Raw genomic sequence first — 72,089 nt, 5'->3', positions numbered from 1 at the left:
ACATATATATAAAAGACGAAATCTCATCGAAAAGATATACATTTGCTAACACTCGAGCTGTTACTACTGACTTGATCATTCTGTGAAAACGTAACAAAAAAATTCAAAATAATTTGGATTTTTTAAACTTTAGTTTTTTGTTCTATAAGAACTTAAATGAAAAGATGACCATTGGAAAATAATAAAGTTAGTACTTTCAATTATTGTTTTATGTGTTTAGTACAAAAAAGTAGTTTGATTGTTTTGCATATTTATTTATATAGTTAAAGAATTTAAAATGATCAACATTAAAATTGAAGGTTGTAAAGAAAAGAAACTAGTTTGGAACTGTCTTGCGATGAAACAAATTGAAGGAGTGCAAAAATATGAAACAACAAAAAGTTTTTAAAAGAAAACAGCATGCAAAAGTTTTAATAAAGACCCATTTTGAATAAAAAAGAGCTTTTCAAGATTTGATAACAAAAATTTTTAATAATATATTGCACTATTGTAAGAAATACTCGTTTTTTTTAATAATTATTAGTTATTGAAATGATGAACTTAGCTATAAAACCTGTGAAAGTTATAAATTTAAAACAACTTATGAATGTTTATATTATTTGTTAGTGAAAAATGGTTATACAAAAGTTAAACAAATTCAAAACGTTTAATTTAATACAAGTAGTATATCTGCAACGGTTTATATAATTGTTTGCATTTAAGCTGTTTGACATAAAGTTTTCGTATTATGTGATAATAAATTCAAACAAAAACTTCAACACATCAATTTGTTTTCATTTGGATTTTCTTACATGTAGTATTATAAAATTTAAATGTGTCTTTTAAAAGAATGTTCAAAATATTACCAACAAAATAAGTTAACAGATTTTTAGGTCTCAAATAGATGACAGCTTTGTAGCCTCATTTTAAAGTTTTATTTATAAATATTTAAAAATGTAGCTGAAAGTGTTGAAAAACTTAAAGAAATACTTTTGATGAACTTAATAATTTTTCCTGCTGTAAGAAGGATAGAATTTTTTTTCTTCGACGGACCATTAAGTGTATGCAGACTGTATGATAGATAAAAATTGCTAAAATTTAAAAAAATATTCAAAAGTAAAATTATAATAAATTGTTTAATAAAAAAGCTATGGGGTACTGAAAACCGAACTAAAAACACATTTGAACATGTTAATAATAAAAAGGTTCAATTGATTGTTTATTTCTAGATTTCGAATCAATAAGTAAATTTTTGCTTGGCGATGTAGTTTTCGTATTTTTACTCTATAGTCTCTTTGAAAGCTTTTAATAGCAATAAGTCTTTTATAAAAAATATTAGTTTTAATTGCCTTTGTATATTTCATTTAAACATGCGTTTACTGTTGACTTATTAAGTACGAAAAAAGTAAGTTTTGAAATTCTCAAGTTTTAATAAAATAAAATTAGTAATTCAAAATAAAAGAGAATACATAAACAAAAACAACATAAGGTAGCCTTTTTTTGAGTTGAAAGCTTCCCTACAAAAATTATTAATTAAATTACAAAATAAAATTTATTCCAATTCAAACGTGTTTCGGTTTTGTGTTTAAGATATGAACCAATATAATTGAAAATTCCTGATATTTTTTACCTTTTATTAATCGATAATCGAAACTTCAACTCTTAGCTGATGCCATTTGTATGTTAAAATTTGAAATTGTAGTATAAATATCGATTTGTGGCCAACATAAAAAAAATATGTAGACCGAAGTTTAAAAGTTCGTCTTAATGCAGGTTTTTGGTGTAACTATCGTATGTCTTAAGGTAAAATAAAAATTTATTATGTTTTATAGCTCATTTCGTCACAAAAAAGCGGACATTTTAAATCATTATTTTTCAGTATGTCTTTTGAATCAAACCAACAAAAGTAGCATTGTGTAACTTAAAAATAGTTTATGATAGTCTACTATTACACTCATTTAAGATTAAATTCTTAAAAGGTTTATCAAACAAACATAAAATTTATGTTTAAACTATAAAGAAACAAACAAAAAAATTATAAATTTATTTTTTTTTTTACTTGATAAATTTTTGGCAACATTTTAAACTTTTTTACAGTTTATTTTAAAAAAATGCTTCGTTAAAAAATTAAAACCATTGTATTAAATAAAAAAAACTGCTGTTTAATAAACCCTGGAAAAATAATACGCATTATAGGATAAATTTTTTTTCATAACAAACAAGTTTTTGCTTTACTTGCAAGTGCAATTTTGAACTTAATGAAATATAGCTGTAAGCTAAATTAAAAAAAAATCTAGCAGCTTTTTTATTAAAAAAGGCCACGTTCTATAGGTTTTTAAGAACTGTTGAAAATTAGTTGTAACAGAAACGCAGCTATAAATCTGCAATCTTATTTTATGTTATAACTATAGCTAATGTTACTTTTACCAATAAAAAGTATAAAAAAATCTTTTATCTTAATTAAAAATATCTTTTATGCTAGAAAAAGCTTGAGTTTTAAATACCCGTTACTACGTAGCACAAATTCGTATTCTTTAAATACCATTTGCTTCATTTGTATTTAGAGCTTGATAATGTTTGTTAAAAATGCAAATAAATGTTTACAAATAATTTTTTTTTTTAATTTTTACTACGTTTATGTGCTGTTTTTATATTCGTTTAAATATATTTATTTTGCAGGTGAAATTAACATCATTGCAGCAATAAATTGCTGTGAATCATTTCATAATAACTGCATTTGTTTAAATATATTTCTATCTTTGATAAACTTACGTAGAGAATGATCTTTGTAGTTTTAAATAAAACACATGCTGTTTGATTGAAACAACACTTTATTTAATACAAATTTAGACTGACGTTTGTTTATTAAGAAGTGATTAAAAATAGTTTTTGTGTGCAAAAAGTTTTTTTAGGCGTTTAAAAAACTAACTGTTAAATCTATTTTAGTTAACTACAAGGTGTATTTCAGCAGTTTTTTTTTACATATCACTACTTATTTACACTTTGCATTGCGTCAACGACAAAAAGAAAATTGCATATTTTTATGGTAAAAATATTAGTTTCAATTTTTTTTAGTTTCAAACTAGTCTGTACATATTTTACAGTTTTTCATGCCTCTTGAGTATTTAATTCAACAAAAGTATAAAAAATTTAGTTATTTTTTTAAGTATTTTGTACAATAGTTTATTCTAAGATTTATTTATAAACACTAGTGGTTTAATCTTTACTTTTTTTCATTATTATAACAGTAGTACATTTTAGTGACTATACTTACTAAAAGTGTTATTTAGGTTGTAACTTTTGATAGAATTTTTAACATTTATCTTCTGCTACTGCTAATAGAATTCCCCTAATGAAAGTTGTGATATAGCTTTAGGTAATGGTTTATTTAAGCAATTAAAAAGCTATAGAGTTATTTATTTACTAATATAATTCATATACTTCAGACCTTTTAAACTAAATTTGTCATTTTCATTTAGAGCTAATAAAAACTAAAAAGTTTTCTAATTCTTTTTTGCTGTCAAATTTGAATTAAACTTACGGCGGAATACATAAAAACTAACGACCGTTAACTTAGCTCGATTAGCATTTTTTCCCAATTTTTAAAAAATGTACAGACTTTAGATCCAATCATTTTCCTTTTCTTCAAATTTAACTAAGATTTAATTAAATTCTAGATACGCTCCTTTGCCTATAATTAAAAAAAAATCCTCGGATTGGGGTTTGAATTTTTGTGTGGGGCGCCTTACAAATAAATGTTTTGTTTTTTTTTAATTTTTACTCAAACGGGTGTTTAACCAAAAAATATATAATTTATTAATTTTAGATAATTTAATATTCTTACTTTGATGCGTTGTCAATTGTTCTTAATTTTTTATATTTTAATGATATATTTAATTATGCCGGATTGAAAATTTCAAAAATCTTCATATTTCTAACGGTCACTGTAGCAAAATATTTTTTTTTCATATTTTAATACACTTAATTATGACTATTTTAAATGGTTAACGCTTTTAATTTATTTAAAATATTTTTTATTTTAGTAAACATGACCCATGTACGTTTTAATAAAACTATCATTAATTGAACATGAAATCCCTCATAAAAGAAATATTTCTTTATGAGCTTACCAGTCTACGGAAGTTTTCGAAACAGTCGGTTCTTTGGAAGTATACACGATGAGTTTCGGAGTTTGCGCGCTCGATAACGAGAATTTCATTTTTGCTGGAGGTTTACAAGGTGGCAGCGAAAAGGTGAAAACGAGTTACGTATATAACACGAGCAACAATGTCTTGATGCGGGTTGGAAACTTGACCACGTACAGGTACGGCTGGTCAGTAGTTAAGATGAGGAAATATTTGGGTTGAGACGACGAGAACAAACAATTGTCAGATTCGTTTTCTTTTCAGTAGTTTAAAATTTTTATGTTGTTTAAAGAAAAAACTGTCATTTTATCCAATTTTAATTATAGATATATTTACATACAAAACATATATAACTATAACATATACAAAACAAAACTTTATTTTAATAGTAATCTAAAACTACTTAATGTGTTTAAACTAGCTTAAAATTTTAAAGATTTTCTAAAATAAACTAAAATGTAGTTAATAGTAGTTGATAAGTACCGCTGGTCAAGTATAAGTTTCCTATACTCTCTAATATACGTTTTACACAATTGATAAAAAAGAAGCTTCAAATACTTTAACTACGCACTTAAAATTATTTAAAAGATATATTAAAATAAAATAAACATAAACATATATGTTTAATCTCTCATGCTATGCTACTAGTTTTATAAAAATAAACTATTTCCAAATTACCTTCAAAATATTTACAGTATTTATACTTTTGTTGACTCAAATACTCAAGAGGCATGTAAAATTACTAAGTAAGTATCAAAATATTTTGAAATAAGAAAAGTATATCTTTACAAAGAAAACTAATGTTTTTACCATTAAAATATGCAAGTTGCATTGCAAAGTATAAACAAGTAGTGATATGTAAAAAAACCTGCTGAAATAAATCTAGTAGTTAGCTAAAACATACATAACAGCTAATTTTTTCTTCAAACAAAAAACAAAAAGTTCTTCAATCAGTTTTCAATAAACAAATATCAGTCTAAATTAGTAATATATAAAATATTATTGCAAAAGTGTTTCAATCAAACAGCATGTTTTTTGTTTTAAGATACAAAGACCATTCTCTACGTAAATTTATCAAAGATAGATATTTTCAAACAAATGCAGTTATTATGTAATGATTCACATAAGTTTACTGCTGCAATAATGTAATATTCGCCTGCAAAATAAATATATTAAAATAAAATTATATACAGTTCACAAACGCAGTAGAAAATTTATAAAAAAAATCTATTTTAGTGTTCAACATTTTTTGATGTTGCTTTTCTGTTTTTTTTTAAATATTGTTAAGCTTTTAAAACAAATGAAGCATTTTCTACAGGTAGTATTTAAAAAAACGAATTCGTAAACTGTAGTGGCAGGTATTTAAAACTCAAGCTTTTTCTAGTATAAAAAATTTTCTAGTAAATTTTCATACTTAATAACTAAGCTCTGTATATAGTATCTCTGTATATAATTTAGTTCTGTATACTGTGTACCTCATATAGTTTTTAAGTATATACATAAATCTAGAAGAATTTTTTGTCTACTTTTTATTGGTATACATAACGAAATCTATATAACACGAAATAAAATTGCAGATTTATAATTATGTCGCATACTGCGTTTTTGCTACAATATTTTTTAAATTGTTAATAAAAAACCGATAAAGTTGTGGCCTTTTATATTGCAAAAAAAAAGCCACTAAGTTCTTTTTATTTAAATTAGCTTACAAATATAGGTGTTTAATAATTAGGATTAATATTTAAGTTTAAAATATATACTTTTGTAGCTCCGTTTTTCATAGTTGAGTTTCTTGATGAAAAATATATCACATTATTTTATTAAGTTTGAAAGTTGCACTTGCAAAATATAAATAAATCTGTTAATTCTGAAATATATTTATCCGTATTATGAGTATTTATTCTTTAAAAACTTATAAAACAGCAATTTCTATCAAAAAATTGTTAGTTAATTAACAGAATGTTGTTGTAAATTAAGCTGTAGAAAAAAAATGTGTTGCCGAAAATTTATCAAAAGTAAAATAACGGTAAAATTTTTTTGATTTTTTTTTGTTTCTTTATAGTTTGGATAGCAAACTTTTTTTATTTTGGCAAATTTTTTAATCTGCCTTAGTGGAATTCTATAAACTGATTTTAATTTAAATGAAGTTATTTTTTTCGGATAGTTTTAAAAGTCATATTTTTGATAAAAAAAACTTTGTACGAAAACTTTCAACTCAATAGTAGGCTAGCTTATGTTATTTTTGTTTGTTTTTTCTGTTTTACTAACTAACTTTATTTTATGTAAAATTTAGCAATTTCAAAAACAACTTTTTCACAATTAGTACTTCAATATTACACGCTTAAATAAATGAAATGAAAAAAAATAACTTAGAACTTATAACACTTATAAAACCTGACCTTATTGCTATTAAAAGCGTTCAAGTAAGATAAAGAGTAAAAGTTATAAATCTACATCGCCAAGCACAAGTATTACTTTCGCTTGTTTTCGAGATCTAGCAAACAAACAACTGAAATTTTTTGTTATTAATATTCTCAAATGTGCTTTTAATTAGGTTTTGAGTATTCTATAGCTTTTCAATAAACAAATTTATTATAACTTTGCTTTTAAATATTATTTCTTTATTTTTGCAGCATTTCTTTTCAATCCGATTACACGTAATGGTCCGTCGAAGAGAATAATTTCTGGTTAGTTTTACCCGCCGACTAGAAAAAGTATCTATTCCTTTTACAGCAGGAAAAAAAAATAACTCATCAACAGTGAGTTTTTTAAGTCGTTTTGACTTTTTCAGACAAACATTTTAATCCATGAGTAATACTTTAAAATGAGGCCTTAGAGCTGTTATCTATTTGAGACTAAAAAATCAGTTAACTTATTTGGTTTTTAAAACTTTGAACAATATCTGAACAGAGACTTTCAAGTTTTATAACTCTACATATTAAGTAAATCTAATAGAAAAAGTAGATACGTTCAAGTTTTTTTATTTATTATCACCACATACGAAAACACTATGTAAAGCAACTTGCAAGCAAGTAATTAAATAAGTAGTTGCAGTAAAATTGTTTTATTACAATAAAAGTTTTTGTGTCCGTTTAACTTTTGTAAAACTATTATTTTACTAACAAAAAAAAAGTTTAAGTTGTTTTTACTTTATAAATTTTACAGGTTTTATAGCTAAGCTTAAAATACTTATCAGAAAATAAAAAACGAGTATTCGTTACAGTAATGCAATATTCAATTTAAACTTTTATTTATTGAATCTTGAAAAAATCTTTTATTTTCAAATGGGTCTTCATTAAAACTCTTGCGTACGGTTTTTTTTTAAGCATTTTGTTGCTTCATACTTTTGTGCTCCTGTATTTTATTCTCGTTGCAATACTGTTCCAAACTAGTTTCTTTCTTTACAACCTTCAATTTTAATGTTACTTATTTTTTAGTTCTTTTACTATATAAAAAATTGAATATACAAATAATCAAACTACTTTTTTTTACATTAACACATAAAGTAATAACTAAAAGTACATACTTTGTCATTTTCCAACGGTTCTCATTTTATTTAAGTTCTTATAGAACAAAAACAAAAGTTTGAAAAATCCAAATCATTTTGAAATTTTTTTGTTACGTTTTCACAGAATGATCAAGTCAGTAGTAATCGTTCGAGTGTTAACAAATGAATATTTTTTCAATGAGGTTTCGTCTTTTATATATATGTGAGAGAGAAATCTTTTTCTAGAAAAATCTCGAAAACAAATTATCTATTTAAAATTTACGCATCAAACAGCTTAGCGATAAGTTAAATGATACAAGATTTTTATAGGTTTCGCACATGACTATGAAAAAAGATTGTTTTTTCTTCTAAAAAAGTAGCAAAAATTTCTAGATTGCAAAAGTCAATTTTTATTCCTAATATTTTCTTTGTATAGTTGCTTTTTTTAAAATAAAATAGTGATTTTTTTTACAAGCTATTTTTTTAATTGAAAATTATATTTGAAAAATTGTTTTGTTTATTTAAAATTTGCACGAGTTCTACTAGTGCTTGAATTAGAATTTTTCACATATATTTCCCAATAAAAGACAAAATACTTTATGAGAAACATAACTTTACACAAACTTTTGACTTTAAAATGTTTGAATTATTTTAATTTGATTGACTACAAAACAACATGTGACTTTATAATAACAAAATTACTAATTCATTTGTCAAATAAACATAAAAATTTAATGTTTCCAATACAAGGTACAACATACATATTATTCTCTACTGCTTACAAAAGTTTAAATAATTTAGCTTCATAATAACTATTTTGTTTATAATAATGTGCTTGTTTTAAAATATGTGTATGTAAAAGACTTATTAGTAAGAATTGCATAAGATCTTTTTTAGATAATAAATACGTCATGGACCAGATACTTTTTTTGGTGGCTCGCGAGTTGTACATTGCCCACCCCTAACCTGTAGTAAATGTTGTGTCTGTTTAAATATTAAAATAAATAAACATAACATAAAAGTTTAGATAAATATTAATTTTTTAAAGTTTAGTATATTTAATAACATTATAAAAATGTCTGCTACAAAGACTACCTTGTTAATGTTTTAACTTTTATTAAACACATCTTAAGAATGTTTTTATTTTATCTTTAAAGTGAATATTAATTTTAGGAACTTGTACAATTTTATAACATAGTGTGGCTTTTATTTTTACAACGTTATTGTACGCGTATCTTTACTGTCAAATGATAACATTATTCTCAGTAATTATTCTAGTTTTTTTAATAATCAGCGTGCATAATCTTATTTTTAGTCACTTTTAAGTCTAATAATCAAACCAAAGTATTGATTTTTTCTCGTGAGTTTTACTTAGCAAACTAAATATGGTTTATAATAACATTTAAAAAATTTAATTTAACAAAAAAATTAGACTTACTGTAAAAAACAAAACATTACTTATTCATTACTACGTCAAAAAAACTAGATTAGTTAGAAATAAAAATTCAAATAACTAAATATAACTTCGTACAGTAAATAACGTAAATCAAAAATACAAAACATACATGATTTGTGGTTACTGCTTTAAATAACATTACTTTAATATTTTTTTTTACAAAATAATAAATTACTTAACTGTACACTCTTCACATTAAGTAAATAAATAAGCGTTTGGAAATAATGAGTTTTCAAGTGTTGATTGCGTTAAAAAAAAAACTTAATTAATAAGATCTCATGTGCGCAATTTATACTGATTTTTTTATAAAAGTAAAAGAAAATAAATAATTATTTACGTTGAGTCTGTTATATTTCAAGCAAAAACAAGTTTGGCTGATTTTTTTGAATGTTCAATTTTTTAAAGTCAATTCACTACATAACTGTATATACAACTTTTAAATTCTTTGATATGTCCTAAACCATTTGCGTTTGAAGATTTAATGGTGTTAAGAATATTAAATTTCAGTTCAAAGCAATGCTTAAAATTATAGTTTTAATTACTAAAACTAAAACGTTTTACTTTTTTGAAAGTTGCAATTAATGAAAAATTTATAGACATATCGCTATTACCGTCTTTTTATTACAGTTTTTTGACAATGGATTAATATTAATTATAACAAAATTTTGTATATTTATAATTGCAAATAATTTATCGCTTTTATATGTTTTTATACCAACTAAATGAATAAACTTTGTCTATTTTTTTTACACAACTAAAAGGTTACCATCTAATTATGATAAAAAAAATTTTTTAAATAAATTTGATGACTAATACCTTTAAGTGTTTTTTAATTTCGAACCATTGTAAATTTTGTGTAAACTAGTTTGATTGCAAGTTTATATATGGCAATAGTTAGTATAAGCTATAGAATTATTTATTTACTAATATAATTCATAAACTTCAGACCTTTTAAACTTAGTTTGTCATTTTCATTTAAAGCTAATAAAAACTAAAAAGTTTTCTTATTCCGTTTTGCTGTCAAATTTAAATTAAACAGCTACGGCGGAATACACAAAAACTAACGACCGTTAACTTAGCTCGATTAGCATGTTTTTGCAATTTTTAAAAAATGTAAAAACTTTAGATCCAATTATTTTCCTTTTCTTCAAAGCTAACTAAGAATTTTTTTAAGTCTTAATAACGCTCCTTTGCCTATAATTTAAAAAAGAAATCCATCGGATTGGGGTCTGAATTTTTGAGTGGGGCCCCTTACAAATAAATGTTTTTTTTTTGCAATTTTTACTTAAACGGATATTTAAGCCAAAAAATGTATAACTTAACATTTTTAATATTTAAACACTCTTACTTTGCTGTGTTATCAAATGTTGTTTTTTTTTTAGTTTCTAATATTTTAATGATATATTCAAATATGCCCGATTGTAAATTTCAAAAACGTTCAATTTTCTAACGGTCACTATAGCAAAAAAAAATTTATACTTATTTTAATACACTTAAATATGACTATTTTAAATGGTTAACGCTTTTACTTTATCTAAAATGTTTTTTATTTTAGTAAATATGACCCATGTACGTTTTACTAAAATTATCATTAATTGAAAATTAAATCCCTCATAAAAGAAATAAATTACCTCAATAGAAATATATACCGGTCTACGGGAGTTTTCGAAACAGTCGGCTCGCTAGCAAATACACAATAAGTTTATAAAAAGAATATAGTTTAGTTTATTATTTATAATATTTTAATATTTTTACTTTGCTGTGTTATCAAGTATTGTTGTTTTTATTTTTCTTTTTACATAACTAAAAGATTACCATCTAATTATGATTAAAGAAAAAATTTTACAAAAAAAATTTGATGACTAATACCTGTAAGTGTTTTTTTTAATTCGAACCATTGTAAATTTTGTGTAAAACAGTTTGATTGCAAGTTTATATATGGCAGCAAAAAATTACCAAAAAAGATTTCACAATACATTGAAATTGTTATGAAATGTTTACTTTAGATAAATATACCAAAGTATACTTATTTAGTGGAATTAATGAAACAAAACACCACATTGATCAGAAAAAATAATTTAATCCAGCAATTTTAAGGCTTATCCTAATATTTATAAAACAGTTTGGGATGTATTTAACTATAAAATACATATTATGTTAACAATGTACAAAATCATAAAACCTTAACAAGTTATATAAAAAAAAATTAAACAATGTTATTATTTAGTTTAAATTTATTAACAAATTTTTATTAGCCTAAACATATACGGCCAAGATAAAATTTTTTTATTTACACATATACTTTAGTTAATAAAAAAAAAAACAATCTAGAAAGTTTAACTGTAGCTTCAAACTACCTCATTGACATAAACCAGGGGTCGGCAAATTGCGGCCAGCGACATTCTAATTAGTTGAAAAACAACTTGTGCAGCATAAGAAGTTTAATCTAAAATTTAACGTATGTTGAAAGTTTTAAATGTGCCATGTTTGGCTTGCAAATAAACTTTCAATTTATTTTCAGTTTTTTCAAGTTATTTTACTCTTTTGTGTATAAATTTTCTATACAAAATGTTTACAAACCTCCAACACTAAACTGATTTTTTTTTTCTTAAGTAAAATAATAAACTGCTATAAAAGGCTGCGACGCTCACTGAAACAATAATTTTTAAAAAAGTGGTATTTCATTCTTTTTATATATTCATATTATTTTATGTAATACTATGCTGAACACCTTGATTTTTTGCAAATAATAAAAAGGAGTTTAATTTTTTTTTACTTTAAAAATTTAAGAAAAAGTACTGAAAAAAAGACAAGTAGATTTATTAGGCTCCGTTTAAGTACATAAAGAAAACAATTTATTAATGTAAAAATATCGATTTTTGTTTTATGAAGTTACAGTACTTAGTAAAATATATTACATGCTTTTTTTCTCAAAAACCTGTCGTGTTCAAATGTGTTTTAACACTTTAGCTGTCTTTGCAGTTATTTTTTTACAATTTCAGCTAACTTATCTTAAAAATTTTCAACAATTTTTTTTTTATTCTTAGCAATAACTGATGTTTGCAGTATTTCATTAAACTTAAATTAAAGTTTTACGATGTCAAACTTAAAATTTTTTATAATTTTTTCTAAAAAGTAGCTAATTTAATTTCCCTAGCTTCATATAAACTATTTTCTTACTTTTTTTTATCTGATATTGTTGATTAACTCTATTTCTAATTGACTTGATAGTTTAAGCTTTTGCAAACATTATTTTTACAATTTTACTTTTCAAAAACTAAAACTACTATTTTGAGTTCATATAACATTATTCGATAATTTATGCGTTTATATTTCTTATATTTTAAAACTGTAGTTAAAAAAATTTTAATGAATAAGTATATAAATTCACAAGACAAATTAAAAAATTAGTTTATGTCACTTACTCTCATAATAAAAAATTATTTGTAGGAATGTTTTTGAAGTACTACAGTTTTACGATATTTATGCTATGGCTAAAGAAATATTTAAATTTTAAGCACTAAAACTAAATTACAAATATTTTAAACTATTTGCTAAACTTATACTTATATATAAGTAAAATATAGACTTAACAGCACTGAAAATTTTTAGATACTTTTTACTAATATATTTTTTCTTATTTTGTACTTTTATTTGTTTAAAAGAATTAAGCTAGGTTTTGATTTTGCTTTTAAAACTTTTAAAGTTTCCAAGAAAAGTATAAGTAACTGAGTCATTTAATAAAAAAAGTTTGAAATTGATTTTTCATTTGCTAATCACGTTGTAACCAAGCAATTCTAAGTAAACTACAAACTTTTAATATAAACAGCGTTATTTCAATTTTGATTACTTATAATCGTTTTTTTTTTTATTGAAATTATTTAAATTATTATTCATTCGTATTTATTTTCCTTAGTAAGTCATAATGGTTTTTGTAGTTATTTCTAATAGAAAAAGTTAAATAAAATAAATTTTAAGCTGCTTTATATAACTTTTTATATATTTTCTTATTTAATTTATAAAAAAGGAGCTGCTAACAGTTTTTTAAATGTTAAGGAAGTAACGAAGTTAAACATAATAATATATATATATGCTAGTTCTCAATTAAATCATTCAAATTTTCAATAAATTTAAATTATTTTGCATCGAAAAACTATAAGTATAAAATTTAAGAAAACATTTGATTCTCTCAAATTTGAAACAACTGATTTGTTTTGAACAATATAATGCTTTACTTAGGTCATGTGCGAGTTCTAAAAAAAACTCATGTATTTTTTCTCTTACTTATCAACCTTGATGCGATAATAAATAGCTGCATTATTCTAGAACTTCTAGAATTTTTCTAGAACGACGCTGCATATATAAGCAGAGAGTTTAGATAGAAACGAGTTAAATCGAATTTGAACAAAACAACCTAGCTTCTACTTTTATTCAATTCAGAAATTTCTTCAAAAAGCAACGATATGAATTGGATGTTTTTTCAAACTTATGTGTTTGTTCTTTGAACAATTCACTAACTGAAATGATGACCTTTGGAAATTGAAAATGATAAAGTTTATTGTTTTATATACTTCTAGATGTTGTGAGATGTGTTTATTATTATTTGATGTTATTTGATATTTTCTGTGTTTTTATATACAACACATAACTTTATACATAATTGTATTTGACACTGTTTTTGTATATAAGTAACAATTAAGTTAAAAATAAAATTACTTAAAACTAACAAAAAAAGGTTTTGAACAAAAGAAAAATTATTCAACAATCTAGTGTATCGAAATATTTTAAAGAAAAAAGAAACAAAGCGAAGACTAATCATAAGTTTCTGAAAAAATATATATTGGAAGTTATAACAAAGCAAAGAACAAAGTAAGCAAAAAGTAATAAGTAAGGAACATAGGAACGAATTTGTAAAAACAATAACAAAATTATCTTTTAATGTTTTTGATGTTATGATTACAAGCTTTAAGATTATTATTACTTGTAGTTTTTTATATGATATACTTTTTTTTTTACTAACTCTAAAGTTCAATAGTGTTGCAACATTTTTTGAATTGACATTAATTTTCGTTACATGATCTTAATGTTTTAACAAAACAAACACAAAGCTCTTAGAACTATAACACAATTAATATTTGCTTGTTTGTACAAATGGTTTTATCAACCACTTACAATTTCTTTCTTTATATACGAAAAAGTTAAGTACTTACACAAATTTTTCTTAAAAGTATATTTTGTAAAACATTTAGATAAGCTTTTAACGTTTGAAAAACTTTAAATACTTTATAACATTTATGTTGAATAAGAGTACTTAGCTTCAGACATGTAACTTTTGTGGCTTTATACTTTAACAAAGCTAAAACAACTTGATTTTTTCTAAACACGAAAACGACACCAATTTTTTCAAAGGTTTTTTTTGCACTAATTTCTCTTCATCTTTTTAATAACTTCAAAATTTACTCATGTCTAAATATTTTTGTACAGTGTTTAATGTTGTAACAATAAAATTTAAAAAATAATCAAACAAGTAGTATTTTCTTTTGCATAAAACTTTATTTCGTTTTTTGTAGAACATGTTTAGTTTTTTTTTTTTTTTTCTAAAATCTGTAAGTTTTAATTATATAATTCTATACTAATTTGGGTTTTTTCGAATTTTTTTATTATTGCCATAAGGATTATTTTGTAAAATAAGTGCTATTTAATAACTTAATATTAAAACTTTAAGGATGCCATAAGTATTATAATTAATATGTCTTTGTCACGCTTAAATTTTTGCATTCTGACAAGGTTAGCCAAAACATGTCGTTTTGTCGTTATATCTGATTTAAGCAACATCAATTACTTACAAACCAAACTTTTAAATGGCTCAGAAAGATCGATAAATACTAATCGAAGTAGTTTGAACCGTTGAAAATTTCAATTATTAGCTTATTTACTTTACTTTACAAAATCTTAAAGTATTAATTAAGTATTGTTTTTACTACAATTGAACTATAGTTGCCTGAACGTTAAGCTTAGTTTTCAGTAAAAGGAAATTTATACATTCTTCTCAGCAATATTAAGTAACCCAAATTAAATTTTCCATGTTACACTTTGGGTATTACCTTTATAGCTTTATTTACAACAACCAAGGAAAAAATTTAAAGAAGCCTTTCATGATTTTTACAGCTTTGCTGTCCAAGTCCGTTGAAACGCTTTTTTTATGAAGTTCATTGGAAGTTTAAGTTTTTCCCACAAAGCTTTACCTGTTTAAACCAACTAAAAAGTAGTAATCAAAACACTTGAGAAAACTAAGAAGAGATATTCTAGTATTCATACAAAATATGAAGGTTTTATTAAAGTTTTATATATACAAAACAGCCAAACATTTTTTATAACATTAATATTTTGAACTTTTCTTTATGTAGTTTTTTATAAATTTTCTTCATCGCTAAAAAAAACTATTATGAATTCACTCTAACTTGATTCTTGTGCTATCACTTACTTTTTTATTTTTACAAATGGTAAAAAAAGTAATCAGTAAATTTACATTTACCAAAACAAGTTACTCTGAAATGTTTTTTCTTAAATCTTAGATTACATCAATTTCATTCCTTTATCCAACACCAAAATCAAAACTCTACAAAACGACTAGGCAAATTAACAATTAAAATTTTTGAAAAATAATAAAATAACTAAAACTGGTGTCAAATTATTTTGAGTAGTCTTCAGTAACCAGATGTTAGATCAATTTGTAAAGAACTCCATAAACAAACAATTGATACTAGTAGTTTTCAATTTTACGAGCTTATATTTTCATAATACTAATTCAAAGCTTTGTCCATCATGTTTTCAATATTTTTATTGTAACTTTATTGTTTATTGAAATTTGATTTAAAATGCTTGAATGGTAAATAAGTTGAAAGTAGTAATAAGCGGTTTCGAGTCTTGTTCAAAAATGATGCTTGGTAAAAGTCATTGCATAGTTGAGAAAAATTTACACTTATTTGCCAGCCTACACAGGAGGTTTTAGCTACTAACACTATAAAGTATTTGAGCATGTCACAAAAATATAATTTTTACTAAAATGAGACTCAACAATCAGTCTGTACAAGGTGAAAGAAGCTATAACTCATAAAAATAGATCTTACACATCTATATACTACCAGTAGATTTTAAAGCTAACCTTTACAAGGATTACTTTTTTTGCATTAATATAAACATGCTTCCGGTCTGGCTATAAAAACTATCAGAACGTGATGATTTTATATTAGTTTAATAAATTTATGTTTGTTTGCAAGCAAATAAGTTTATTTGAATTAAAAGGATCTAAAGGTTATGCATTTTCGCACATAAATTAATAAACATAAGAAACTGTTTTTATATCCAATAGTTTTTTTTTGATATTTGGGTTTCCACTGCTGACTTAAAATGGTTGTTTTTAACAAACTACCTTAGAAAAGTTTGTAAGAGAAAAAAACAGTGTTTACAAAAACCGGCATTCTTTATATTTTTATTACTTACCGAACGAATAAGCTTTAAAATTAAATTTATTTTCATTTTCTTCGTTTAAAATGTAAGATAGTAACTATATTATTTATGCAAACTTAAATTTAATTAAAAGCTTTCTTTTAAACCAGGGTTTTCCAAAATACCCCCAGCTATGACCTCCTCCGACAAGACTTCTCAAAAATCTACCTTTCTAAGTTTCAAATAATAGTTTTGTATTATATATTGAACAATAAAAAAAGCGCTCAAAAAGTTTGGTTTAAGGACCTGGTGGAAAAAGGGAAGCTATTGGTTATTTAGACGTACACCACATCCTTATAAAGTTTCTTACGAGCTATTACACATAGTTTTTTTATCATTTAAATATCTAAATCTTTAGTAATAAAACAATCAGTTAAACGAAAATGAAACAAAAAGTTTGTAGCTCCAACTTTAAAAGCTTATGGCCGCCTAATTTTTTTAAAAAATTTTTGATTCTATCTAGTATAAGTATCAAAACTTCCATTAAAACGCCTTACACCTTATTTTTTTTTTCTTTTCATCAATGGCCCCTAAGTTTCTGTAAATAGCTCCTTAGGGGTCCACTTTGCCCACTTTTGGAAAACCTGTACTATATATTATGGGAAAATTTCGATAGTTTAGGGCAGGGTTTCCCAAAGTGGGCGATATCGCCCCCCTGGGGGCGATTTTAGTTATTTGGGGGGGCGATAATTCGTAAGGGGGCGAAAGGGTGGGCGATAACTAGTAAGGGGGCGAAAAGGGGGCGATTTTAAAATTTTGGGTTGTCATAAAATTTTTACTTTTTATCTTGATATTAAATATTTGACCCTGAGGTAAAACTTAAACAAAAAAGTCTATTGTGTATATGTAAAATATAGAGAAAAAAAAGTCAAGTACTTATGACTCCTACTTTCAAGTTAATTACATATTTTCAATTATATATTTTCTAATTTAACAATTACATAGATCATAGACGATTGAAAATCCTCTCACTATTTTTAACCTTACATATATGTTATTTAGGATCATAAATGGTTTGTAAAAATCTATTTTTTTGATATTAACTATCAGCTAATGATATTTCCAATTGTTTTTTGAAAATTCATTAAGTTAGACTAAGAAATAAAACTAAACAGGTTTGCCAATTTACCTAGAAAAACCTGGAATTTGAAAATTTAGGCAAAAAAAAATCTAAAAATCTGGAAGTTTTAACAATTTCAACATATTAAGTAGTAAAATTTCGATCTGACACAAAAAAGCTATCAGATAGATAAAATTATGTATCCCTTCGTGGCAGATCTTTTTGAAGTAAACGATTCACAGAAAACCTTCTCAGACTTACAAACTGACTTTGAATTTAAATTATTTTTTTATAAAGAACGATATGAAAGCTTTTGGACTCAACAAAAACTAAGGCAAAAGTATCCGACCAATTAATAGGAATTTAGATTGTTGTGTATAGTTTTTCCTTCTACCTATGTTGTTGAGGAAGCTTTCAGTTTAGATATCAACATATTGAAAAAAATATCTAATCTAGATATTTGTAAAGGAGGTGACTTGAGGCTTTATATGACTGATTTACAATCAGATTAGAAAAACTTGCAAGCATTCATGAACCTCATCCTTCGCATTATATTAGAATTCAGTAGCAGACATTATTTTATGAAAGTTTTAATTATTTATTTGATCTTTTAAAATACTTCTTATTTAACCTGGTTTGCATGTATTTAAGTAGTCTTTTTATATTATAAATTCTTATAAGTTATTTATTCTTTAACAGGTTTGCATAATGTCTAATAAATATTAATTACGGTAGACTTTCTCTTGATTTTGCATTTTTAACCCAAAAAAAGTGCAAATTTATATTTTCTTAAATTTAACTTAAATGAAGTCTATTACTAACTAAGTATTAAAAAAACAGTACACAATATTTAATAGCTTATATAGATCTTTTATTTTTATGAATGTTTGTTTTATGTTTTAGTTGATTTCATGTATATTCATAACGTTATTGCATATAACATATTTAAATTTATCATTTTGTAAAAATAATGGTAGTAATATTTGAGTTTAAACTTTTTGATTTTGTTCAAAGTGCGAACTGAAGAGGAAGTCTACTGTATTTATAAAATGGTTTATGTTTTAAATATGTTAATAGCTTTGTTTTGACCTGGTTAATTTTTAGTTTATATTTGTCGATTTACATTACACTAAAAGTTTTTATAGCATAGTAGTTAAAGTATTTGTTTGAAAGAAATTTATTTGACATATTTTAGTTATTACTTTTTTAACCTGTATAAATAAAAAAACATTAATAACCATTAAAGTTTTTATTTCAAAAATTGTTATTATGTTTTAAAAGAGTATAGATTAAATCTATTTGAAATGACTTCAAATTTTTCATTTAAAAGATTATTAAACTCAAATTTATTTTCCAACTTGATTTATTAATGTTAGAAAATCTATATATTAAATAATTTTAAACTATTTACACAACTGTTTTTTGTTTTATCTTATTTTTTAGTATATTAGCAATTAGAATAAGTTGTTTATTTTAATAGTTCAACACTAGTTTTTAGTTTTTCACTATACTCTTCTGGTAAATTATTGTAGGCTAATAACTAAAGAAAAAATAAAATTAAACAGTATTAAATAAGCCATCAAAAAGATTGCTACAGTTACAAAACAAAGTTTTAACATAATTAAAAGAATGTTTAATCGATTACTTTCTGTTCACAGAATTAACTGTAAAATATTTGATTTTTTTTCGAATTTAAATTAAGAAATAAATGTTAAAATTAAGGTTTAGTTTCCTAAAGGTTATTCCAAGTCAAATACTATTTAATGGTAGTCTACTTCAGAACATATAGTTTAAAAAGTTTAAAATTAAATTTTTAATTTTGCAACTAACTTGCTTATAATATATCTTAGCATTGAAATTAATAATTTTACTGCATTAATAGAAGCTATCCATAAAACCACTTTTCATGTTAGATTATCAACAAGTCGGTAAAACTTTCTAAAACTGGATCAGCAATGGTGTTTTAATACTTATTTTATAATGTGTAAAATAATCTGTTCATTTTTTTGTAGATTTTAAATCCCTGGTATTAAATTTTAGAATATGCCTATTTATAAAATAATTTAAGTATTTTGTGCGGCTTAAATAAGTTACTTAGTATTCACTTCTAAATGTCCGAAATTCGTTAAAAGAGAGATAGTTATAATGTCAGGTATCAGTTAAGGTTTCAGATGGGTAACGTACGGTCAAGATCCAATCAAATTTCGACCCGCTAAGTAATTTGAAAACTACTTGTGCAAAATAAACAAAATTTAGTTTTTTGATGCTTATGATTTTAAAATACACTTTCAATTTGATTTTCAGTTACTTTAGTATTTCCTAGATCACAATAATAGTAAATCATTTTATTACAATTATGCTCGAGTTTTTAATTTTCTATATGTTATTTTTTTAAATTATGCAGCCCGCAATTACTTTTTTTTAACGAATTGAAACAAGAAAAGATTTTTTAGTAAATATGAATTGCTGACTACAAAAATTGTCCACCACTACCCTAAAAGTTTCATTAGCTTCAAAACAATTCATATTATTCAGGATTGATTACACAAGGCTTTTTAATATTTATGTATTTTAATACACTTTACTGGGCTTCTAAGAAAACAACAGAAAATTATTTTCTCAAGCCCTGTAAACTACTTTGAACACAGCCCAAAAGTGCTTGCATAACAAATACCAGACTAAATTACATTTCGAACACAAATTATTTGGCTCAAAAGTTTGTACTCAAGAGAAAAACTACTTTTTAAAATCGTGGGGGGCGATTATTTTTCAAATTTCTGAAAAGGGGGCGATTTAGTAAATGAGTTTGGGAAACCCTGGTTTAGGGGCTATAGGCTGTAGAAGGGGGAGCCATTAGCCCAAATTTGAAACTTACACCAGATATTCTTGGGTTATAATGGTGAACAGCAATAAAAAAGGTCTTATCTTAGATGTATTTAAAGGAAGTTTTTTGAGAAATACTTTTGGAGAGGACCTTAGATTTTTTTGTTTCTTTAAAGGAGGCGTTATAAAAATAGTTTTGGAAAGCCTGCCTTAAACGCTAAAACATCAATTTTATTATGTGCAGCAAAGTTGTTTCAAAGGAACTTTTTATGTTTATGTTATCAATTATGTACAAACAAGTGTTTATTAAAATATAGAACATGACTCATGAGTTCTAACTTAGGTTTTGACAAACACTTGGTATACCAAAGTTTGTTATATTCGTTTAAAAGACATTTTAGCTAAAGCTTATTATTTAAAAAAGCATGGTTTGAAAACTAATCTACGATAAACTATTTTTGTTGAATAAACTTTTGAATTTATGCTGTGCTTGTCTTGTATTACTGTGAAAGTTTTACAACTAAATGTTTTAAAAAAAGATTTTATAGCTAACCGTTTTCTTACACCTTTTGAGCAAACAATTGATCAATTGTTTCGGTCTCAGATAAAAGTATTGAAAAAGTTTTTACATATTGTTATAGAAAATACTTTTTAATTTTTTTTTGTTTTTAACAGTTGCTAATTAAATTAGTTCTCAACACAAAAAAGTTATCAAAATTTTTATTTGTCTTAGTTTTCATTTTAGTTATAATTCTATTGCCAAAAATTACACAAGCATAAAGTTTTGAGGTGATGAAACCAGCGTTTAGTAAGTATTCATTAATCAGAATTCTTAATTACTCGCTACCTTGTTCTATAAGCTACCCTTTAATTTAAAAATGCACTTTAATGTAAATTAGGTGCAAAAAATAATTAATCAATATGTTAATTTTGTTTAGTTGGTATTTTTGTTGTATATTTAACAACTACAATTTATAAACTTTTATCTTATATTTATGTAGGTTGCTTTGCCTTTCTAAAAATAAAATATGTCCTTGATGTAGTTCATTTGACTATTATGGCTAATGTTTGCAAGAAGCTTAGAAACTTTTATGTAAGCTTGTAAAAAGCCCACTCAATGTTTATGTTTTCAACTTTATTGAAATATTTATAAAAAAGCAATAAGGAAATTTGGAATGTTAGTTATTTTTCATGTAGTTTTCAAGTAATAATATTAAGCTATAAGTTGTGTATTTTCATTAGTTATTTTATTTTATCTATATTATCAAAAAAATTGAAGCAAAGTTTGTTATCTTAACTTACTTTCTTTTTAATATCTTGCACTATTAGTTAAATTGTCTAAATCTTTTTTGATAAAGGCTGTACAAACATTGATAATAAATATATATTTTTTGGAATATTTTTCATTTCAAAAAAAGTGGTATAGCACTTATTGGTAGTTTGTAAAATTTCAAACATTTCTCAAAGTGTCTTTGACAATTTTTAGTTGCTTGCACAGTTATATAAACGAAATTCTGATGATTAACGACTTCATATTTTACTTATAAAAAAAAAGATTTTAAACCATTTACATTGTGCACAAAATTGCACATTTCACTTTTTAAATTTTTGGTATTTGTGTTCAATTTAGTATGTACTAAGTAATATGAGTAAAATACAGATTAATAAATCCATTTTAAGTAAAAGAAAAACTTTACTTAGGGTTGCCACACACTTGATTAGTTAAAAATTTTAGAAAAACTCTTACCAGCTCAGGGTAGATTTAATTATAATTATTTTCAGGCTATCTGAAAAATTCTGACTGACTCAGGCTTGTTTTGATTTGAAAAATATAGTCTTTAAAGCATCATAATTAGGTTATTTCTAAAGTTGTTTTAAATTCTATATAATACATTTAAAAAATCTATTGAAACAAAGTTTTAACTTTTGGCATTTAAATTCAAACTTTCAAATTTCTCATACACTCTAGCTTGTTTTTTTACCAAAAATAGTGGCAACCCTGTTACTTATTGTGCTTATAGTTGTTTACTATTGACTATATATACTGTACACTAAATTTATTATTATCCATGTGTCAATTATCTGTACTTTGCTTTAAACTTTTGAGATACAATACTATAGGCTTATCCTGACCAAGCTCAATGAAAACTGAAATGCAAAAAATAATTTTAATAAAAATTTTTTTTTGGAAATTAGTTGATTGCAACAAAATAAGTAATATGTATGCCAGATGCATTGTACCTATGTTTACTCCTTTTAGTACTTCAACATTTTTGTTTTTTCATTGACCTGTTTTGTAACAAAGTTCTTATTTTCATATCATTTCAATCTTATTTAGATGATATTCTTAAATTGGTTTATTTTTGTTCTGCTGACCATTTGTTTATTTCAAACTGTTTATTAATCTGATTTTTAAAAAAGTAAAAAAATAAAAATATTATTGAAAGAGTTTGGTGTACTATTTTGTATAATTAATACAAAATTTAAAACATTACAAAATTTATATTTAAGTAGCAATACTAGCTGTGATGTGGATAAAATATAGTATAATTTGTTACTATTTTTTAATTTTTTTAGTTTAAAACTTGTCTTTTAAACAAGGTCATTTTAGTAATTGTACTTATCCTAAAGGTTTTATACTATTATGAGATTTTCTAATTTATAATTTGTTTTTGCATTATGGTTAAAGATAAAAAAGATAAATCCTGGTTCAATATTTTGTTTAGATATTCTCTAATTAATTTTTTAAATTTTGTTTTCTTACAGTTTTTTAACTAGCCATAGTCTTTAACAAAGTGATACATATTCTATAGGTATAAGTTGAACTGTATTTGCTCATAACTAATAAAATAAATTTAACAGAATATGTATTAAAAATGAACACTTACTTAAACATAAAATGGATACAAATATATAAAAGAAGTTCAAATTTCAAAACGAACAAAAATCAAATTATCTAATTTTTATAAGTTTGGTGTAAAAAATCAAAAATTTTAAAAGTTGAACATTTTTGTGCTCAGTTTGCAATTCTATCGAAATAAGTAACAAAGTTGAGTTCAAATAAAAATAATTTCTCTATAGTTTGACATGCTAATATTTTTACTTACAGTGTGGCCAAACCTGGAGTCTTGGTAAAACCTGGATTTCTCAAAAATCATGGCCACCCCATACTTATTGCAGCTCATGTTTATTATAAGTAACAAAATAAGTCTAGTTATCTTATGTAGCTTTAAAATAATGTTAGGGATCTTTAAAAGTTTTGACCGTATATATTTTTTCTAGCTGTCCTTTGAATCTGATATATATTGGTTGTTTTCATTTTGACCAAAGAAGTGAAGCAATTTTTTTACAACTTAAGTCTATTTTTAAGTTCTTCAACTTTGCTAGCAATTGTTTTTTAATGTTTTAAAAATTTGAATTATATTAGCTTTTGAGATATGAGGGTAAGTAAGTGAGTTCAATTATTTCTTTATGGAAGTGCTCAAGTAAAGAGACAAAAAAATATTTCATTATTAATTTATCAGTTTTTGGCAAATGTTCACAAAATTGTTTAAGTTTTATCTTAAGTTTTCTATCAACATTATTCCACCTAGTTGTAGGAATTAAAAAAAGAGAGTAGAAATGCAAAAAAATATTTAATTTTAGTAAAAAAATGCAACTAAATTTTCATTTGATCATAAAATGATTATTTTACTATTGTTTGAATATTTATTTTTATGATGCTAAAAACATTTTCCAAAAATTTGAAGTAATTTAAGAAAAAAATAGGGTTGTCACACACTTAGGGTACTCTAAGTACTCTGGATAACTCTGGTATTTTGAAATTCTAGAAAATCTCAGGATGATTCAGGACAGTTTTGATTTTTATAAAAATTTCAGGACATGTTTGTTTTAAATCTAGAATGAAATTTTTAGCGCCAAGACTAATTCTTCACTATTTTTAGAAAAAAACAAAGTAGTTATGTTTTAAATCTGAAATTAATATTTCTTATGATTTAAATTGTTATTAAAGGGCATAAGGGGGTAAGTCACTTTTTTTTTCACATTTTGATCTAGTTTTATAAAGTTGCTTCAAGTTGCTTTTTACAGATTTTTAATATTCAAAGTAGTTTTTAAGATAAAGTTGTTTAAAGTCTAAATTTACAACAGTATTTTTATGGTAGGAGCTAACTAAAACATAAAATAAACATAAAGTTACTAAAAGTTTATCTCCTATGTTTTTGAGATAAATACTTAAAATATTTTACCTAAGTTTTAAAAATCTGTACAAGTTAACCTGTAGCTAAATTAAAACCTAGCAAAATAACATCAAATTGAGAAAAAAGTGATTTCCCCTATGCCCTTAACATTAAGTCTTCAAAAACAGCAGATATCATAAGTTTATTGAACATCTTATACAAAAGCATGCACATACAACCTAACTTTTAAGTATTAAGAAGAACAATGAGCATGAGGTATAAATAGTTTGTGCCAAAAGAACATTTTTTAAAGAATTTGCAAAATTTGTGGTTCCAATCAGTTTAAGGTCACTAAGGATAGTTTTTAAATTCAAAGAATTCCAACCCTGTATTAAAGAAAAATATTTTTGGTAAATATTTCAAAATTCTGATAAAATCATCAATAGAAGTTTTCCCCTCCATATGTTTGTATCAGAAACTTTTATGTATCAGAAACTATATCTATAAATGTTAATTGAAATTTAATGTTATATTACAATTATTTTTAGTGTACAATTTGAGCTTTTAAATAAGTTAAAAACTTTGTAAACTTGTAAAATAATCAAGCTTTAGTAGTTTTATCAACAAATAAAAATGTTTTAAAGTTTTGATGTACAAATAAATTTTTGGAAAGTTAATGTGGTAAATAGTTGAAATAAACGTCTGTTAAAGTATCAGTGTGAATGAAAGTATAAATGTTTATTGAAATTTTAAATTTTAAAAGTCTAGCCCTAATAATTTTCACTTTATTTCTTAGGAAATTGAAATTATAGAAAATTAGAAAAAGTTTTTTATTAAAAATAAGAATATCAGTGTGGTAATGTTTAAATTAAAATAAAACTAAAATAGTTATAGTTGAAACCATCATGTTAATTTTTAGTGAACAATTAGAATTAATTACTAGTTAATTTAAAACCAAAATTGTAATAAAAATAACTCACTGCAAAGTGTAAAGTAGTTTGTTTTAACTGAATTATCTATTTAAGTGTCTATGTTTAGTTCAGTATTATTAGAAGGAAAATATTTTATTTTGAAAAAATTTATAGGGCTTTTTCCATTTGTTGATTTTAGCATTTGTCAAAGTTTTTTTTTTAGTTTAAGAAAACATAGAATATTGTATAATTTATCAAATTAGAATTTTAAGTATGAACTACAAGTCAAAAAAATTTGTATAAATTTTGAAATAGATGATTTTTCGAAAAAATTTGCTATACAAATGTATGTACTGAAATTTTTTTACTGACAAAAATCTCAGAAATACAAGATATACTAAGAATATATGTTTTACGTAATTTTTGAGCTAGAGACCTGAAGTCATTAAAAAATAAAATAAAATGTTTCATTATTTGGAATTTTAATAATATTAAAAAGAAAAATAGTTTATAAGTAAAAAATAGAAATAATCTCGTCACAAGTAAAATAATTAGAATATTAGTAAACTTCTAACTGTATAAATTCTAAAAAAGGTTGAAAAATGAAGGATAACATTAACTTTTAACAAAATAGTTTTTTCATACTGCTTAAGTTAGTTCTTTCCATTGCAGATTTATTTTATCTCAGAAATAAATTGATCTTTTTTAGGAGATTAAAAGTTTCATAGCCATGATAAATGTGTAAAGTGTTAAACTGTAAAAATTGTTGGTTCCCCTATGCCCATAATGTGCAAAAAGTCTCTGGTAGCTTAAGTTTATATAAAAAACAACTTTAAACAATAAAAATTAATTCAGACCATCTATTATCAAAAGTGTTTTAGTTAAGTAAGCTCATATTTTTTGACTTGTTTGATGTTTATTTACTTACATTTAGATAATTAATGCTCTAAGTCACATTCACTTCAGTTTCATTAAAGTAATTGAATTAAAAATAAATAAAAATTTAAAATACTTTTAATTTTCACTTAAATGTAAAAATAAAACTTTATTTTTAATTTAGCAACTAGTTATGAAAGCTTTTTATCAATTTTATATTTAAGGCTATAGGGGGGGTCCAACATTAAAAAAAAACTTTTGCTTTTATATGAAAGCTTTAAGTGCAAACTACAAGTCTGTTTTTATTTAATTCAAAAATATTATTCAAATTTTGAGATATTTTATTTTTTGTAAAAATTTTTCGATACAAACGTATGGACCGCAAATTTTTTGGGGTTAATTTTCTTGGAAATTTAAAAATTAACTAAAAATCTATCTCCTCCTTCATTTTTCAAGCAATCTTTCAAATTTAAAAATTCAAATTTCCAGGAAATATTTCTTATAATGAATGAAAAAAAACGTTGTTTATAAATTTTAATAATGTAAAAAATATAAGTTTTATCACAAAAAATAAAAAAAAAGTTTTTTTTTTAATTCCAAAATAATTTTTTTTTTATTATTGTATGAAGATTAGACTGTAAAAGTTTGAAGAAGATTGCTTTAAAAATGTAAGAGGAGATAGATTTTAAATAAAATAATACTTATTTGCTGTTTTAGTTTTCTCTTCCCATAGGGAACCTATTAAGCGGCCCAACTTTGACAAGTCATATCTCAAAAAATAATTTGAATTTTTAAAAACATTAAAAAGCATCTTTAAGCTTAAAAAAAACTATAAAATTAGATCCACTTGTAAAAAACATGGTTTTCCTCCCTAAAGCCTTAAAATACTAATAGTGGTACCTAATTTGTATTATTATTTAATTAAAACTCAATATTGATTGACAAAACCACTCCTTTTAGTAGCAATAAATTGGTAAATTGTTGTTGTTTTATAGTCTAAATTTAGAATTGAAAAGCTCTATTTTGCCAAAATTTAAGTAATTTTTTAATTATAAGTTAATGTTAATAAAGTCCTTATAATTTTATATTTTAAGTTATTAAAGAAGTCTGTAATGTATAAAAAAATGGTTTAGTCAGTTTTTTAAAACAAAATTATCAAGACAATAAAATTAAATGCTTGAATTACAAATACTTTAATATTGTTATACTTCTAAGTAATTAGCTTATTGCGTTTGGTCTATGGAGTTAAGCGGGTATTACATATTGATTAGAAACAAGTTATTAGACTTAAGTTTTTAAAGTATAGAGTTGAAACTTAAGTTTTTGATTTTTTATATCAGTGAAAGTCTAAATATTGTTTTTTTTTTAAGTTTTAATGATATAAAATAATAAAAAATTAACTGTCTTTTTATCTATCACAAACAATACTATAATACACTTATATTACACAAATAAGTTTCTTTTTTAGTTTAAGTAGTGATTAAAAAAAATAATTTACAAATAAAAAGTTTGCCATATTTTTAAGATATTTTTGATTACTGTAAGATTTTGTTGAGATTATTTAATAAAGTTTACTAAGTTTATTATTTGTTTTCCGATTGAAATTAGTTTTTTGTTTTATTATTTACCATCAAAGTATTATTAGCATGTACTTTAAAACTTCAATTAAGTTAAACATAGTTGTTTTCTGCAGATATTTGTAAATATTATTACCTTTATTAAAAGTTAAACATAAATAAGTTGCTCTTTTTAATAACATTAAAAATCAAAACTCACACACAACAAAAACATCAAGTGTCAAATCATTGGGTGTTTAAGCAGCATTGGTATTAAAAAAATTATATGTGAGTTTGCATTCAGTAACTTGAGTTACATACATAGTTCTCTGATAAGTTTTAAAGTTTTATATTTTAAAGTATTACAATATGAAACAGTAGAAAAGTTTAACTTTGTCAAAATAAATTAATAAACTGGAGAATAATATTATTATTAAAAATAAAATGAATGCCTGACAATACTTATACCACTATATATATACTTTATATATACTATATATATATATACTTTTTTGTTGAGATTAGGCTATTTAGTCAATGTCATTGCATTTTAACTTTTTAGTATAGCACCAACAGTATACGTATTTTTACTATACAAATTATTTAAAAATATACCTTTTCTTCAAGCTAGTAGTTATAGATAATTTGATATTTTGTCGTCAAAATGTTTTAAGCAACAAACTTAATATGAAATTATTAAATTATATTAAAATATTATTATAAACTCAAATAATAAATTTTCATAATAAATGAAAATATTAAAACCTGATAAAATAAAAATATTAGTTTAAGTAATTTTACATGCAAAATAATACCTTGTTTTTCATGCTTGTGCCAAATCAACTACTAGTCTTTTTGATAACTATTTTAAACTTTAAGGATAAAAAACGTATTTTGTCTCATATGACCATAATGAGTGTAAAAACATTAGAAATATATTTTCTACATTATTTTTTATTAGTGGTTTTTTCATATTTGAATTTTTGTACAGCTTACCTATTTATATTATTTTGCTAGTTACTCTAATGTGTTCTATTTATAAATCTAATCAGCACTTAGATTTAATATTAAATAAACGCTCATAACAACATTATTTTCTTTTGTATTGTAATCTATAACTTTTAATTCACTCTAAATTATTATATATTTTATCTGTATCAAATTATTAAATGAAAAATAATTGTTTTCTTAATAAGTATTATTTTTACAGGACTGATGATAAAAAATCTAAGGGAGATGGGGGTGAGTGTTTTTCTGTTTTTAGTTTTTTATAATAAATATACATATAAGTTATTTAAAATTAAATTAAACTTTAATCTGTAATTTTGACTTTTGTTTGGTTAAGTGTACTATTTAGTTGACTGTTTTTAGTAAGTGTAAATGTATTTTTTATGGTGTTTAACTTCACAGCAAAAATATATGTAAATAAACTTGCAGGTCAAAACTTGGTAGTTAGAAAGGTTTAGTATATTTAAACATAACAAGTAGCTAAATTTAATGACATAATAAAAAGATTACAAAACTTTGTTACTAGAGTTCAAATACTATTTTGACAATCTGTATAACAGTTTATTGTTTTAAGAAGTTGTAACACTAAGTAATACTTGAAAAATAGTGAAAAAAGTTATAAGATTTTGAAATTTTGATTTTTTCCTAGTATTATAAAAACTACCATTCAGTTATATTGTTTTATCTATTAAATTTTTACATTTTGTATGTAATAAGTAATGATGATGTGTAAATAAATTAACAATTAAGTTCAAGAGTTGCTATCTAACAAGAAAAAAGTAAGTTAGACATTCATTTCGCAAGCTAAATGAATTTATTTTACAGAATATTTAATTAATTTTAAATAGTTTGTGTAATATGTTTGAAAATTAGTTATTGACTGATGGATACGGAAGATAAAAAAGAGATGACTTTTGAAATTGCTGCTGGAATCTGATGTAAAGAAAAACTTGATTTCTGATGAACAAATATTGTCAGAAAAACCTTAAAAAACATTTTTAGGATCTTGTATTTAATGTTAAACACAGCACCTATACAAACAATTTCTAATTTGTCTTAAACTGATACAATTTAACCTTTTTTTGCAGATTTTTATGTAGTAATTTAATGTTTTAATCTTGGATTTCAACAGATTTACAACCTTGCTTGAATTTTTTTTGATTTATTTGTAAACTATGTATTATTATTATATTTTGCTCAAACACTCTACTTAATGCATGTTTTAGCAGCTTAAATTTGTTATCTTATTTTATTCATACTTAAAATGAAAGAAAGTATAAAATAAATTATTTTGTGAGTTTTTTAGTTTAAAAACCCTGGTTAGATATGATGCATATACATTTTTGTATATGGATAATTTTTTTTGTAGTTATTATTAGTCCAGTTTGTTAAATATTTCTATTTCTTTTCTCAGTAGAAATTTGCAGTATGACTATAATTTTTCGTTTTACTTAGTTTTGTAAACAAGAAACAGTAAAAATACAGCAGCACGGTGATAATATTTAAACCCCTTTCCCCTATCCAATTATCTGAAAATTTTAATTGTAAACCCCTAACCCACCTTACCCAAACATATGACAAATGAAACATTTAATCAATTGGATAAAATTTTCAAACTTACAATTACTATAAAATGAACAAAAATTAGATTAGTGCCATTTAGAGCAGTATTACTATAGCCAGCAGTATAAAATTTAGAAAAGTAGAATTTTAGCCTTAAAAATAAAACAATTTTTCATTAAATTCTGTTTGGATATCTGCATAGTGACCACAAAACCTAGAAAAACCTGAAATTTCAAAATTTAAGCTAAACACATCTAGATAAACCTGGAATTTAAGAAATTTTGAAAAAAATCTGAAATTTTAGAATAAAAATCATTATAATACTGGATTTTTTAACAGTTTTTACATGCAAAGTAGTAAAATTTTAATTTGCCACAAAAAATCTGTCATGTAAAAATATTTTGTGATCATCAAAAATATTTTTTAGTATAATACACATTTAAAGTGGCTTAATAGTATTTTTTTAATATTGTCATACTACTTAAAACAGTTATCAACCTTAAACCTAACTTTAATCTAAAAATAAACAATTAATCTAAATAAAATAAAATAAACCCAAAAACTTCCCTGGAAGAAATTCCTCAAAAAACAGTGGCTACCCTGTATCTGTCAAAATTACAAGAAACTAGTTGATGTATTACTTAAGCATCAGTAAGAACATTTTTAAAAAATAGATAAGTAAGGGTAAGTAAAATTTTGTAGCAGGTTGTTATGTTACCAAGTTAATTTTTTTTATTTTTCAAAAGCTTCATAAACTTACAAGAAATGTTCACAGGATTAAGGAAGTATGTTGTAGTTTGAACATAATGGAAGTTTTTAGACCAAAAATGTCTATAACTTAAGTTTATATATATATATCAGTTCATACTTCAATAAATTGTACTACAATGTAAACATTAAATAAACGTAAAATACTTACACAAAAACAGTTATTAAAAACTAAGTTAAAGTTTATGGGAATGTTATTAAAGTTAAGTATGTGTATGATGTTTAATTTGTGTTTTCAATACTTAGCAATTATAACCGAACACCTGAGTATTAAACCTATTTAACCTTGACTCGATTATTCTTTAGACACAAGTAAAATGATCACAAGTTATTTTGTATAATTATTATCAGCTAAACTAGAAGTCCAGATCCACAAGGAAAGAAAGGCTGCCACTGGCAAAAAGAAAGTTTGTTTTGTTTTATTTTGTTTTAAACATTTGTTTTTATTATGTGTATATTTTTCAAGTTCAACTTTGCTTGCGGAAAACTAATCTGTTTTAGTGTAAATAAATTTTTACCATTTGAATTAATTAAATTTCAATATTTTTGTTAACTAGTTTTTTTTTTATATTCACCTTTTGAGTAATTTTTCTTTAAAGTGCAACATTATCAGCAAAAAGCATTTAAAAAAGTCTGAATTAAACATCATTGTAAAACAAACTAACGACTTATAAAACCTAGTTATTCCCAAAGTAATTAATTCATAACACTTTATAACTTAAGCTTGTAGTAAACAAAGGAGATTATTCACAAAAAAATGTCAATTCAAAAGTGATTATATTTAGTCATTTTCCATACAACCGATTTAAAAGGTTTAATATATGCAATAAATGATAACATTTTGTTATCAAACAAGCGTGAACTAAAAAAGTATAATCAAATAAAGCCTGACAAAATATTTTACAAACTTTATGTCAATATTCCTTCTTATTAACTAATTGCTACAATTAATTTACCAATGTTTGTAGTATTAAGAAATATTTTTTATTGTCAGGTGGTAGTAAGAAAACTGAAGAGTAAAAAGAATGGTGAACTGTTGAAGACGGTTGTTGAACATCAAGATCCAGATGGTGAGTGCACAATTTACACGTACCCGGCTGGTATGGAGGTCCCCCCTATCTCGCAATCTCAAGGTAAGCACAATAAAACAAAATATTAAGTAAATTTTTAGTTGCACAATTTACACGTACCCGGCTGGTATGGAGGTACCCCTATATAACGCAATCTCAAGGTAGGCATATTAAAACAAAATATCAAGTAAATTTTTATTTGCACAAATTACACGTACCCAGCTGGTATGGAGGTCCCCCCTATATCTCAATCTCAAGGTAAGCACAATAAAACAAAATATTAAGTAAATTTTTAGTTGCACAATTTACACGTACCCGGCTGGTATGGAGGTACCCCTATATAACGCAATCTCAAGGTAGGCATATTAAAACAAAATATCAAGTAAATTTTTATTTGCACAAATTACACGTACCCAGCTGGTATGGAGGTCCCCCCTATATCTCAATCTCAAGGTGAGCATAACAAAACAAAATATTAAGTAAATTTTTAGTTGTACAATTTACACGTACCCGGCTGGTATTGAGGTACCCCCCTATATCCCAATCTCAAGGTAAGCACATTAAAACAAAATATCAAGTAAATTTTTATTTGCACAAATTACACGTACCCAGCTGGTATGGAGGTCCCCCCTATATCCCAATCTCAAGGTAAGCATATTAAAACAAAAATATTAAGTAAATTTTTAGTTGCACGATTTACACGTACCCAGCTGGTATTGAGGTACCCCCTATCTCGCAATCTCAAGGTAAGCATAACAAAACTAAATATCAAGTAAATTTTTAGTTGCACAATTTACACGTACCCGGCTGGTATGGAGGTCCTCCCTATCTCACAATCTCAAGGTAAGCATATTAAAACAAAAATATTAAGTAAATTTTTATTTGCACGATTTACACGTACCCAGCTGGTATGGAGGTGCCCCCTATATCCCAATCTCAAGGTAAGCATAACAAAACTAAATATCAAGTAAATTTTTAGTTGCACAATTTACACGTACCCGGCTGGTATGGAGGTCCCCCCTATCTCGCAATCTCAAGGTAAGCATAACAAATTAAAATATTAATCAAGTTTTAGTTGCACAATTTACACGTACCCAGCTGGTATTAAGGTACCCCTATATGTTGCAATCTCCCGGTAAACATATACTAAAATAAAATAAAAACTACAAACAGTTTGAATTTATTTAAACAATTTGCACCTACCTTGCTGGAATAAGCGTTCCTCCAATATCTCAATCTCCCGGTTTGTTGTATATTGAATAACAATACAACCTTTAATTCAGTATTAAAACTAATGCAATGTCATATGTTTATATATACTGTTTAACTTCACTTGGTTGGGGTAATTTTCACTTTAATAGTTTGTAGTAATTAGGGAATATATCAAGGATTAATAACCTTATTTAATTATTTGACATACTCGGGGAATTTTATCCTGTTCCTGATATTTTAATTTCTGTTAGATAATTGGGTAGCTGTTTTTTAAAGCGAGAAATCATAGTTTTAGCAATTCATTAAAATAAAAGTTAAATAACAAAATTATCTTTTAATGTTACTTTGCTTTGCGGTTATTAAAAGTTTTCAGAAAACAGTTTTATAATAAATTGTTCATTGTTCATTAACATGACAAATTAAACAAATTTCATTAGTAGTCATCAAACAAGCTTAGTAAGAAATATGATGTGTTTTTGAAGAAAGTTTTGGTTTAAAACAATGTGTTATGAAAGTACGATGATTAAAATTATTATTGCATTGAAAGTTTCTATGAACATTAATTTTTTTTCAAAATTGTTTTTCCAGGAATTTTCAACAATTCACTTATATTTTAAGTCATTATAGTTACAAATATTTACAAAAAAATAATGTAATTAATTTTTTTCAGGAAATCTCCAACAGGAGCGAGCCGTGAAGAGGGACGATATTGGTCCGAGCATTCAGGTAATGAGAAAATAAAAATTACTAACAATTAAAAATATATTATTCCTGTATCAAATGATAAGTCGGTTATATTTTTAATAAAAATTGTTTAAAAATAAACTAATAGAAGGTGCTTTGAAATTAGTTGATTATAGTTTAAATGCTTAAAAATAAAGTATATAATTTTTTAATGAAAATTTATTTTATAAAAGGGAATGTGAAGTAGTATTTTAATAAAAAGCTGTCCAAGTTTATGTACGAAAGTTGATTTAAATAAACCGGTTAAGAGTTGAATAATAAAAATAAATATGTAATTAATATATTTAGGCCAACTCTCGGGGAATAGAGGAGCTCCTTGAAAAGGAGAAAAGAATTGAAATGGAAAAAGAAAAAGAAAAACAGAGGATTAAAAAAATGGAAGAAGAAAAGGAGAAAGTAAATATTTTTTTTAATCTCAGTTGTTTTTGTTTGCAACATTTCAAAGTAGCTTTTTTAAGTAATTTATTTTAAATAATTTGGAACAATTGCAAGCAGTGACTTCATACAATTTATCACTTTCATGTCTAAGATTTATAAACTTTAAATTAACTAATGATATACTAGCTATTAATAGCTTAGATTTTTTATTAAAAAGTGATTATTTCTTGTAAAGGCTGCCATGCTGAGTAATTTGATTTTAGTTTACTTATAGCTAATAATTAAACTCTTTTCATCAGTAAATAAGGTACAAAATAAGTATTTTGAAACAAATTAAAATTGAAGTATACTATTTTTTGCTAAGGCCGCGATGCTGAAAGACCCGAACCTGACCGCGATGGCCATCAAGAAGAGGCAGAAGGAGAAAGCGGCGAAGAAAAAGTTCGGGCAAGTTTCCACCATGAAGAAAAACTACGACGACGAGGAAAGGCAAGGTTGATAAAGTATAATGTATTTGTTTTGTATTTTAATGTTTCATTCAAGTATAAATTTATTTTACCGTAGTTTTTTCCATTTTCATAATGTTGAATGACATGATTAAGCTTGAAAAATAACAAATTAGCCTTTCTTTTTATTTTAAGGATTTAACCTTTTGGTTTCTATTAAATAAAATGAAAAAAAGCCCTTTTTAATCGCACACTTATTGACCTCAAACATTTTTGAACCTATTTTTTTTGGTTTCTTAAAACCACGTGTTGAACTGTTTTTTTCTTTCCTGTCAAAGGATTACATGATTATTGTAAAGGGTTGGAGTCGCTCGGAAGGCGCAGCTCGGACAATTCAGGCGATTCCGACGTCGAAGCCAGGAGGAGAAGGGAAGAGGAGAGAAAGAAGAGAGCGAAAAAGAACAAGAAGAGCGAGGTATTTGTTCAGTTTGAATAAAAGTTTTGTTAATAATATAAATGATTTTGCTTTTATATGCCAGTTAAATAATTCATTTTAAATTTTACAAAATATACTAACTTTGCTATTTTGCCTAAAAGAATAAGAAGAGCGAGGTTTATAGAATTATTGTGTATTAAGTAGTTATAAAAATAGTTTTTCAAAGGGTTAATATTAATTTAAAAGTGTAATATTACTAAAAAGGGCGAAGAGTAATGTGAAAAAAAAATTATTAAAATTTTCAAATATTTTTTGTAATATTTTCAAATACATTTGTAACAACTACACTTAATTTTGTTAACTAATTTTATCATCATAAACTATTCTAAGCGTTTGATATTGATGTATGTTTGGCCTTTTTAAGTTACAAAAGTGGATTTCTAAAATATAATTTGGATGTATATTTGATGTTTTTAAATGTTCTTATATTTTATGCCTAATTAAATTTCACAAAACCACACTAATTTCTCTATTTTGTACGAAAAATAACAGAAGAAGAACCGTGAAAAGAATAAAAATAGCAAGCATGAGGTTTGAATAAATCAAAATTATTAATAAAGTTATAATTATATTGAATAAAAGTTAGTTTTTATACAAAAATTAAAATAAATCCGTTTATTAAAAAGATATAAAAAAACAATTTGTTTTTGACAATTTACTTAGGAATAAATGTTATTATAAAACGTTTTCAATATTTTTTCTCAACTTAGTCTATAATAAATTCCCTTTACTGTTCAGGAATTTGCAGACTGCTATATACTAATTTATAGTTTTTAGGATCTAAAATTTTTTTCATTGTTTAAACTTTTTTAATGACCAAATGAATTTCAGTAATTTCATACCAGTAAATTTATGCAATCTAATGTCAATTACCAAATTTCCATTCAAACGAACTTCTCTTTAAATTTCTCTTTTTCTTATTAAGATTGTCTTTGCTATTCAGGAGCCTTTTATGTCAATTTTATTAACATGATTAAAAAAAATCTCCATTTTAACAATGAATAAGAAAACAAGAGTGCCCAAACTCATGCCCAAGTCAAAAAAGTAAAATTGCTGAGTATATTTTTAAATACTTTCTCCTTACCGCAGAACTCGCGCCACGACGACTCTACGGATATTCACCACGCTTCCATGATGGAGGAATACGATAATGACGTCATAAAGAAAATTGAACAGTCCAAGCTGAACAGGGAGAAAGGTTTTTTAACTTTGTACTATTTATATGTCTATTGGATTAAGCTCACTAAATAAAAATCTTGGAAAAGAAACTAAAAGAGTATTTCTTTCAACTTCCTTTTCTTAAACTGAGGGTTAAAATGTTGATATAATCTTTTATTTTGGTTGATGCATTTATTAAAAAAAATGTTTATAAAAATATAACTAATTATTCGAAAAATTATTATTACTTGAATTTTTAAAAACTACCCACTTTTTATTTTACAAATAAATCCTTCCACTTTTAAAATCACACTATGATATTTTGTTCAACTAAACATAATTAATTATTGAAAATTTCAACAGAAAAAGAGAAAGCCCTGAAGGAACGTTTGAGCAGGTTGAGTCTCGAAAAACACCAGCAGTCTGACAGCGGTTCCGATAATAAAAAGTCTGGTAAAAAGAAGAAGAAGAAGGATAAAAAGAAAAAGAACAAAAAGGTTAAATATTAAGTTATAAACACGTAAATCTTAAGGTTGAACAATTTAATAGTACTATAAACGTACGTGGGTGTAAAATGTATCAGCTTAAAACAAATGAGTTAATTTAAAAACAAACGTTTTAGCAACATAAAGCACTTAATTAGATACAATATACTGGTAAATGTTAAATACTTCAAATTAATAAATGCAAATGATTTGTTTCCATGCTTTAAACATGACATGTTAGAGTAAAGCTTTAATTGATCTCTTCAGAAAGCTTTAGTCACTTGGACTTATGTACTTACTACCACAAAAATTTTTGCTAACCACTAAACATCACCACTAAAAAACAGTCAAAGAAGCGCTCCACGGACTCGGAAGACGACCGATCGCCGTCACAGAGAAGGCGCCGAAGAAGGACGAGATCGCGCACCCGATCAAGGTCAAGGTCCACTAGAAGGAGCACAAGGACCAGATCGAGGACGAGGTCAAGGAGCAGGTCTAGTAGGAGGAAAGACAAGATGAGTGTTAAGAAGGAGAGGGGCTCCAGGGATTCCAGAGAAAAGAAGACCAGGAGCAGGAGTCGAAGCAGGTTTATATTTTCATATATCAAATTTTTATAAATTAAATATATTTATATTTTTATATATCAAATTTTTATAAATTAAATAAATTTATATTTTTATATATCAAATTTTTATAAATTAAATACATTTATATTTTTATAAAACTAAATGTATTTATACATTGAATTTATTTAGTTTTTTAGTTTATTTAGCTCTAGCGTGGCACTAGCCGCATTCGTATCTGTTGCTACAACATCACTCTAGCTTTATTTGTAAAAGTAATTTGCAAGACAGATAATTAAACTTGCTTGTTTTTGGTTCTAATAGTGATCATGTAATTAATTAAACTTTTAATAAGATAGTTGAATTTAATAATAGTATGGTTAAACTTTTGAATGCTCTAGTTTCTCAGCGATTTCACTTTTAACACTGTTATTAATTAAATGATTACAACTATTTAACGAAAAATGTTAGGTATTTTTAAGGAACAGACTAATTTTAATTCGAATTGTTAATATATCGTTTATATAATTAAACTTACAGATGCTCAAACCTCTCATCCATCTCCCTTATTTCAATCTCGTCAAACTTCAGTGAATCTTTCGATTTCGCCGACAGTCTAGTGCCTAACATGGGCGGCCCAGGTTTGTTATTTTGTTGTACTTTACTGAACACAAAACATGTTAACTATGTGTATTAATATATAATAAGTTAAGTATTAAATATAACACAAATTGATGACTTTATGTCAATATCATCCTAAGTAAAGTGCCCACTGCCCAACAATATTAGTTCTTTTGTTATATCTTAAGTATATTACTAAGTTATAAAATTATAAATAACAAGTAGCAGAAAATATGCTCTGTGTTATTAACCGGCTCCTTTAATGTATAAACTCTACACAATATAAACATGATAATGTGTTAAAATAAAAACAATAAAAATATTCAAGAAAAGGTGCAACTTTTTGTTGTTTTACACCGCAGGTGATGTGTCTACCACATACGATATGTTTACTTCAAATAATTCGTTTGTATTAGAGCCTTTTTAAACAAAAATATATATATGATATTTATTTCTATGTTACAAACAAAATGTATCCAATATGTTCGTTTTAATATTTTATTTAAAGGTAATATGCACCATTATACACATAATTTTAATATTATTTAAAACTTAGTGTTTATTTTTTGTACTGTTACTACATCAGACAACGTAAACTTTTTAAAAAGTCATTCATAATAATAACAGGTAGAGGAGCGTTCAGAGGTCGGGGAATGATGCGAGGCGGCATGATGGGCCGGGGTAGAGGTATCGGAAGAGGTTGGTATTGAGAAAATTGTTTTTAACTTAGTTTTATTCACTATTTTATGAGGTTTATATGTTTTGTATGTTAAAATTGTTGTAAAACAGATTTTTCTATATATGCTTAAATTGTTTTTCACTCAAAAAATATTTTGCCCGAAAAAGGGTTTTGGATATGATAATTTTTAATTTTGATTGAAAAAAAGTAAGTAGCCTTTTAAAGAGTTATACAAAAATACATTTGACTTGTTCAACCAAGTTTAATTCAGTAATCGTTTCTAACTAACTACTCATGTAAATAATTAGTGTTTGAATATTAGTAAACCAACAAATTTTAGGCGAAGACCTAAACAAGCAAAAACGAGGTTTATTACCATAATAATAAATTAAATACCTGTATAGAACAGATATTAACATATTTAATAATACAGGTGAAGACAAATTGGAAAGAGGAATTGTACCCGAAGGTCACGGGTATGGCAGAAATGTCGGTTTTTATTCCGGCGATGATAGTAGAAGTAGGAGCAGCAGAAGGTTTGTATTATATTTAAGTATAATATTATTTTAAGATTAATAAAAAGCTTTGGTAAATGCCTAAAACTGCAAATTTATTACCAACTGAAATGCTGAATTTCCTTAATTTCGACTTCAAAATTAAATAAAATCTATATTTTGAATAAGAATTTATTACATGCTTGTTGTTTATGATTTCTACTACGTTATAAAAGCTAACATTTTGTTGTTGATAAGTAAATATTAGTTTTTGAATATAAAACCCTGTTAAACACAAAATTCACCATTAAAATACACCAACAGCTCGTACAGCTCATACTCGCGAAGCAGCTACTCTTCCTCGAGATCACGTTCAAGATCAAGGTCTCGCTCGAGGAGAAGGCGAAAGAAGAGGTCTAGCAGGTCTTCGAGGAGTTACTCGACTTCCAGTTATTCCAGCAGGAGCAGGAGCTACTCTAGTAGGAGCAGGAGTTCCAGGTAACTTTTTGTTATTCCATATGTTTTAAATACTTTTTGTTACTATATTTTGTAACATAATTACTTAAAGTACTTTAAGTATTAACCTTATGATCTTCCAAGTTCCAACACATAATTTAAGTATTAAATTATTCATATGCATGTACTTCACACACAATTGCTCATATATGACACTTTTTGTTTTTTCTAAACTCATTAGTAGTTTTTATTATTTTTATTCATTTATTATCACAGATCAAAGAGCAAGTCTAAAAATCAGGCGACAGCCGGTTGGAATTCTGAAGACGAAAAGAGAAGAATGTTTGTTTTTATTATTAAAATACGAGTATAAGTATTTAGATGTAAATTTAATTCCTAGTAAACCTATAAGTAAGTTAGTATTAAAACGTTTCCATCCAAAGTCCATAGCTTAAATTGCGGAAACACAAGTTTTTAATGTTTTTTATTTTTTAAATGTTCAAGACAAAGAGCTTCAGCCAGTAATAAAAAAACAACATGTAATGTGCAGAGGGAAAAACTAAGTAACAAAATTTAAATTAATCAAACAAATGTGTACAAGAACACCTAATCACGTAGATTTTATATCACTTATATTTGAAAGCAATTAAATTAACAAACCACAATATGATAAACCAAATGAATATACAACAATAATTTAACCAAACAAATTTGTACAAGTAGTTCAACTTCCAGAGACCAACTGACGCTAGCTGGCATGTACAAACCGCCCGTACAACAAGTGCAACTACCCCAACACGAGATGGACGTCGTGGACAGAGTGTTCATGCTCGTCAATACAACTAGCATGTTGTTCGATGATAAAGACAAGGACAAGGAGATGGGACCCACGTTGCAGGGGCATGACAATGAGTTAGTTGTTGAGTGTTTAAATGTTTTCATAGCTCTGTAGGTCTCTGTAACAAAAAATGTTAAGTTGGGTGCATAAAAAAGAGCTACTTTAATTTTTCAGTGTCTCTTGTCATTACAGTTATTTGTCTGATTGTTTTTTTAGTTTCGAACTTTAAATTGTAATGAGTTTAATTTAATACCGAAAAAATCTGCAACCTTGTCTCATTTAAACCAAGAAACTTTTCCCGTTCATGGTTCTAGGCTCTTTTGTAAACCATTAGTTGTGGAATTTCAACTTGATTATTATTCTCAACAGTTTGGTGAAGGGATACGTGAACATGCAGGAGATACAAAATCAAACAAACAATATTAAAAAGAAGCCATCTAGATCAAGCTCGAGATCGAGTAGCAGGGGAAGAAGAAGGAAGGGAAGGAAGAGGAAAAAGCACAGGTGGGTATTGATAATAATTTGGCAATAAAATGGAATAATACTAAAAACTGGTTTGTTGAAATAAAGTTGTAGCATCTGTAACCAAGTGAAAGCCATAAAATTTATGAATGAAATTAATTTGAAATAGTTTTTTTGGACCGTTTTATTTAAATCAGGGTTTTCCAAAGAGGGCAATATCCTCCTATTTCCATAAAAACTACTGAAATGGAAGTTGTACGAGATCAAAAAATAAAACTAAATAACCAGTCATTTTCATTAACAATTATATAAAGACATTTTAATAAACAAGCTTTATGTATAACAAACAAAAAGTTAATAAAAAACACAGGCGCCGCAGAAGCAGCAGCAGAAGCTCATCACGATCATCGAGATCTCCTTCAACTTCCAGAAAAACTCACCAGCAAAAAGTGCAGAGTGTGCAGCAGATGATTGGCGAAATGCAACAGGTTTGTTTATTGAAAATTATAGATTACTAACAGTTAAGTTAGTTAATGTTCTTTTTAATTTAGTTTTCCATAAGTTGCAGCATATTCACACTTTACAATGATCTAAATATAGCACATTTTATCAAACTTTACACTTTTTTGTACTGTTAAAAAGTGAGAAACTGAATATCAAATTCGACATGGTTTTTAAAAATATTTTTTTCATAAATTTCATAATTTTTAAATCATAATTTTCAATACAGTCGGTACCCCCCACAATGATGAACAAACCCCCGGGTCCCCCTGGCAACATGGTACCCGTTGCCATGCAACCTGCAAACTTCCAACCCGTCATCACGCCCCAATCAAGTACTGACATTCAGAAGTTGAAGCAGAACTGGGAGACTACTGAGGTTTGTGATAAATTTTGTAACATTTTATATTGAAAAAATCTGTAAACACAGAAAAACTTATTGTTAGTTTTTACTGAATTTCTATGCTTTTGCAAAAAATATTACCATAATCTTTCTATGTAACTTGAATATTTTTGTAAAAATGAAACAAACAAGCAAACGAAATTTCAATAAAATTGCAATTAAAGTAAGCAAACACTTACTTTTAAACAAGCCATTGTACTGTTGATTTTATGAAAGTTTATACAAGCATCGGTAACCACTACAAAATATTTAAACTATTATCTCTCAAAACAGAAAAACAAGCAAAAATGACTGATTTTTCAATTAAAATCATAGACTGTTTGTACAATACATTCTAGAATGCAAGTTCTTATCAATTAATTTTTTATTCATTCTCGAAACAGAAAAACAAGCAGATGGCGTTGAACAAGGCGATGCAGAGGATGAAGGAGAAGAACCAAACAGAAGGCGCATCAAGTCCGCCAAGTTTCATACCGATGAAAAAGTTGGAGCAGACCAACGTCGACAACGTGTTCAACCAGAACAAGCTGGTGAAGAAGAACATCAAGCTTTCCATCAACCCCAAGATAAGCGAAGGTTTGTAATTGTAATATGTACTTTATTATGTTTAATGTACTAATTTTATATGATCATAAAACTTTCCATCAACCCCAAGATAAGTGAAGGTAAGATCTTGCTTTTTTTGTTTAATTTGTCTAAGTTGAAGTTGATAAGGTCATTAAACTTTCAATCCTAGGGTTAGTGAAGGCAAGATTAACAAGTAGTTTATTTGATAAGTTTTTCATTTAAATAGTTAGAAAAAAACATAAAATTGTCGATAAAACAATATTAGTAAAGGTTTGTAAAATATAACACTTTTACATTAACTTAAAATATATATATTATTAAATACAACTCGGATTTATCAACTCAATCGCAAAAATTACTTTTGTACTGATGAATATAACACTACCATTAGTACAAAAGTATTTTTTGCGATTGAGTTGATAAATCCGAGATGTATTTAAAAAAGTTATGAAAACTTCACTATCTCTTTTGCTCAAGTTTTATTTTACACTAACTAATTATTGTCTGTTGTACAAATGTTGAAGCAGCTTTTAAATCGTCAAATTCAACAGCCAACAATTTGTTTGATGCGAATACAAGTTACGGAAAAGATCCGCAACAAATGAACAACATGTATCCTAATGACAGGTATGTTAATTGTGTTTTTAATAATATAGTTTACTTAGCTTTATTTACTTATACTTGGTAACTCTTTAGATATATATATTTCATTCTATTGCTTGAAACTGAAATAATTGTTGTTAAGATGATTTGTACTTAAATCAGGTATTATTAGCGAACCAACCAAAATATGATCGAAATTAGTTGGTTGAATATAAGCTACAAAAATGCTTGTCTTAAAAATGTTAACTTATTATTGCTTTTACTTAAAACTTAAGCATTTATGCTCCTTTTTCTTAATAAATTCTAATGATGGTTGTACAGAACTTCAGGATTTATTTCAAAAAAGTAACAGTATGTTATCAGAAAGGTGGAGTTGTTTTTTACTTATTAAAAACTATTAATTTACTTATTTGATTTACAATCGTTAATATGAATATGATCAATAACCATAAAACTTTGTTTATAAAAAAAAATTATATGTAGATAAATAAATATTATAAATATTTACTAGCATCTAGAAACATGATGAATACAGATATAGTTTTTTGTTGAAAAACCATGGTATATTTTATAATTTTTCAAATAATAGATGATAAACTAATGTACTTTATATGATAATGCAGAAACATGATGGATTCGCGCGCAATTGAACAACAGATGGGCAACAGGGCCAAGCTGAAGGATCAACTGAGGAAGCAGATGATCGAGAAAACCAAGCAGGATCAGATGGAGAGAATAAAAGCTGAGGTACTTGTATATATGTAGTTTTGCTTTAAAGTATTTGTTAAGGCTAGTCGTTCCCATAGTTTTCTGAAAAATGTTTTGTACGTTGTAGGTATAAATAAATCCATTATTTATCTTAAAGAACTGTTAAGCTGGCCTTGCTTAATATTTTACTGTAATTGTAGTAAAATGTTTTGTTGTTTTTCATTAATTTTTTTTTCATTTAAAAACAACAAAACTTATTTATAAAAAACTCAAAAAAATATTTATGTTTCAAAAAATGAAAATCATAAAATTAAGAATATGAGGAACATATTGAAGGATGAGATTAGTATTTCATGATATATTTGTTTATTTATTGTAATTAAAACAACGTTACACCTGCATCAAATTTGTTTGCCTTCAATGGCATATTTTACAAAGAAAAGGGTGTTTATTGAAATGTATGGTAGTCAAAATCTTGTTGAAACATATAAGAACTACAATGTTTTTGAAAAAAAAAGTCATTAAAATCAGTCCCACAGACTTTAAAAAAAAATTAAAGTTTAAAGAAGGTTATTTAAGCTTATTCGGACGCCTAATTTTAGAGACTGCCAATTCCTGATATAAAACAGTTGAAAAATAATTTCATAAGAATTAAAAAAGATAACTAGAAAAAAATAAATTAAAAAGAGTTATGTAAATTAGATTTTAAAAATTAATAAACAAAAAAAAATTAATAGTTTTTTTTCGGAAAAGTATTAGTTTCTAGGTGAAATATTTTGATAAAAACTTAGCTTCTATTTCAAAAAATCAACTAAATATTACAGGAAAAACCAAAAAAAAAAACTATTTTTTTTGTTTTTGATACAAGCGCATACAACAGATGCAAGAAGAACTAAAAAGAGAACTTGCAGCCATAGTTATCGAAAAAACAGTGTTTATGTAATATAGAATAATATAACATTTCCATCTTTTTTATACCAAAGAAACAAAAACAGATGCAGGAGGAACTGAAAAGGGAGCTTGCAGCCGAGATGGAAATGCAGAAGAAGAAATTGCTGATGGAAGATCCAACGTTGAGATCAGAGATGGAAAAACTAAATCTTATAAAGGAGCAGAAGCGGGTTCAGGATGAGAAGAAGAAGGAAGAAGAAAGAGAAAATGAAAAGGTTTGATTTTAAAAATAATTGTATATGTAAGTTTTTAATTTGACAAGCTCATAAATTTTCTATAATGTGAAAAGACTTATTTTGAAAATATAGATGTTTAGAATAATTCTTAATGTACAATCTCCTTATTTTTGGAGGGTTTTAGAAAAGGTTTAGATTGATGTAAATAGAAAATATCTCAATATACAGTATTTTTTATTTGAGAAGGTTTATTTTTGGAGGGTGTGGTAACGCCCTTCTGCGTTTATAAGTATAACTTTAAATTTATAAACTGTAAACGCGTGTGGTGGATTTCTATATATTTATATATATTTAACGTCGTTGGCGTTACAAGTTTTAGTAGGTTTCAAATAAAAAAAATAATTGACAAATTCGGTTAAGTTTACACACATGAAATAAATTACACTACTCTCCACATTTACAAGCTTAATAATGTATTAATTTTAATATCGCTAATCTTACATTTGGTTTTTGCTTCACCAAGCTCAATTGAGGTTTTCATTAAATTATAAGTTGATAAAAATAAAATAACTATTGCATATTTATGTACACAATAATTAACAAACTTAACAATGACAGGTACTAGTTTTGAATTGGTACTAGTTTAAAGACGAATTGAATTTAATTAATATAATGATTCAAAAAAAGGTTTAAAAATAATTGATTATACTTTGAAGTTTATCTAAATGGAATTAAAAACTATCTAAAATTGGAATTTTAAGCCAATTATTAACAAAACATTAAGTTGATAAAATAAAAATAACCGTTGCATATTTATGCACACAATAACTAACAAATTTGATAACCGCAGGTGTACCAAGAAATGAAGTTGTGGATAGAGCGCTCGGGAAGGACGATAACTTCGAAAGACGAATTAATAAAACTTCAGTACGAGTACATGCAGAAGCTGCAGAACTGGGGTCAGCAGCAACAGCAGGTTTTTATTTGTTTTAATTAATGTGTATGGTAGATTCGAATATACTTAAAAATATTGTCAAAGATGAAAAATGGTACAAGGTTGTTGAAATAAATAAGTAAACTTTTAGGTTGTTGTTGTTGTTGTGATTTTGTATCACATTTTTATTTGAACTCATCTTATATGTTTGATTAAATAATATAATTATATATTAGAGCTACATGACATGGATGCAGCAATCGCGCCACCAGTGGAACCAGCACCAGTTCCAACAGTATCCCCCCACCAGCATGCATGGCAACCAGTACGGCAACCAGCTGCATGACAACCAGCAGGAAAACGTGCACAAGATCCCCTCGCTCCTTGACAACCAGCAGCATCAGGGTACCCCTCCCAACGTGTTCCCACCCGGTAACCACGGCAACATAAGACCCGGTATGATGCGGCCCATGATGAGGCCCGGAATGCAGGGCCCCAGACTGAACTTTCACCCCGGCATGCGACCCCAAAGGGGCGTCAGACCCCACATGATGGGTGAGGATTATTTCCATGACGACGGAGCAAGAGTGAGGGGACCGAGACCCAACATCAGAGGTTTCGGGCCGAGGGGCGGCCCGAGGATGATGACCAGGCCCCCAATGGGAATGATGAACCGGCACCCCGTTGCCAAGCAACCTGGAATGCCGCCCCACAGCGACCAGGTGATTATTATTTTTTTTTCGGAATTTTTGAAAAATAAGTTAAGTACGTTAATTTAAATTTGTTGTGTTCAAATGAATGCTTTAAGTTTTAACGTTACTTGTTTGTATTCTACCAGGCATAAACATTTATTTTGATGCACAGGGTAATTTCAACGACCAGAGAAAGGACCAGAAGATTTCCAGGTTCGACCAGATGCCTCCGCAGTTTAACGAAACAGGTTTTTATTAAACAGTTTTGCATATAAAATATTACTGTCATTATAACATGGTAGTTTACCAGGTTTATTGTTTGATACATTCTAATAAAACATAAATAGTCTTTATATATGTTCTAAACACTTTTTAAACAGATCTCCATGGCAACCGACCCCCGTTCCAGCCCAGAAACCAGACCGCGCCCCAAAGACATCCTCAGCAACCCGGGGGTTTCAGGCCGCGGACCCCGCAAAACCTGCAGAGGTTCGACCAGCCGCCTCCCCAGCAACCGGCCGGTTTGCATGGCAACCAGCAGCGAGGGTTCAATGAGGAATCATTCTGGGACATGGTTGGTTTCGTTTGATGTATTAACTAATGTAAAAAAAAAATTATTATTATTATTATTTAAAATTTTTTATAATAACAGTTAAACAAATATTTGAAATCTTCATTCTTACAGAAGTTCATTTTTTTCATATTTTGAATAAATTTATGCTAAATCCAGACTGTTCATTCTTCGCACGTGCTAATTTGTACCTCTTTTTTTTTCTTTTGTTTATTACAATTCAGCCTTATGAAACCTTTGACCCATTGAAAAGAGAAGGTGTACCTAGAAGAGAAAAAGATTTGAGAAGAAGGAACAGAGCTCGTTCCAACGTAAACAATTGCAACAGACGAAGAGTGACTTGTTTTTTATTTAATAATTATTTTTATATTACAAAAGAAACAGAAGACGGCTTAATGTAGTGCATGAGCAAATTTAAAAACAATGCAAAAGATGCATAGAGAGTATAATATTGTATGAGAATTTTTTTAGGTTATGAAAACTATTTTGTGCTAGTTGTTCAATTGGCAGCAATTAAAAAATAATCCCCTTCTTTATTAGATATCAATTGCTTTTGATATTATTATTAGATATAAATATTAATATTAGTTGTTTGGTAATAACAAGTATAATTTTTAATATTTTATGATTTTTTAAAAACCTTATACAGAACGTCATTCAGTTTAATAAATATACTTAAAAATAATAAAATATTTTTTTTCACAGAACAACATGCCGCCACAGCAGCAACAAATGCAGTCGAACAACATTCAGCTTAACCAGCCTCCAATACAAAACCAGCAGCAAATTCAACCAATCGGCAGCCAGAACAACTTCCAGCAGACCAATCAGAATTTGAAGGTTAGTTTTGTGCAAACCCTGTTAGATTTTGAATTTGAAAGTTAACGTTTTCTAAAGGCTGATTTGAAAAAATAGTTATTTAATGAAGTTAATACTTAATTGTACTTTTTTTTTTAAATTAAACGTAATTTTTTTTTATTTATAGCAATTATTTTAATTAAACAAAGATATTTATATTACTTAACTCATTTACGTAAGTAATTGTATATAACTTTGTTTATAAATAATTTCATTTAAACAAAATTGCTTGGCGTAACAAATACTTTTGTATATATTAAACTTTCAGTAAAATAGTTAAAAAAATAAATAACTCAGTTACAATTGAATCTACAATATTAATTATTTAAATTAGTTAAACATGTAAATATTTTCACAGATAATTTCGCCCAACGACAACGCTACCTCCTCATTGGACAAACCGCCGGGTCTTTCCCCTTCACCCTTGGTCGTCAATAGCGACCAGCCCCCGCCGCCCGGCGACGACAACGTCCAGCTCCCCATAAACGTTATCGGGTCCTCGAACAACCAGCATCGAGTCGACCAGCAGCCGGATATGGGAGAAATTCCTAACGATGCTCCATCCAAGGTAAATGGGGTTTAATTGACTTTTTAGTTGTTATCACAGTTTTTAGCAGCTTTTGGATTTATTGTTTGGATTCAACGTTGCAAAAATATTGGATTTTGTCAAGCATGAGTTAATTTAGGTGTTACTTTAATCCATACTGTTTAGTCAAGACACAAACCACAAAGCCTTACAGTTTATATCAGAACCTTTGAATATGAATTAGTATTTTATAGGTGCTTGTTTGCGCTTCTAAAATTAATTTTAGCAAAGCTTCCTTCAACAAACCTCAAGAAAAAGCCACTTAAATCAACATATCCGATGTTAAATATTTATTTTCAACAGACAATTTGTTTTTGTATGATATTATACATCTCATAATTCTTCTTTAAACACATCTAGACACAAAATAGTGTTGTTTTGTTTTCTTGAATAAATTTTATTGTTGTTGCAGACTCCGAAGAAAAAGAAGAAGAAGAAACATCGCAAGAGGAAACACTCGTCGACGAGCAACGAGGACGAAGACATCATGGAGAAGATCAGGCAGATCGAGAAGATGGTCAAAAAGAAGGAGGACATCGAAGATGGGGAGGTCAAGAGCGGTTCGGATGACGATCCCGCGTTGAAGATGCTCAATCAGCTTAAATCTCAGATCGTAAGTTATACTTTTATGTATTATATATAAGAGAGAGGGGTTTAGGATATATTATGTTGTTAGTTGTAGAAGATAGGTTAAGTAGGTTAAATGTGGGAGGTGGACCAGTTGAAAAGGGTGGGTTTAAGGTAGTGTTGAAGATGTTGAATCAGTTGGATAGCTAGATCGTTTATTGTTTTGATTTAATTACACTAATAGCATGATGTTAGTTTTATATGGGTTGGTTATACGACAGGTTTAAATTGTTGTTATAAGAGCGGTTCAGGTAACTACTTTGAAGTTGTAGAATCACCATAAGAGTCGGATTGTTAGTTGGTTTATTTTTTATATTTAATTTTGGTTAGGTAGGTTTCAAATACAGCACGTGGTATGCTGTTATATAGTTACTAGTAGTTAGGGGAGGATTCTATACAAAATACAAGGAGAAATCAGGATTAGTAAGGCTAGTGTTTATGGAGTTGTTTGTATGGGATAGGATTAAGGATGGGTAAATTTGAATATGAAAGCGATAAGTCTGACCTGAATTGATTTAATTAGGAGTATATAAAAAATCTAATTTATGTTTATAGCAATTTGTATTAGTATTATTTTGTCTTATCTTTTAGTGCAAGTAGTTCATTATTTCTTATGTGTACTAAGCAATGTAGGCAAATACTTTTAGACTTATATATTTATATTTATAAAAAGTTGTTAAAAGCAGAGTGTTAAACAATACTTTGTAAGATATCTTTCTGTTAAAACACATTGATTATATAGTATAAGTAACAATTTTTTTCTTTCTACTCCAACTAGGTTGTAACTATTGAACAGAAACCTAAGAAGAAGAAGAAAAAGCACAAGAAGGACAAGAAGCGATCGAAGAAGGCGAGGAAAGATTACAAGTCGTCGTCCAGTGACAGTGATGGCGAAAGGTAATGTAACAGTTATTTAAGTTTTTTTTTTAAGTTAACTTGAGGGGTTTATGAATTAAGGTTCAATTTAAAATTTATTATTATTTTTGATGGGAAGGAATAGTTAATATAGTAATACTCTCTTCCAATACAAGTGTCTTCATTTTTTGATAAGTATTTCTTCGAATGAGTTAAACAATTAGGCATGTTTATTAATACAATGATATTAAATAATTTGTGTGGGTGCATAAGTTCAAGAGTTAAATATATTTAATTAGTGATATTAAAAATAAAGTAAAAATAACCTTGTTAAAATTAAGTAATAATAAAATTTGTTATTTACAGGAGAAAATCACTTAGCAGAAGCGATCAGTATCAAGGACACAGGTCGCATCGCGACAGTTACGGGCATGGTTGGTAAAATGAAAATATTATTTATAAGTTACTACTTTATATATGTATATATATTGAATTATTAATTGAATTTCGGACACGGTTAGTTTGTTATAATAATATAAATATCTAGTTTGGTATGTTTGATTGTATTAGATTAAGTTCTTACAAAAATAGAAGTTAATTAAATTTTACACCATTTGTAAAATAAATCTTAAGATTTGCAAATAGGAGTGCAGTTTGATAGCACTAACAGTTCAAAGAGAACATAAAAAGATGATTTAAAAGTAATTAATTAAACAATCTTTAACAAAATCAATAGTTTATTGAAACATTGTAGTATAGTTATTTCTTTGTTATTTTTTACTAAGTTACTTGAATATCAACAGACAAACGCGACACTGATGCGAGGTACGATTCGAAATATTTGAACGACAGAAGGTCAAGGGAACCTAATATTGATGAGGCTGACGATATGCAGTTACTTGCCATGAGCAAGAAGTTCAATAAAAGATCAAGTATGTTCATTTGTATCAAAAATAATTAAATATACATGGTAGTAAATATGATATGCAAGAAATACTAAGAGTTAAAATTGGTTGTAAATTAACTAAAATAAGAGTATTTATTTGTATGATATGCAGTTGTTGGCGGTGAGTAAGAAGTTTAATAAGAGATCAAGTGAATAGTTTTTATGATATTAGTTAAAAATATATGGTAATATAGACATTTTCTATCAAGTGAAACAGCTTTCAATTGTGTTAATCAAATATATATTTAAAATTGTCATTTTAAATATCTTTATAAATTTAAGACAATAAATCTTTAAACAAATGAATAAACAGTTCAATCAAAATCAAATTGTTCACAATTCACAGTTGTGTAACAAAAACAAATATTTATTTAAACTTGCTTTTGTACTTGTTTTGTTGTTATTGATAAAAGCGTAAAACAAGTGTGATAAATTTAAAACAAAGCTATAAATGTTTGTATTTTGCGACTGTTTGTTTTGTAAAGCAATTGTTTAAAAAAAACAAACAAATAAATAATAAATTTAGATTTGTTGTAAAACCACTATACATTTTCATAGTAAAATAAAAATGTCAATTATTTACAGAATATATAAAAACCAATAAGTATTTTTTCTTTTTTGTAAAACGTGATTTTAAGGCATGACGTATAATGGAATATCGCGTACTCGTTTGACAAATTGCAACATTTTAATTTCGTATATTTACTTTTTACTTCTTGTCTTAGAAATATTATAAATACATTAAGCAATACAAGTAACAAATGTCTTGTGACTTGACAATTTTTATTTTATCAAAACAGTATACATTAGAAAATCCAAAACATATTTTTAAAGTCATATGATCCACTTCATTTAGTTATATATATACATTTTAAATTACTTTTAAAATACAAAGCAAACATCTTTAGGCCAATTTAAAATTAAGTACTGCAGTCAATAAAAATAACGACATCTTTTCAATATTATTATTCTGAAACGATAGATTACAATAAATATTTCTTATTAGTATTAATAAATATTTTTTAAGGATCAAAAGACTTCCACGGAGAACATAGGCCCGGTCTGTTGTCTACCCCACCAGAAGGATACAGAAAAAATGTTTGTTTTTCATTATTTTACTTGTATTTTAATATTTATTGACAAAAAAGTTTTAAAGCTGTTGCAGCATTATCTGCGAAATTAATATTTCAAGTTTGAATTATTTAGTTGCTTTTGTTTTATAAAAAGTGTTTATTTTATTTTTAATTTTTTTATGTTGTGTTATCTTGAGTTTAATACAATAGTTATAAAATTATGATTTTAATGGATTCGTTAAGTTTGATGATAGCATTAAATTTTGTTAAAATCAAAATGTTTACCTAGTTGAAAAAAAAAGTTCATATAGTTGTAAATAAGTTTAACATAATACTTATATTTATTTATAATTTAGAGACAATTCGAAGACGAACCGATTCCAACAAACAAAAAGAGGAAAGTAGTGGTGAAAGAAAATAAAACAATAAACGATTGGAACAGGCATAAAGATGACAATGATTTGGTAAGTAATTTAATTTTTCAAATTTTTTTCTTACGACGGTAAAACTACGTTTTTTGAAGTTAATTTTTTGTAAAGATAGTCAAACAAAGATAATTCTTATTTTCAACAAAATTTATAATCTTAGACTGACTCCGACATTTATGTTTGTCATGAATAAATGATAATATGCATAATTTATTAGGCTACTGTGCTGTATTGTTTTTAATGTTGAAGTGAGTATATACTAAAGTTAATAAGTTAAAATAAAAGTTTTTACCTTATGCAGCGAATTTAAAGTAGTATTTGTTTTGCTGACACGAATATATTATTGACCCCACAATAGTATTATTTTGTTTATTAATTTTTTAAATTGTATTTCAGGTTCATCTTAAAGATAAAATGTACAAAATTAATTATTAATTTTTGTAAACTATCAAAACTATTAATTATAAATATGTTTCAGGTGCATTTTTATAGCGATGAGGAAGAAAAATACAAGAAAAGTTTGCAACCAAGAGGCTCCATGGACAACAGATATAACAGGTAATAAAAAAATTAAAAGTTAACAACTAAGTATGTAAGATAGATATAAAAATTGTAACAAAATTAAGATACAATTATTGTTTTCAAAAAACTTTACTTTAATATCTCTTTATCATTTCAAATAATTAATTGTTCTACACAGTCATAATGGGTTTTATTTTTAATCAGTGTATAAATTTGTTATCTTTCTAACAAAATAACTAAATATTAACACAGTTTTAAAATTATAACGAACTAAGCTCTTTTCAGTATTACTTATATAATATATACTATTATAATTGTTATAAACTATTTGATAATATAATAATATATTTATTTCAGTTATAAATGATAGTGATAGAATTAAGTGATTTTACTTTACTTACTTTTTAATTTAATTTCTAATTTGTTGGCTTTATAAACCAGTTAACATAAATATTTATAACATGTACGATGCACATATCAAGTTTTTCAACCAAACAGGAGAAACTCCCCGCCGAGAAGTTCGGACTGGGACAACCGCGGACCTCCGCAAGCGGGCAGCATACCAGTATTGCAACCGGGGAATACCCAGCAAATCCCCATCTTGCAGCAGCCCGGTTACTACCCTCACCACGGCAACGCGCCGAGGTACCCGCCCGCCGGTTTCTACCAGGGCGCTCCCCCATTCCAGGGTCGGCCGCAAGGTGGCGCCCCTCCGCCGCCCAGGGGTCCCTCGGGCAGGTTGCTGGAACCCCCCAACAGAAGAAACTTCGACCAGAGGGGCAGGTTTTAAATTTGGCGGGAAATTTTTTATTTTTGGCGCCAAAACTCAAATCTTTAATTTTTTGGTTAAATTTGATTTTCGTTTTTAAACGCCGTTTCCGGTCCAATCCTGAAATTTTGGTGCTTTTTTCAAATTTATTTAATTTTAAGAAGCAGCGTAAGAAAATATATTTTTTTTAATTTTGATTATTCTATTCCCTGAAATTTTTTTTGGTACAGACCTTCAAGCTGCTATAATTTAAAATAGCCAAAATTTTCATTGGGATTACAAATATTATAGAAAAGGAATAAAGGGTCAAACTTTTTATTTTGAAATCTAGTTAACCCATATTTTCTTTTATTTCTGCTTACATATAAAACTGGATTTAATTTCTTACATACCTGCAAATTTGACACTATTTTCCTATAGTTAATCCTTGTTTTGATAATGAAATTTTAATTACACTCTTTCTTTACAAATTGTACTTGAAAAATATGAAAGTATTTTATTTTAGGTTTATTTTTGTTGCAAAATGTATAGGCTTCATTTTAAAATCGTGCTTATAAGCGTTTTTGTTTCAACTTTCCTTCGAATAAGTTTTTTTTTTGCTTTTTAAGTGTATTGAATTTAGTTTAATGTCGTTTCTGATTTTTTCGTGAACATAATAAATATCCATAGTTAAGTAAAAGGTATATTATTAATTGAAATGATTGATAAAAGTAATAGTTTTCAATTATTTTAATAAAACTAAGTATAATCCTTAAAAACATAACCGATTTAGACGTGGCCATATAAAATTGATATATAAATAAATTTTGAAGTATCTAATAAATAGTCATTAGACAACAAGTGTTGTTAAAATTTTAAATAAAACAGCTTACACCTAATGAAACTTACACAATTATTCATAACTGTTGTTAAGAAAATAAAAAAGTAAGTGGAAATTTTAGTCGTAATAAAACAGATTTAATGATGTTATCAAATTAGCTATAAATCTTTAAAAACACGGCTGGTGTCATTGAAAATTGATTTAAGAGTTTTACATAAAAGTTGTGTCCTTCCTCCGAACAAAACTACAAACAAATTGTGTTTAAAATAGTTTAAATATATAACAACGGACAACTTAAATTAAAATACTCTAGTTTAATATTTGCTTCTGAAAAATAATAGGTTTTTACTTTAAAATTTAGTTAAGCTAGTATCAAAACACAAAGTATCCACAGGGTTCGTAGGCCAACAGAAAGTAAATATTATACCAGAGTATTTAGGGAAACTACCATAAAACTCGAAAAAATTAGGCCAATGTCAAAAAGTTCCAATAAAATCAGCGTCAATAGACCAATGATGCTAGTTGGCATCCAAGCATGGTAAATTAAGTAAACTCAAACCAACATATTTACCATACTGATCTGTCAAAGACATAGCGGCATTTCATGCTATTTTAACGGCACAATCATACGCTGTCGGTTCGTACACTTTGGTCGAAAAACCGATGTAAACTGGCAGGTATCAGCTAACTAAGAAAAGTTGGTAAGTTACCACTTGGGTAAATCACCTGAAATGAGAAACGACACTAAAGATGATATAAGGACCCAGTGCGATGATTACGAGCAGACAGATTGCAGCTGATATGGCTGCAAGAGTAGAACAGAAGGTCGGTGAAAGGGTCCATTTTATATTGAAAGAAAAAATATAACAGACGAGTAACCTTTTTGTGAACAAGATCGTTACCATCATAAGAGAGAAGTGTAAAAATGTTTCAGAGAGACCTGCCCAATCTGTTGCAGAGAAAACGTTGGAAACTTCATGATTTACGCTGTATGATAGCTAGCTGTAAAAAAGTTACGGCTGTGATGATCTTGAACTTTAGTGCTGATTATTTCAGTTGTGTGGCGTTCTCACATATATACCAAAACAATTAAAAAAAAATATTATAGATAATTATGAATAAGAGTTAATTAAATTCATTTTCTCAATCACCTAGTTGGCAGAACTAAAAAGAAGTTTTCTCCCTTTACTATTTAATTACCCCAACAAATTTTTCAACCCAGCTATAATCCCTAATTTTTAAAAACTTCTGTTTTAGGCAGGCCATCAGGGGCGTCGCGTAGAGTTCATAAAATTGGAGCTGCTAGTTAAATCTGTGTCAGCTGCATCTTAAATGTTTACAAGTTTCCAATATAAAAAATGATGAAAAGCTTAATTCAAGAGCTACAAGAACTTGCAGCACCATGTGAATTAAACCATGATCATTGTTGAAATTTAAAACACAAGATAACAATAAAACAAGTTGAAATCGAACAAAAGAAACTCGAGCAGGAGCAATTCAAGCAGCGAAAACTCGAGCAAGGGCAACTCGAGTAGAAGCAACTCGAGCAGGAAAAACTCGAGTAGGGAAAACTTGACCAAGGGTAACCTCGTTTTTTAAGTAACTCGCAAGTTTTTTTTTGTTTATTATTACTAATTAGGCAAGTCATAAAATTAAGTTAGTAAATTCATAATTGTGCAAATACAGAAACTTACATGGAAATAAATAAAAATAAAAGTAGTTATAGTTGTTAAGAAAGGGTGATGATATACAAAGGTATGAGATATGTGTTTTTTTATATTAGTTTTTAATATTTTATTTATTACTTAATTAAACGAAAATGTTCAATTTTTTTTGAAAGTTTGCTATTTTTTTATAATACCTTTGTGGTGATCTAAATGTTTCAAATTAAGGGATTTTTAAATTTTTTAATGTCAATCTGCAGCATCCCTAATAAAAAGTCACTGCAGGTCATGATTCATGATCTGTTTGACTAGCTACATTTTTAGCTAGGATATAATTGACAAGAGTTTTGTTATCAGTTAATGAATATTCTAAGTTGTGATGAATTTTCCAAATAAAATCGGATTTTACTTTATTTACTAATAAAACACATGAAAATAACTTTTAAATTATTAAAACATAAATACTGAAAAAGTTATACAGTCACTGAGTTTCACTACGAACGGATTTTCAAACTGTGATTTTTATGAAATAGCATGTATCTTTCTTTTCTAATTCTTTTAAATTAAATGGAATTCCTCTTAGGCAAGTACTTCGAAAAAAAAAACTCTTGTGGATGTAGTACTTTTTTAAAGAATAAAAAATTTAAAATTAGTAATGATATACCAGGTAAAATGTGTATGTAACTAATTGCAAATGTTTTTTCGTTTTGTTTATTTTTAAATTTTAGTAGTACTAAATTTTTACAGTTTCTTGGCCTAATTTTAAATTTTTACTATAATTTTTAGCTATTATTTTTTACTATAAAATTTCTATTATACTCCCACTTGAAATCTTACTATATAGTTAAAATTTACATTGTATCAAAATGTCGGTGTAAAAAGCTTTTCAAAAAAAAAAAAAAATACTATATGACTGCATAATTGAAACCTTGTCGCGATAAACTTGTGTATAAACAAACAAACATTAAAAAAATCTAGTGGTCATTTGTACAATAGGGCTACTCTAAATCTCGAAGGAAATAAGTTAATTCTTATTTAGGTTATAATAATTCATACAGGACACCTACAATAATATGTCGAACAATTGTTGTATAAAAACTATATATATACATATATATAACAGTTAGTAAACTAAAAATAACTACTTTACACATACTCTACTTTTAGTAAAGCTTAATAAAAAAATTTGACAATTAAAACTTAAGTTTTTGAAGTTTCTTATCACAAACTAGTTGAGTTGAAACATCATTTAAACAAGTTTTCTTAAGTAATATACAATTGAAAAACCAATTAATAATAAAAGTTGTTATAAAGATTTTTATATTTTAATAGATTAAAAAATTTAATTTTCAAAGTCAACACTAAATTATTTATTTTGAATGATAATACAGGTAAACCGGCCGGCAGCAATAACAATAATTACAAAAGTTATGAAAAAACAGTTTGTAGTAAAAATTCTTCAAATTATTCTTCAAATTACAAATTCAAAACTTGAAAATAATTGTTTTATATAGTAACATAGAACAATTTTAGTATTAAGCAATTAAATTTTTAAAAAGTGAAAAGCTTTATAAAAGATTTTAAAAGTAAAAACTTTTAATCTTTTTTCTGGAGTTATAAGGTTAAAAATGACTAAACATTTTAATGCATCAATTGCACTAAATGATTCGGCTTGAAAATTATTACTTATATTAAGCTATAGAAAGTTAACATACTATGTAATAAGAATGATATAATATATATCTTAAATATATACGTATTTAAATGTTTAGCATTCTATTTAAACAATCTGTCATCTAAAGACTAAATGCTTTATTGATTTTCGATATAAAATGTTAAGTGCAAACGTTTTATGTTAAAGAAACAACTTCGTGTAAATTTTAGGAAAATTGTAGAGAATTAGCAATTTATATATTGTTTTATCAATTGGTTAAAATTATAAGATAGATATGAGGGATTTCATGTTCAAATAATAATAATTTTAGTAAAACGTGCACGGGTCATATCTTACATAGAAACAGTTAAAAAAAAGCGTGGACTATTTAAAATATTCATAATTAAGTGTATTAAAAAAGGTTAAACATTTTTTTTTGCTTCAGTGAACGTTGGAAAATTGAGGGTCTTTGAAATTTACAATCGGGCGTATTTGTTTATATATCATAAGAAAATTAGGATTTTAGAAAAAAGCACCGACCCTTGAAAACACAGCAAAGTAAATATATTAAGTAAAATAATTAATATTTTTTGGTTAAAACATCGGTAGTAGTAATAATATCCAAAAAAAAAATTTTGTTAGGGGCTCCACTCAAAAAGTCAAACCCCAATCCTTTGGATTTTTTAAATTAAAGGCTAAGTAGCGTTCTCTAGAAAAAAGTCTTAATAAGCTTTAAAGATAAGGAAAATAATTGGATCTAAAGTTTGGACACTTTTTAAAAATTTAAAAAAAATGCTAATCAAGCTATTTAATGCTCGTAGTTTAATTCAACATTTCAAGCGACAAATATGCATTTCTTTGTTTATTTTTGCCGAATACTGATTTTTATTATCTCTTGTTATTTTATGTTTCATTATAAAGTTATTTCAGCATAACAAAAACAAAGTTCTAAACAATAAATAGTTTGCACACGGAGGTAGAAGCTATATTTGAAATAATTAACTACGCAATTTTAATGCTAAAGTAACCAGTTTTTCAAGATTTTATCTGAAGTAACAACAAACATTAAACTGCTACTACGAGATAACAGACAGACCTTAAAAGCTGACCAATTGAAATATAGTATTTTACTATCTAAATTTAATTAAAAGTTTAAGATTTTGAAATTTTAAAGTTGTATAAATCATTATAAATACCACTCTTTTTTATATTTATATTTTGCTTAAACCTTTTACTTGCTTTTGAAAAACTTTTGTAATACTGTATATTTTTATTACTAGAAACATTAAAGTTATACGTTTTAAGTCTAATCTTTTTAATTTAATGTTATAGTTAAATCCAAAATTTCTAATTACGAAAGAAAATGCTATTTAAATTGTACGGTAACTTTTTAAAAGTAAATATTTAAAATTTAGTTAAAAAAACACAGAGGACATTTTTAGATCAACTATATATAGTATTTGATGAGAACAATAATGTTTTTAAATTTATTACGTACTTAAGGTCTTAATAAAAACAATTTATATAGAAAAATTTGTTTTATCAGATATAAATGATATAGTTAAAACATGTGATGAACAATAAAACACCTATTTAAACAGGTTAAGTCCGGTTAAGTTGTGCTTTTATCAAAAACCAAAACAAAAGTTTACTTGAAGTTTAACATTTTGAACGACCCAAAATTTGAACCAATCAAATTACTGCATTTTTTCTTTAAAAGCATGACTTATAATCGCATAGTAAATTGTTATTCATTAATTGCATAAGCTATGGTGCTATGCTAAAAACTACTATTTTTTACTAATAAGCAACAATTGTTTTAAATTGTGACAAAAATTTTATTTTTAAACAGACAGTTCTGACTCATTAATTACATTATAATTAGATTTTTTTCACATTTTTAATTAGTGTAGAAAAGAAAGTTTTGACCAAAACTGTACAAGCAGATTTTGTTTCTTTGATTAGCTTTTCATTTTTGTTATTTTAACGAAATAACTAACAGCTGAATTATTTCAGAATAAAAAAACGTATTGCTATAACAGTTGTACGCATTTAGAATACTTATAATGGAAGGTTTATCAATTGCAGATAAAAAGTAAGTTTTTTTTATAAAAACATTAAAAAACTAGCTTTTCACATATTTTTTAATACTAAAAATAGTATTTTTTAAGTTAAAATATACTATTAAACTATTTAAAAAAATTCTTGCTTGTCTAATTCAATAGATATTTACATTATTAAACTTTGTATTGAAGTTTGTAAAATTAATAAAAAAATAAGCTTGAAAAATACCTTTTTGACTTCAAAGTTTGAAAATAACTAGTACTAAAAAAGTTACAAGGTAATGAAAAAAAAAGACCAAAATTTAGTGGTTTTAAAAAAACTTTTAACATGTGTATAAAAAATTGCTTTGATAACTGTTTTTAGGTATGACAAAATTTGAACGTAACATTACTATCTTAATATTAGCAACTAAATTAAAATAATTCAAAACAGCGCTGAAAGAGACATTTTGTTCGATGAATTTTGTGACCCCAACAATCCAATAAATGTGTCTACCGAAGCTGTATTGAGAGCTCAGAAAATTGTCACAAATGGTGTTAGAAGAACCCCCTTTACTGTTAGTATAATGTTTAATACTGATACAAACTAAAGCAATTCTAACTAAAGTTTTTTATATTTGATTCTTAAAAATCTTGAGCTTTTTTATGAAATCTTTTGGCATATAAACTATAGCTTGTATGATAAACTATAAAACTGTTTATCAAACCTTATAATGTGTTGTCAAATGTGTCTTTAATTAGTAATTTTGTTAAGACTTAAAAAAACAAAGAATTAAGTTATTTTTCTAAAAAAAAGCAAAAAATATATATAATAACAAAAAGTTATAGATTGCAAGCCTAATTAGTACAAAATACCCCTTTTAATTGGTTACTAATAAAATAGTAAACATGTAAAACAGTTTGCGAATAATGTTTATTTTGAAAAGGTTGTATAAAAGCTTTTAAAACAATAAAGCGTTTCACTTTCCCTAGCATTTTTTTGTAAAAATAGTTTTAATTTTATTTATGTTTAATTTTTTATTAAGTACAATGTTAAAATCAAAATAGAGAAGTCGTTTATCAGAAGAACTAGGAATGGATTTGTACTTCAAAAAAGAATTTATGCAGTACACAGGAAGGTATAATATTGTTTTCAAAGTTTTTTACAAAGAAGAAATAAAGTGACAACATAATTAAAACTTTTTGTTTGTAAAAATGTTTAACTTCAGCTATCTATAGTAAAATTTAAAATCATAACTTAAAGGTATACATTTTGTTAAGTTTTTTAAAATAATTAAAATATTTTTTTTTGTGATACAGTTTTACTAAACAGTTATTTTCTGCTTAAAGTGATAAACAAGTTTTAAGTAAGTTTAATGAATTTTAAATAACATGCTCAAAAGTAAACTACCTAATAAATTAATTACACTTGAAATTACATAATTTTTAACATTAAACTTGTTGCTGTCAATTTACACTTGTATTAACAAGTCACGCATTCATATCACGTGCAGTGTGTGAGTCATAATAAAATTTTTTGGTTATTGAGTATTTCGAGTTTGTTAAATTGTTAAATTTTAAAAAACTTACGAAAATCTGCTTTAAAAAAGTTAAAAAAAAAACAGATTAGAAAAATGTGAGGAATAAATAATATGTAAGTTAAAAAAAAAAGTAAAACTTTCAAACGCCAATTAAATACAACTTAATTTTTTAAACTTTCTATAAAGCTTAAGTTTTTATACGTTATACAAGTTTAAAAAAACCTTGTTCTTATCTAATACAAATCCATTTTTTGGTATAAGCTTCCACTTAAAAAACTTCATAACATTTCAGATTTTATAAAACTAACAATATACTTTTTGTTTACGTTTGTCTATGCATTACTACAACGTTTAAAAAGTATTAACCGATCAATTATCTTACCACGATAAACCGATAATTATCTAAGTCAACTACTTTTACCAAAAGATCATTCATCGACTGAACTAAAGTTTTACTAGTTATCAAATTTAATTTATTGATTTCAAAACTATTGTTGTAATGTGTTTTATCTATTACTTAATAGTTGTTATACATTTTTATTTTATTATTTTTTGTTTTTAGTAAACTATAAACTTGAGAAAATAGTGAATTTTTGGTTATTAAATTTAAAACAATATTTATTTTTAGGGATTGTAATTGTTTAGTGCAGCAGTCATTATAATTATAGAAACGTCACACTTACCTCAGTTCTAATGAACTAAATGCTTATGAACTTGACTCATAATTTGTAACAGCTTTTATTAGTTTAAACTTGATAGCATTGGCTTTAACCTTTAAAATATAAATAGGGTTTATTTATAGAGTAACCTTTTTCAAAACAGATCAAAACTACATTAAAAAAAAATTTAAAGAAACTATTTAAAAAATAGCAAATGGCCAAGGCACTTTATAAAACGTTTATGGAACAATTACAAAATTTTTCATGGAAAAGTTTTAAGAACATAAGTTTTGAATAACTTAACTTTTTATAGTATCTAAAATATACTAACTTAGTTTGAGCGTCAATAAAAACACCCTCATAGCTTTTTGATAATTATTATCTTAGTTATACTTGTTTTTTTTTTAGATTAAGTAATTAGCTAGTTATCAAAACTTTTCTAATGAAAAAAGAATTGAATTTTTTTTATCCTAAGAAATGTCAAACTATATTTTTCAAATAGACTAACTTTCGTCAATTTATTCATAAATGTATTTTCATTTTACACTTGGCTGTGCGAAAAAAATGTCTTGATTTTTTAAACAACAATTAACGACTTTACTTAAACACACTTCCAACAGTTTCAAGGAAAGGGGCGCACTGTTCGCGTTATCAAACCTGTCACAGGAGGACAAGATAAAAGGGGTGGTAACGACTTCCGCGGGCAACCACTCGCAAGCCCTGACGTACCAGGGAGTCAAGATGGGCGTCCCTGTGACCGTGTTCATGCCCGGACACACACCCGTTGTTAAGGTGGATTTTTATTTAATTTAATTATAGTTTTTATATTTTATATCTATTGAAACAAAATTAAAACTGTCATAAACAAATAAAGAGGAATCTGTATGTTATAAGGGTATTAAAATATTAGTTAACTTTTTAAATCTGTTAAATTTTTATCTATTTACCTAGCTTTTACACTCTAAATAAATAACACGTTAGTTTTTAAATAGTGTATTTTATATAAGTTAAACTTAGTGAAAATATAACAAGATCCTAAATATTTTTGTAAGTTTAGTTACACTAAAATTACTTTACAATACATTATCAGGTAAAAAGTTGCAAAAATCTGGGGGCAAACGTCATTGTTGGAGGGAATCATTTCGATGAATCAAGAGCAATGGCGATGAAGTATTGTAAAGATAATAATCTCACATACATCAATGGGTAAGTTTTAAAACAACATCTTTTATCAATTTTAAAATAATACTTATTTTCTCTACATTTTAAATGTGTTATTTTTATTTGCTTTGTTGGCGAAACTTTAAAAAAATAACATCATAAAGTAATTTGACTTATCACGTATGTGCTTTAGAATTTAAAATTTTTGAAATAGTTCTTGCAAACTAAAACCTCAGCATAAACATGATCAACATTATGAACTTGTTTAGATACGATCATGAGGACATAATAGCCGGTCAGGGCACGATGGCACTCGAAATGATAGAAGAAGTCCCTGACCTCGATTATCTGATCGTTCCGATAGGCGGTGGCGGTTAGTCGAAGCATTTTGTTTTTTTATTTATATTGTTTTCCTTTTATAATTGTTTTTTTTTTGGAATATCTGGTCTTATTGCAATTCATACAATACTTTTAATAAACTGTACAATAGTTTGTTTGCTTTATAATTGCCGTTACACTATTTATTTGAAATCAATGAAAAAATTATGTAGTCCAGGGATTCCCAAACTTTTTTCACAAATTTTTTTGCCCTTTTTGTAAAAATTGCTATTTTACTAGTCAATTATTCTTTCTTTTTTTATTGGTTATTGTCCAAAGATAATATGGCAACTTTGGAAAATATTAGCTCATTTTTCAAGTAAATTTACAATATGACATAAAATACTCTTGCTAACTAAGTTAAATGTAAAAGTAAAGTTCAACAGCTAAAGTTTTTTTTATTGATATTGTTAAATTTCAGAACCTAAAAAAAGTTTTATATGCACGGACTTCAAACACGTGTAACCGAACTAAATAAACTCATATAAAACTATAGAAAGCGAAATATTAAAGAAAAAATAAACAAACAAGGAAATTGTTTAGCTTGCTTTTAATATACATGTTTTCTGTTGATTTTCAATTTTATGTTGTATGTACTAACTTATTTTCATTAGAATTTACGCACTTTTATTTAAAAATGATATAATAATAGTTTCTTTGTAACAGGTATGATAGCTGGGTGTGTAGCAGCATTGAAAGATAATTATCCTCACATTAAAATATTGGTTAGTTTGTTTGTTCTAACTAATGTAAAAGCTGACTGTTTTAATCATAGAGTTCTAATTGTAAGCAAGAATTAGTGATCATTACCTAAAAGATAATAAAGTAACGAAATTTCAAACGTATCAGCAATTGGAAGTTTCAGAATTGTTCACTATCCTTGCGAACCAAATTCATAGAACTTACTTATAATCGACCTAGTTGTATTAATTAATATTTTTCACAAACATCGTTGTTACAATATCAACACTTTATCTAAAGGGAGTTGAATCCAGGAAGTGCCCTGCTTGGACCACCGCACTTAAACATGGAAGGCCAATCGTCTGCAACAAGTCAAAAGAAGGAGCCTCGAACACAATTGCTGACGGACTGGCTGTAGTGCAGGTAATATTCACCACTGTATTTTACTACTACTTATTATGGAAAAATAAATGCCTTTCATTTTGCTTTACTAATAAACAATGAACTTTACCGCAAGATCATCAACAACAGCATCCGAGACAATCCTACGACCGGTTTCGTCCTTATTAGGACTCATCAGGCAGGAATAGTCGCGAGAAACCGCTATTGTGGTCTTAAACAAGCGGGCTTAAGTACAAAGTACTGAAGCGATTCAAGTTATTTTGCTTTACGAAATTTTCATTAGCTTATTTGAAGTTATATTTTAAGCAAAGAAAAAAATCTTTTGTACCAATATACCGCTGAATAGTAACTTGGTGTTTTGTTTTCAACTTTTCTTAACACCTTAGTCAAGATCGCATAGCGTAGACGGCAAATATTTTAAATACGGGTATTTACACAAATTAAATTGTTCATTATAAATTTCTCCTTAATCACAGGTCGGAGTGAACGCGTTCGAGACTTGCAGGGGAAAACTGCACAAGGTGATTGCATTGGAGGAGGACTTCATCAGTTTGGCCATTGTGAAGTTGTTACAAACAGAGAAGGCAGTAACCGAGGGTGCTGGCGCAGCGGGGTTGGCCGGTATCTTAAGTGGGGAGTTCCTTGAACTGAAAGGGAAAAAGTGTGTGTTTGTACAATAATTTTCTCCAAAATTTCAACTAATTTTTAAATTTTAAGATAATAAATATTTCAGCTCTTTTTTTTTATATTACATTGTCGACAAAACAATAAACACTTAAGTATTTATATTTTGAAAGATTAGTACATTTGCTTTGACAAAAATAAATTTTAAATATGATACAATCACAGTATTTATTTCTTTAACACAGTAAATATTTTTGTATACATAGATTATCTAAGGTTCTCTTAACAAAACATTATGACGTCACATTTATAGTGGGATGCAATGTGTAGTAACAATCAATTTTTTTAATGGCTTATTAATCTTATATATATATATATATATATATATATATAAAATAAGGTTAATGTTCAAACTTGAACACCTTCTACTGAGCCCACTTGAAGGGCTTTTAAATAATTTAAAACCCTGTTTGTAGGCTGTGCTTAAAAGAATCAACAGCCGTTATGTATGCGTTAAAAAAGGAAGGTTGTTTAAATAAGAAGAGCGAATTTATATCGTCTTGTCGACATATGAAAAAGCTTCTCTTAAAATACAACAAATTTTGAAGCATTTTATAGTCAATTAACTGTTGTTTTCGTTAATTTTAGTTGTTTGATTAGTTAGATGGTAGATCGATTTTTGTACTGAATATTTGTAATGTACAATATTACCTCATACTGTTTTTTGTTTTTTTGCATAACTTTTGTATCTTTGTTTAGTACAGTGCTTTTTATTTTGAATTTAACTGGTTGATGATTAAAGCTTTATGAAAAATTAAAGCTTTATGAAACATATGTACCAGAATTTTTAAAATCGCCATTTCAATAAATTATATATATTTATATATATATATATATATATATATTAAGTATCAAGAAATATAGTTTTTCTCCCCCTCAATAAACTCTTCCACTGTTCACAACTATGACGTCACACAGGGTGGGGTGCGTTTTGTGCGGCGGCAACATCGACATGACGTCACTGACCAGGTGCATCGAGAGGGGCATGGCGATGGAGGGGAGAATCGTCAAGTTTCATTGTGACGTCACGGACAGGTGCGGGGGGTTGAACGAGCTGGTGGAAATATTGAAGGAGCATCAGGCCAAGTTTGTCAAAAAATAAAAAATAATTAATTAAAAACTTATATTTCGATCGTAAAATTAAAAAAAAAAATTTTTTTTTGTTTTTTTTTACTGAAAATTTTGTAGCAACATCAGGCCAAGTTTGTATTTTGAGCATTTATATATTTTCTATATTTTAGATTAGTTAGAAATTATTTGAGAAAAATAGTTAATTTAGTTGAAATTGTAACCTACTTAAATTTGTAAACTTGAATATGAGTAAATGCAATATGAAAATATAGAAGTATGCAAAAATATTATTTGTTTTCACAAAGTATTTTATTCTTTTAACAAACTTAGCCGAATTTTTCTAAAATAAATAGCTATTATTTTGTGACTCTTAAATGTGTAAGTAGCTAATAAAATCGTGTTTTTTTTCTCTTTAATTTTTTAGTTATGACTAATCGTGACATACGGTAAAAGTATGTTTTAAGAGAAACTCAATTGTTTAAAAGTTTTTTATAATTAATTATTTCTGAAAATCTACAGCAGCATGTTTGTTTTGATAAACTTAGTTATGGGCATAACTTTAAGAACATATAAACAAATTTTGTATAAGTTAGTGTTTGCTAAAGTTTAACAGTTCGATAATTTGTAAAACAGAGTTATTATTTAAATTTTATAACAAACACAAGTTCGTTTTGAGTATAAAGTTATAAGTACTTAATTTTTTTAATATTTTTTTACTTTTACCTTAATTTTTAAACCCAACTAATTATTCATTTCAACAGCATCAAAAACATACAGCAATACTTATAAACTTAGACTTAAATTCATATCTTTTATAGCTCGAGCATTGAAAAAAAAGAAAGAACTTTACTCAACTTATCAAACAACTAATTTTAAATAAAATTATTGTTTATTTCAACAGCATCAAAGACATAGCGCACGACAGAACAGCATTACCGCGTGCTGTGTACAAAGTGCGTGTGACGTGCAGGGCAGAGACAATCGACAAACAGCACTCTGCAGATCTCGAGCGCCACCTGGAGGAAATATACGGGGAAGACCTGCACTGGGTCGACATGATGAACAAGGGGTGGAACGTTAACAACAACAATGATAAAATTGTTGATCTCAACAATAACTGTTTTTAATTTAACAAGATTTTATATTTTTTATTATCAGTTTAATAACAATAACAATAATAAAATTGTTGATCTCAACAACAACTATTTTTAGTTGTTTACTTTCGTAATCTGTTGTTGGTGTTATAAAACAGTTTACTTTTAAGAATTTAGTCATAACAATGACTTCTTTTGGTTAAATTTTTTTTTGACACCTTTAAACTGCAAATATTTTAACAGTTACGAAAATTGTTGGTCCCAATAAAAACTGTTTTTAAGTATTTAAGTTTTCAATTTGTTATTAATGTTGTAAAAAATCAAAGCCTCTTGAACATGTTTATGGATTTTTTGACTATTTGAGTTTTAAAGAACAAGTGAAAACTTATTTTGATTATACTTTTCGTAATGTTTAAACAAACACTATTGATTCTTTCGCATCGTTTTTTTGATTTGTTTATAGTACACATATAAACTACTATTTGATCATCATAATAACCTTTTTTACACTTTTTATAAAAATAAACGTTATGAGTTTCAGTTTTTACTAAAGTTACGTACGTTTTTATAAATTCCTACCTTTTTATTTCGTGTATAAACGAGTATATACTGTTTGTTTTTTAAATTATTTATTTTATATATAATGAAATTTAACTAAACATTAAAGTTTCAGTATTAAAAAAACACTTTAATTTCGAAAAAATTATTTTACCTTTTTATATTGCAGCAGCATCTGCTGAAGTATTTTGTCTTGATATTTAGTTTTACATACTTTTTACTAATCATATATGTTAATATTTTTGTTGCATTTTTCATAAACTAATAAAGTTGTTGACTTTTTCAAAGTGAATTTTAAATTTTAAACGCTTTATTAAAAACGTTATCAAAAGTTCTGAGTGTTTATTTTAAATTTTTTAATGCTATTTTAGTTTAAATTAGTAACAATTTTAAGTACATAAAACAATAACTGCAATCAACCTGAAAGAACAGAAAGCTGAAATGAAAAACTAATAAAAAATATTACTAAATAAAACGTAAATACAAATATTAGTAAGAAAAAAATGTTTAACATAAGTCCCCTATATACACAAAGATATAAATTTTAAATTGAAAGTTTTTTTTATAAATACTCGTAAATTCTTGTAATTTTTTTTATAAATACTTGTAAATACTTGTAATTTAAAGGAGAAATAAAATTCCAATTAGCACTTGATGTATACACAATGTGTATTACACATTCACTTAATAAAGGTTTTCAAAATATTCAACTTATCGACTTTCCTGATTACAAAGAATTTGAGGTTCAGCTGTATGGAATTCTTTTTGAAGTTTCTTAGCATTGACCAAGTATAAGTTAAAAAATCATTTTTCTTACAGCACTTTTTATAAAAAACTTTTAAAATGTGCTGCTATTTTGGTTTACAGAACTTGATTAATTAATTAAATGGTTATGCAAACGTAACTTTTGTTCCAATTATCAGAATAGTTTAAAACTTTAACTTTTTAATGTTATTTGGACAGAAATACTTTTTCTTCTTATGTTACCAGTCTACGAAACACCGTAATGAAAAATAAATTTTCATTTAGTAATAAGTTGTAAAAATAAAACTTTTACTCTACTACGGTAGAAAACCATTGTTGGAACAAAGTTATTTGAAATCAGCTTCTCAATAATAAATCACTTCAGAAAACTTGCTTTAATCAAGTTTCAATGAAGTTAGTTTGTTATCAGAAATGTCAAAAAACTAAGTATCAATTAGAATAGTTAATGTTTTTGTTTGTAAACTAGATTTTTATTAAAATTAAAGTAGTTGTCAATAGTTGCTATGTAGGTTTTGTTAAGTATTTTTTTCAAGTAACAGTATGAGTAAAGCAGTTGATTTTAGTATATTAATCTTTATATAGATGATTTGAAATATTATATTATTTTTGAATTATAATGTTTACACAGATAGTTTACTGTCTTACTTGTAATGGTAAATACTCCTTTATGAACAGTTGTTAACTACCATAAAATTAACTTATTTCCTTGTAAGTTTAATGTACCCCCTTTTTGTACAAAATTAGTTCAAATGCAGTGACCACTATAGTATGTGGAAGATTTTAAATATTTCAGACATGTATGTTTGTTCATACACAAGTTTTTTTCAATAAGACTTTAATTATGCACCTATATAGTTCCATATTTTTCTTTAAAAAGCTTTATTAACTGACTTTTCAATACAATGTTAGTTTCATTTAAATATTAAGACTTAAATTAGAAATATAATATAATAATTGTAAAAAAAGTATCAATTAGAAGTCGACTACTGGTACAACTTGAACTAACATTAGTTGATTCACTTTTAACTTAAAAATGGTTTGAAAATTCATTTAGAGACCAACAAACTGTAAAAAATCAGAAAAATAATGCTCAACTTAAAAAAAAAATGTTCTATCACAATACTTACAGTTGATTAAATCTAGTATGACAAGTGTAATTACTAACAATTTTAAAGTTCTTAATCTTTTAAAAATTACTGCATATACTAATGCAAGAGGATATCTAATTAATATATAAGCTTAATTAAATTTATATGCGACATAAGTTAGTAGATAAAATTAAAGTTAAATGTTTAATTTGTAAGCTTCATAATTTGTAGAACTTAAATGAAACAACACAAAATTATCATCAACAAAGTTACAAAATTGTCTTTTGTAGTTGAACACATACAGCGTAAATTATGACTGAACAGTCTAAAACTTTTTGTTAACTAACTAAACTGTATAAAATAATCTTGTACATATAGCAATGTTATATAACTAAATAAGTTAGCACTAAAATTCAGTTGCACCACAGCTCTAAATTTGACTATTTTACAGAAAAACTATCAAATAGCGTAAAATATGATCTCCTTCATATACGACTCAATACGAAATGCTTTCCTCGAAGAAGTTTGGAGTCATCATTATTGGACTTTCCTGCAGGTGATCATGTTCTTCTCGCTCATCACGCTATGGCTGATGTTAGACGACTTCCGACAACTCGGCCCCGTTCTGTATTATCCCGTTTCAGCAGCAATCGTAATTTTGTTCTGCCTCGCCCACTTGTGGGTCTTTTCTCTCCTGCTACGGATCCTATCATGGCTATTCTCTCTCGTCGAGGATCTGGTGGTTCTCCTGAAAATGGCGGTGGCGGTCTACCATATTTTGTTGGTCTGCTGGTACCTGAGCGGTAAACTGGAGGTCCGCATGTTTGGGGTCCTGTGGCTTGAGCGTGCGGTGAGTAAAGCGAGAAACGTTTTCGGTTTTCTGCTGGACAAGTGTCTTGATGTGTACCAGGCAGCGAAGGGTTTCAAAATGAGCATTTACTACGCCGGGATGGTTTTGGCTGTATTTCTGTGGTGGAAAGTGATGGCCTCTAGATTCTTTGGAAACAAGTTGATCGTTGCAGTTGTGTTGTTAATCGATATTTACAACTTGTGGGGCTACAAGCAGGTTTGTTGTAACTTCATAAAAGGTACCTTTAACGAGCTGAGGGATTACGTCAAAACTGCACATCACCGTTTAAATATAAAATTAAAATCTTTTTTTGACGATTTAGCAGAAAAGTTATCTGCAACGATGGAATTCGTCAAACCATACGTTCAAGGACTTATTTACGTCATCAAAATTTGTTGTATCAAAATCCAAGACATTTTCAACGAGCTGAAAAACATCTTCAAAAATAAATGTCATTGGATGGTTGAAAAAGTGGATCATCTTTTAAATGTTCTTAAAAAATTGACTAAAAATTTGACGGATTTTATGAAGTCTTTCATAAATAAAGTATTTAGTGAGATGAAGAACATCTTCAAAAATATATATCATTGGGTTACTGAAAAAGTTGTTCATCTTTTAAATGTTCTTGAAAAATTAATAGAAAATCTGACTAATTCTATGAAACAGTTTATAATTAAAACATACAACGAAATGAAGAAAATTGCCAGAAATATGTGTCATTGGGTGATTAAAAAATTGGTTCATCTTTTAAATGATCCTAAAGAATTGAAAGCAAAACTAACGGAT

The 72,089-nt window shown here is 26.4% G+C and overlaps 2 protein-coding genes across 5 annotated transcripts; both read left to right on the top strand.

Moving 5' to 3' along the window:
- The first annotated feature begins 21,588 nt into the window (after positions 1 to 21,588).
- On the top strand, positions 21,589 to 54,850 carry LOC145831272 (uncharacterized). 4 transcript variants are annotated; one of them, XM_082938457.1, is made up of 39 exons: positions 21,589 to 21,636; positions 29,191 to 29,222; positions 31,671 to 31,726; positions 32,314 to 32,452; positions 34,272 to 34,327; positions 34,634 to 34,741; positions 35,088 to 35,217; positions 35,529 to 35,644; positions 36,755 to 36,863; positions 37,187 to 37,320; positions 37,656 to 37,894; positions 38,412 to 38,512; positions 39,120 to 39,191; positions 39,512 to 39,538; positions 39,605 to 39,707; positions 39,990 to 40,163; positions 40,398 to 40,463; positions 40,857 to 41,033; positions 41,329 to 41,463; positions 41,792 to 41,909; positions 42,152 to 42,301; positions 42,709 to 42,901; positions 43,444 to 43,519; positions 44,119 to 44,242; positions 45,199 to 45,369; positions 46,181 to 46,306; positions 46,501 to 46,986; positions 47,129 to 47,204; positions 47,337 to 47,530; positions 48,233 to 48,367; positions 48,744 to 48,953; positions 49,384 to 49,584; positions 50,395 to 50,495; positions 50,820 to 50,887; positions 51,257 to 51,385; positions 52,427 to 52,497; positions 52,829 to 52,936; positions 53,379 to 53,458; positions 53,921 to 54,850. In XM_082938457.1, coding segments are annotated over exons 1-39 (5,085 nt in total). In that variant the 5' UTR covers positions 21,589 to 21,634; the 3' UTR covers positions 54,213 to 54,850. The 4 variants fall into 4 exon arrangements, with proteins under 4 accessions (XP_082794583.1, XP_082794582.1, XP_082794585.1 ...); XM_082938456.1 differs by lacking the exon at positions 21,589 to 21,636 and adding an exon at positions 28,123 to 28,268; XM_082938459.1 differs by lacking the exon at positions 21,589 to 21,636 and adding an exon at positions 28,123 to 28,268 and having other exon boundaries at positions 29,814 to 31,726.
- Positions 54,851 to 60,343: 5,493 nt separating this feature from the next.
- LOC145831494 (L-threonine ammonia-lyase-like) lies at positions 60,344 to 68,545 on the top strand. Its single transcript, XM_082938769.1, has 11 exons — positions 60,344 to 60,424; positions 60,826 to 60,949; positions 61,440 to 61,510; positions 63,192 to 63,363; positions 63,662 to 63,777; positions 64,002 to 64,105; positions 64,777 to 64,835; positions 65,092 to 65,214; positions 65,670 to 65,854; positions 66,796 to 66,963; positions 67,850 to 68,545. The coding sequence occupies exons 1-11, from the start codon at positions 60,396 to 60,398 to the stop codon at positions 68,073 to 68,075; spliced, it is 1,377 nt and encodes a 458-aa protein (XP_082794895.1). The 5' UTR covers positions 60,344 to 60,395; the 3' UTR covers positions 68,076 to 68,545.
- Positions 68,546 to 72,089: the final 3,544 nt, after the last annotated feature.

The sequence above is a fragment of the Thalia democratica genome, chromosome 3, assembly GCF_965202585.1.
Source record: "Thalia democratica chromosome 3, ktThaDemo2.hap1.1, whole genome shotgun sequence".
In the NCBI taxonomy this organism is placed as follows: Eukaryota; Metazoa; Chordata; class Thaliacea; order Salpida; family Salpidae; genus Thalia; species Thalia democratica.
This window is presented reverse-complemented; position numbering and strand designations above follow the sequence as displayed.

Excerpts from the sequence above, each read along its gene's own strand:
- LOC145831272 (XM_082938457.1), top strand. Across the intron at positions 45,370-46,180 it reads AAGAAAGAGAAAATGAAAAG|GTGTACCAAGAAATGAAGTT; the intron begins GTTTGATTTTAA and ends TGATAACCGCAG. Across the intron at positions 48,954-49,383 it reads CTAACGATGCTCCATCCAAG|ACTCCGAAGAAAAAGAAGAA; the intron begins GTAAATGGGGTT and ends TTGTTGTTGCAG.
- LOC145831494 (XM_082938769.1), top strand. The coding sequence starts at position 60,396 with ATGGAAGGTTTATCAATTGCAGATAAAAA. Across the intron at positions 60,950-61,439 it reads TTAGAAGAACCCCCTTTACT|AGAAGTCGTTTATCAGAAGA; the intron begins GTTAGTATAATG and ends AAATCAAAATAG. Across the intron at positions 63,364-63,661 it reads GACACACACCCGTTGTTAAG|GTAAAAAGTTGCAAAAATCT; the intron begins GTGGATTTTTAT and ends ATACATTATCAG.